The following is a 72,089-nucleotide window of genomic DNA, read 5'->3' as shown; positions in this document are numbered from 1 at the left end:
GTCGTCTCAGCATCCGTCCGTGCGGCAAGACGGCCGCACCGCTACTCCCTCGCTCTCCCCAGCTGGTTCTTCGTCCCACGCGCTCCGCGCACCCATGGAGGCTCGAGCTGCGCTCATCGCGGCAAACGAGCTCCTGCGCTACCGTCCTGTCGACAACGTCTATGAAGAATGGCTCGACCGCATCGCCGAGCTCGTCCGCGCCGCAGGGGGCTCTCCTGCGCCGTCCGTTTCGCTGCACCGCAACCCGCCCCACGCGGGCGACGAAGCTCCGGCGGCGCCCCGGCCGCCTCCTCCTCAAGAAGGCGCCATGGCTCCAAAGCGCGTGGCCGCTGGGCGGAACCCGCTCCGTCAGGTGCCAGCGCGGCAAGAGAAGAGCTGCCAAGAAGTACCTCGCCCGCAAGGAGCTGCTTGGGCGCTCCCTGCTCCAGCACGTCGCGACCACGCTCCTGCTCCCGCACGTCAAGACCCCGCGCTGCTCCCAGCTGCAGCGCGTGGGGACATGCAAGGCCAAGCTCTCCGCCACCCAAGGCCTCCTGTGGCCATAGCTGGCTGTCGTGCCTTCACCATCGAGCTACACAGCGTCGCGTGGCCCGGCAAGTTCAAGCCAGACCTGCCTCCTCGTTACGACGGCACAGCCGAACCTGCGGAGTTCCTCCAGCTCTATGAGCTGGGCATCAAAGCTGCCAACGGAGACGAGAAGGTCATGGCGAACTGGTTTCCGATGGCGCTCAAGGACAGGGCCCACACCTGGCTCCTGAACCTGGCTCCAGGCACGATCTCCTCCTGGGACGAGATGCGCACCCGCTTCATCGCCAACTTCCAAGGTACTCGCGACCGGCCACCCGCCATGAGCGACATGCGCCGCATCAAGAAACAACCCGGAGAGACCCTGCAGAAGTACATCCAGCGCTTCAAAAACGCACGCCTCAAGATTCCCAAGGTGACCGAGGAGGCCATCATCTCAGCCTTCTCCGACGGCGTGCATGATGTCAAGATGAAGGAGGAGCTGGCAATGCATGAAGACCTGTGCACCTCCTTGGAGTTGTTCAACTTGGCAACCAAGTGCGCCAGGGCTGAGAAGGGCGTCTCTCCCTCCTCGAGTTGCCTGCCGCAGACCCAGAAGAGAAGAAGCCCAAGGCCAAGGATGTGAAGCGCAAGGAGGCTGCCATGCTTGCGGCAGAACCAGACACCAAGCGGGGCAGAGATCAGCCCGAACCTTCCAAGGGCAGTCGGTACTGTGTGTACCACGACCTCCACACCCACAACACCAACGAATGTCAAGAGCTCCGAGCCGTGCGAGAAGGAAGGATCGGCCGTCACCCCGACCGCGGTGGCCGGGGCTACGGTGGAGGAGGAGAAAGGAACGTAGGACGCTGGGAAGACCGCTGCCCGCGCCAAGGGTGGCGCGATCAACCTCGCGAGGATCGCTGGCAAGACCCGCCTCGCGACGGAGACTGGAGGGATCAGCCTCGCGAGGATCGCCCACAAGGCAACGCAGGCCTCCCTCCGCTGCCGCTGCAGCCAAGGAGAAACGAGGACCGCCATCAGGACGAGGGGGCTGGGGGCTTCCAGGAGCCGCGCGCGGTCACCTGCATCCTGGGCGGGCCTCAAGCCCCAGCCTCTCAATGCATCTTCAAGCAGTTCGCCCGCGAAGTGCATGCAGTCCTCCCCAAGCTCGAAGCCATGCGCCCTCTTAGGTGGTCGGCGTGCGCCATCACGTTCAGCTCAGCAGATTAGCTCAAGTGTGCGGCCACAGCCGGAGTCCTCCCAATGCTTTGTTCCCCAATCATCAGCAACATGGTGGTCACCAGGACCCTCATCGATGGCGGGGCAGGGCTCAACGTCCTGTCCGTGGAAACATTCAACAATCTCCAAGTGCCCTACAACCAGCTTCAGCCAACCAAGCCTTTCTCCGGAGTCACCGATGGCTCCACAGTCCCGATTGGGTAGGTCCGCCTCCCTGTCACCTTCGGGGCACGTGACAACTACCGCATTGAGCTCATCGACTTCGACGTCGGCCACATTCGCCTGCCATACAACGCCATCCTTGGGTACCCAGCGCTGGCCAAGTTCATGGCCATAACTCACCACGGCTACAACGTCCTCAAGATGCCAAGAAGTGGCGGAGTCATCACGGTGCCCTGCGAAGAGAAGGACGCGGTGTGTTCCCTGGAACGAGCCTTTCAGGCCGCATCACTGGAAGACCCGGATCGCGGAAGCAGGAGGCTTCTCGAGACCGCCCCCAAGAAGAAGAAGACATCGTCCGACCCGGCCCCTCGGGAGGCAGGCCCCTCAGGGCCCGTGCCTGCCCAAGGGGAACCTCCTTCCGTCGCATAGGAAAGCGCGCCCGGCGCCCTCCTCAGGCAGGGCTCGGGGGCTCTCCCCTGGAGGGCCACCGACCTGGCTAAGGTCACGAGGGAGGCGGTTGGGCACCACATGGAGGCATGTTTCGAAGCACGTTTCCCTTAAGAAGGAGTAAGGCAAGGAGGGCCAGACCCTCAGGAGTTCGTCAGCAAGGCCATTCAGGAGCTACAGGAGTCAAGAGTCATGAAAGGCGGCGGCCGCCTACCAGCTATGGCTCCCCATCCAGGCGAGGATGGTGGGCTGCGCGTCTGCATCGACATACCAGGGCTTAATCGAGTCGCCTCTCTGGAGCGCCTCTGGCCCTCGCGAGTGGGGCGTTGGGAAGGTCCACCCCACAGCTACGTTCGCATGCCTTACGGCTTGCCGAACGCGGCTGCCACGTGCCAGCGCCTCATGAGGGGCATCATGGAGGCTCAAGAGGCCAGGCGTTCCGCAGCCCTGGCGGAGATGGAGATGGTCCGCAAGGAGCCACCAGCGCCTCCAGAGCCTCTCGAGGCCCCTGGGCCTGGGGGCTCGTGAGGATCGGCTTCCGCAGCCCACCGAGTCTACTACACCAACACTCCTTCGTCCTCAACATCATCAGGTGACATCTTTTCAAGTTTCATTTCCAGCCGGGAGCGCCCCCCGGGCTGCATTATTCCCAGGCCGCGTGGGTCCGTCCCTGCGGCATGTATCCCTTTTATTTCATGTTGTTAGCTTACTTTGTTGGGGGCGCCCCACGGGCTGCATCATCCCCAAGTCGCTCGGGCCTGACCCAGTGATGTCCGCCTCCCCAGCATCTATTTGAATGAATCCACTCCTTCGCGGCTAATGTGTTTGACCTAGTTGCCCGCTCAACTGACGCGAACTAACGGAGCTGCTCCCAAACGGCACGATGCTTGCGCATGGGTCCATCCCTGCAACGCCGACAAACCTGAATGGCTGAGCTCTGGCCGCGGCAGCCCTGCATGGCACCACCTCGTCAAGCCTTCAGTGCCTCATCGCCCCTCGGAAGCAACCAACGGCTGGCTGTCAATTGTCATGGCAACCCCTCATTCTTTCTATGATGGGTCTATAGGATCTCCTAAAGGAGCTGCATCAGGCGAGGCCCTTGCGGTGTCTCCTTCACTCTCATCCGCGCGAACCGCTTGCACGTTAAAGGGGAGTGCCTGAGCATCGCGACTCAGGGCTCCTACTGGCTCTCCAGCCCTCACCCTCTGGCCTTGTCCACGGCATCACGACCTGGCATACCAGCGACGGCTGAGACTTGCTCGAGGGCCGGGACCCGAGGACGTAGAGCAGAAAGGGGAGCAAAGGCGAGAGGGGAGGGACACGCGAGGACCTCGCCGAGCAACCTCACGCCTGCCGTTGCACGGACCCGGCGACACACCAGAGAGCGGTCCCTGATTCTTGAGATAAGTCACCACCCGGAAGCACCAGCTGCCGTGGCACCATCCCCGCACCTACTGCAATCCCGTGTTAGCGATGCCGCTCTCCTTTCTCACCGAACGACGGCTGCTTGAGCGCCAAAGGGGACCTCATGAGCATCGCGACTCAGGGGCTCTTACCGGACCCCGGGTCGCTCACCTCCTGGCCTTGACCACGGCATCGCGACCTGGCATACCAGCGACGGCTGAAGCCGCCTTGGGACTGGGACCTGTCGGCGCAGAGCACCAAGCCCTCGTGAGGTTCGAAGGGGAGAACTGAGCTAAGACGGAATGAGCAACTCGCACAGTTCTACGACAAGGGTTATATTAACAAAACAGGATCACAGGCACCTTACAAGCCCCCACGGGACACGTCTTTGATTCCTCGCAGGGAACAGATCCTAAAAGGATGCTAACTACACGCGCCCCTACAAAAGACCCCATCATCAATAGTGGGCCGTCGAGCACCGGTGCCAACCCCATCCAGATCAGAGTCGGCGATGGCCTGACGAGCCCGCCCCGCTCCAGGAGCGGCGCCGGCTCGGGGGCTCATAGCTGTCGTCGCTCGTCTCCGGAGTCGCGAAGAGCTCGCCGGAGTCGCTGGACCCTCCGACGCCTCCGCCACCTGAGGAGCCGCCAAGGGAGCGGTCGGTGGGCCCAATCCTCGCCGTAGCAGGGTCCCGACCACCTCTCCTGGGGCAGCACTCCAGCCGGCGCCCGTTCGCATCGAAGACCTTGAAGAACATCACCAAAGCACCGTCGTACTCCAAGTGGATCACGAAGGCGCCTCTTGTCCTGCAGACCCGGGCGACTTCGCTCCAGCCTCGAGTCATGAAGACCTCGCCCGGGGCAATGACCGTGACCTTTGCCTCGGTCGCGAGGGCACTGCAGCCGGCGTGCTGCAGCAAAAGCTCCAGGAGCTCTCCATGCAGGATGATGGAGGCGAAGAAGGGAGGAAGGCAAATCCAGGACTAAGGAGGCATGGCGGCATGGAGCACGAACTCTTGGGAGGAGCCCTCGGTGTGGACCCCATGGGGGACGACCCACACCTTCGTGACCCGTCGGCGCCGACAGCGGCGCCGCCCGTGGCGATCGGCATCGACTCCTTCAGAGCCCTCGATGTGGGCGTACAAGGAAAGCGGGAACCCCGGCGGTGGCCGCTCGCACCAGGGCCTCGACACCACCTGATGGGCCCCCTTGTCCCGGCCGCGGAGGGCGAGCCGTTTCTTCGGCGAGAGCGGGTCTGGTTCCTCTCGGGGAGCCTTTCCCTTCTCTGCCATCGAGAACCGGCGGATCGGAGCCATTGCAGCAAGACGGAGCAAGGACCGAGAAGAAGGAGAAGCAAGAAGGGATGGACTAGAAGGGCACGCCGTTCCGTACTTATGGCCGGCGAAGGCCAACCGCCGACCTCCACGATCATAGGTAATCATGACCCGCTTTGCATGCAGGGACTTGTCCAATCCGTGCAGTTGCCGAGGCACCGTGGGGAAGTGGAGACTCCCACGCCCAATCAACCGCCACACGGCGCCCAAGGCCGCAGGCTGTTAGGGCCCGCGGCGCTTCGCTCTTGCCCTTTCGCCTCCCTGCACGGCCAAGTCCGGGCGCGCCTTGGGCCCGGGGGCTAGTGTCGGCGTTCTGGGAACGGGGGTCCCCAGACTTGCCTGCCTGCGGCCTGCGGCGTGGCTCAAAGGGGGGCCCAGCACGGCCCGTCTTCATCAACACAGACCCAAGACCCTCGCGAGGGGCCAAGCCTCGCGGGGCGGACGACACGGAGCTTCCTCAGGCACGGCCTCATCAGGCTGGCTCACGAGGAAGCGGAGAGATCCAGGCGGGGTACCTCACGAGGTGCCCATGACGCAAGCCATGACGACCAAGGGTGCCAGGCGGGCGCCAGCCCGCGCAGTGTCCTTCGTTCCTCTTTGGTGCAAAGGGAGCAAGCGCAGGCGAGGGCATCAAGCAAAGGCACCCGTTTCGGTGCAACGAGACCAAGACCAGTCCAACGGCAGGGAAGAAGTCATTGTGGAGCCCAAGCCAGCGTCACCACCAGAGCCTTTGGCAGGCGAGGACCAACTTTAGTCAGGATAAGTGTACCAGATGTTCCCCTTCAAATTGGCCAATTGTTGGCGCCCTTCCCGCTCAATATTTGGGAAGAGGCCTAGGGCCTTTGCCTATAAATAGGACTAGCCACCCACAGAAGAGGGGGACCGAGATCGGATCACAATCGAGAAGAGAGAGAGAGAGAGAGAGAGAGAGAGAAGGGTGACTGAACTCCTCCTAGCAGTTTGTCACCCCATCCAAGAAGAGACCCTCGCGAGGCTGTGCTTCCTTGTATTGCTCATCATTATCAGCCCAAGAGGCAATACACCACACCACACACCGGAGTAGGGTATTACACCACAACGGTGGCCCAAACCAGTATAAACCCTGTGTCTCTTGTGCTGTTCTTTCCATAGCTTAGATCTTGGTGAGGCGGAGGGGTGCAGGTAGGTAGAAGGCGAAATCTCCGCACGCACCCCAGTGTTCGAACCTCCAGGGTCTGCCGGAACCCGAAATCCGACAACCTCTTTGAAACCAGCGGATGAAATAGTCAAATTCCAAGTCCATCCAACGGACCCCACAAAAACAGCATCCATCGGGGCACAGGTAAACCCCGCTGTAGACGCCACACTATGGGAGTTCCTGCGCGAGAATTGGGACATATTCGCCTGGCATCCTTCAGACATGCCAGGAATCCCACGCAGGCTGGCCGAGCATAGCCTTAACATTCTAAAGGCATTCAAGCCGGTCAAGCAGACTCTTCGGCGTTTCTCCGAACCTAAGCGACAAGCCATGGGAGAGGAGCTAGCCAAGTTACTGGAGGCCGGATTCATTAGAGAAATAAAACATCTGGACTAGCTAGCAAACTTGGTAATGGTACCAAAGAAGGACAAATCCTGGCGCCTATGCATCGACTTCAAGGACCTTAATAAGGCTTGCCCAAAGGACCCCTTCCCCCTCCCTCGCATCGATCAAATTATCGACGCCACCGCAGGACACGACTCATTGTGCTTCCTCAACGCATACTCCGGTTACCACCAAATTATGATGGCGGAGTCCGATCAAGCCACAACGGCATTTATCACTCCATACGGCCCCTTCTGTTTTAACACAATGCCCTTCGGGCTCAAAAACACCGACGCAACGTATCAACGCATGATTCAGACATGTCTGGAAAAGCAGATCGGCAAAACAGTGGAGGCATACGTAGACAATGTGGTCGTTAAAACCAGACACGTCGACTCCTTAATAGACGACTTGAGTCTCACGTTCGACAATCTCCGAACATACGACATTAAGCTCAATCCGGAAAAATGCATTTTCGGTGTACCCGCCGGAAAGATCCTGGGCTTCATCGTCTCCAGTAGAGGAAATGAAGCAAATCCGACTAAAATTCGAGCTCTGTCGCAGTTGGCTATCCCAACTGACCTCAAGCAAATCCAGAAGTTAACTGGATATGTGGCGGCCTTAAGCCGCTTTATCTCCTGATTAGGAGAAAAGGCACTCCCCCTTTATCGCCTTCTTCGGCGCACCAAACACTTCGAGTGGACGGATGCAGCCACGGCCGGATTGGAAGAAATAAAAGCCATCCTGGCCACCAACCCAATCTTGGCCGCGCCAAATGTCGGCGAACCAATGCTGTTATATATAGCGGCAACTCACCAAGTTGTAAGCGCAGTGCTCGTCGTCAAACGAGAGACGGACGGACATAAATTCCCACTTCAAAAGCCGGTACATTATGTATCCACTGTCCTCACTCCATGCAAACCACGGTACCCACATTATCAAAAGATAGCATACGCGGTATTCATTGCATCTCGGAAATTACGACACTACTTTCAAGAGTGTTCAATTACGGTGGCCTCGGAAGTACCACTCAACAACATAATAAACAACCGCGATGCCACGGGTCGGATTGCCAAATGGGCTATCGAGCTCCTCCCGTTCGACATAACATATAGACCACGACGAGCCATTAAGTCGCAAGTACTATCCGATTTCGTCGCCGAGTGGACAGAAGTCGAACTCCCTAAAGAGTACGGCGCGTACTCTAATTGGATCATGCACTTTGACGGCTCTAAAATGCTGGATGGTCTGGGGGCTGGCGTCATCCTGACGTCCCCCACCGGAGATACAGTCCAATACGTACTCCAAATACTATACACAGACTCCAACAACACAGCCGAATACGAGGCCCTATTACATGGTCTCCAGATGGCAGTTTCCATAGGCATTCAACACCTGGAGGTGCGTGGGGACTCGAACCTTGCAATATCTCAAATAAATGGAGACTTTGATGCCAAGGATCCGAAAATGGCAGCATATCGCAACGCCGTCCTCAAAATGTTAGCTTGGTTCGAGGGGCTTGAATTCCACCATGTGGCTCGGGAAAACAATCAGGCGGCGGATATCCTCGCCCGTATCGGCGCTAAGCGCGATCCTGTCCCACCTAACATCTTCTTGGAAATGTTGTTTAAGCCATCCGTGGTATGGGAAGGGGACACCGGTAACAATAGTCCGGACCCGGCCACAACACAAGATATCGAACACTCTGACACAATCGGAGGCTCTGCCATCGAAATAACACCTTCAACCCACGTGATAATGGCTGTCATCGCCCCGTGGACAGAACCATTCCTTGCCTACCTAACCAGGCAGGAACTACCCGAGGACCAAAATGAGGCACGCTGCATAGTGCGGCGATCTAAAGCCTACAAGGTCCACGAGGGAGAGCTTTATAAGAAAAGCACTACCGGAGTCCTTCAAAGGTGCATCTTTGAAGAGGAAGGGCGGAAGCTTTTGGCAGAAATCCATGCTGGACTCGGCGGCCACCATGCCGTAGCCTAGGCCCTTGTAAGCAAGGCCTTCCGTACAGGTTTCTATTGGCCGACGGCCCAAGCAGATGCACAGGATCTGGTCCAACATTGCGTCGGTTGCCAGCTTTTTGCAAACCAAAGCCATATGCCGCCTACCTCTCTCCAAACAATCCCCATTACTTGGCCCTCTGCAGTCTGGGGGCTTGATATGGTCGGACCCCTTAAAGGGGGAACCCATAAGAAAAAATACTTACTGGTCATGGTGGATAAATTCACCAAATGGATAGAAGCCAAACCCATTAAAACGGTTGAATTCGGACCGGTGATAGACTTCATATCTGGGGTTGTACACCGGTATGGCATCCCCCATAGCATCATCACTGACAACAGCATGAACTTTACAGTCGATGAGGTAAAACTTTGGTGCAACAACATGGCCATCAAGCTCGATTATGCTTCTATCTATCACCCGCAAACTAACGGTCAAGTCGAGTGAGCAAATGGTCTTATCATGAGCGGCATCAAACCCAGATTAGTGCGGTCCTTAAAGGAATCAAACACGCACTGGGTAGAGGAGCTCGACTCTATACTATGGGGGCTGCGGACCACGCCGAATCGCACTACCGGATACACACCGTTTTTTATGGTGTACGGCGCAGAGGTGGTTCTGCCTTGCGACATAATTCATGACTCACCTCGAGTGCGCATGTACGAAGAAAAGGAGGCCGAGCTTGATCGGCAGGACATTTGGACGCCCTGGAGGAGGAGCGCGATGTGGCAAAAGCCCATTCCGCATTCTATCAGCAACAGGCTCAAAAGTATCAAAGCAGAGAAGTACGGGCCAAAACCTATAACATTGGCGAACTAGTTCTATGCCTGCCAGAGAAGAAAAAGAACAAGCTCAAGCCCAAATGGGAAGGTCCCTTCATTATTGACCAGGTTCTGACCGGTGGAGCGTACCGTCTGCAGGATGCATCGGACAATCGACTTGAGCCAAACCCATGGAACGCAGCCAGACTCCAAAGATTCTACGCCTAGTGCCAAACTCTATGTTCGTCTCCTTACCCCCGTCAATTTTTTGCATATCCATTATCTGTCTTTTCTCTCTTTCTCTCTTCTTTTTTCTTCTCCTCAAGGCCTTAAAAGGCTAACTTGTGTCTTGACTACACAATCTTGACGCGCTAACCGCGCTCATTATACCTAGGGGCTTCTTATACAGAAGCTTAATATAACTATTTTTATGGGCTTTATGCCCCACACATGTGTTATTCTTCCACATGTACCCTTTTTGCCATTATATGCATCGATATGACTTAAGTTTTGGCCAAGCTGGGTTGCCTGGCTCTTGTATTTATGCCCTACATTCCCGTTAATTCGGCTAGGGCATAAGGGGAGCACCTCTGCTATTGTTACTGTCGGGTCAGCCGGATGTGTACCTCAGACTGGGTGAAGCTGAAAGCTAGCGTTCTTAAGGGAATATTCGATCGATGAACAAAAGATGACTTTTATTTATTTTGATACATGACCCTAGATGTTTATAGCCTGCGTCTCTTTTCGCAGTTCAGACATGCACATTAGGGCATGCGTACCCAGCGAAAGGAACCCTTAACAGAACTATTCTCCCTGGAAGATGTTTCTTACTATCCATGTAATATAACATAGCTAGTTGGGTACTTGTCTGTTCAAGAACTTATGACCCTGCTCCTGGTTTCCACGCATACCCCGGGTTTTACATAACCGAGCGGGTATTCGGATACACTCCGGACTATCGGGTCCAGAGGTCGAAGCGAAAAGGTCCGCCATGACAAATGATTTACAATCCGGCTAGGGACATTATATATGTCACTTAAAGTACACAGTCACTAAGACTGACTAAATTCTTCTTCTATACCATCCAACAGGCTGTCAAGCCTACAATCCTGTTGGGAATACTTTGTGGCTAATTGTACTTGGTCATACACCAAACTGACGGGGATTTCTTTCCCATCGGGCCCCATAGGTCCGACCTCGTCCATGTGGTTTGGATCAGCTTTGGTATATCGCGTCTTCACCATGGCCCAGGCTTCCCTTGCACCTTGTCGGCAGGCTAATATCTTCCATAATCGGAAGCGCCGCCGCGCTCCCTTGAGCTTCTCTATAAGCTCCCCCATTCCTCTTGGCGGGAAGGCGGATGGCTACAAGGCTTGGGCAATACCCTGCATTACCTGTCGAACTTGTTCGTGCAGTTGTGAGAGCTCTAGTAGAAGATCACCCATAGACCCGGGCATCTCCTCCGCGGGACGACCCATCAGCATACCTGCAGACATAACCCTGTTAGCCGGCTTCTTCACCGAACTCTTTCAAAAGTTTGTTCAAGCACTTACCGAAAATGTTGCGTCGAAGCCGCTTATTCTCCTTGACGGAGTCTGCAAGCTGGGCTCAGACATCTTTTAGTTCCACGCCCAGCTGGATATTGGCGTCCTGGAGATTATTTTTCTCCTGCCTGACCCGCGTAAGCATGCGCTCGCTAGCATTTAGTTGTCGATTAGCATGTTGCGCATTCTCCGGCACGGCCTCCGGATTCACTTTGGAGTTATCGGCAACATCTATTGTTAGATTTGCATGCATGTCGCATACTATCTAGTACCTGTCATTCTTTGTAATGGAAACAAGTGTTACCAGAGGGGGCCTTCTCGGACTCCTTCAACGCGGCAACCGCGGCCCGTAGCTGGGCTTTGCACTCTTCCAGCTCTTGAGACAATTGGGTATTCTTCTTTGTAAGAACCTGCACAAATAATGATCCTTAAATAAGTTGTGTCAGTTGTTTCAAGTCTCAAGGGCTACTAATATATATAACCGTCAGATTTTCATACCCATATATCCTTTACATACTGGTCCGTGGCTCTGGCAAGAACGTTTTGAGCAGCACGGATGTACGCGTCTCCTGAGTTGAAGGCATCGAACGCCTCTTGGGAGAAACAAGCGTCACGAAGTACGGCCCGGCGACGCCTGTGATCCATGGCGCTCTCCACTTCGGAATTTGTAGCGGATAGTCTATCTGCATCCTCTCTAGGAGGAGCATCCGGCATTCGCCCCGTGTTAGCTTCCGCCTCTATGTCCTACCCTGGAGCCCGACTGGTGGAGGCGTGATCGGCAACCTCTCCGGATATAGTCCGGCGAGCGTTTTTCCTACTAGGAAACATGGATGTCATTATATTTTAAGAAAGACGACAACCACGGAGCGAGGTTCTGTATCATACCTCTGCATCGGCGTCTTAGTCCTGACCGCCTTCCTTTTTATCCTACCCGGCTTCAGTGTCCCTTGTTGGCGAGTCACTGCGGGTTCTACATGGCGTCCCAAGGGCCTTCCCTGTAAAACACCATATGTGTACGGTAGGTGAAGTGCAAAAAAGGGGATCCTTCTCGGAAGTTGGGACTCTGGTTTTTCTTACATGCGATGTAGGGAGTAGCCCAGGATAGTCGGCTATGATGGCCACCATGGCATCATCGCAGCTCAATTGATGGAATCTCCTGTCAACCAGCTCCACAAATATGTCCGGATCCTCTTCGAGTCCGGGATCGAGGGCCCGGTCAGGGTCCTCCGGTTGTGGAGGTGGGTTGTTGACCTCCCTTACGGCTTTTCGCAGTTCCTGCCATGAAACGGCAAGGTGAGTATTTATGACGAAGAATGCAGGAAGTTTGGGAGTAAAAAGTGACAGCTCACCCAGCTTCGAGGGTTGTACATGGAGAATCTATCCCATGGCTTAATACGGATGAACTCCTCTTCCTCTCCCTTGAACAAATCAGACAGAATTTTTGCTAGAGCAGCAACTGAGTCCGGTCCCTTACGCCTGCAGCGGGTGGCATCATCTTCCCCGTTAAAGCGCCACATCGGGTGGCCTCGATATAGAAGTGGTTGCACCCCCCGCATTATACATATTGACATAACCTCGATTATTGTCAGTCCTAATTGAGCCAACACTTTTATCCGGCCCATCAGGTAAATGAATTCTCCATTATCTTCCTCCTGAGGGCTCCATGGGCGCCAGCTTCGGCGTTTCTTCAAAGGGGCATTGTCGAACTCGGGAAGACCCATCCAAATAGGATCTGGAAGGGGGGCTAAGGGAGTCCTGGATTAGGGGGTCTACGGACAGCCGGACTATATCCTTTGGCCCGACTGTTGGACTATGAAGATACAAGATTGAAGACTTTGTCCCATGTCCGGATGGGACTCTCCTTGGCATGGAAGGCAAGCTTGGTAATACGGATATGTAGATCTTCCTTGTAACCGACTTTGTGTAACCCTAGCCCCCTCCGGTGTCTATATAAACCGGAGAGTTTAGTCCGTAGGACGACAACAATCATACCATAGGCTAGCTTCTAGGGTTTAGCTTCTATGATCTTGTGGTAGATCAACTCTTGTAATACTCATGTCATCAAGATCAATCAAGCAGGAAGTAGGGTATTACCTCCATCGAGAGGGCCCGAACCTGGGTAAACATCATGTCCCCCGCCTCCTGTTACCATCCGCCTTAGATGCACAGTTGGGACCCCCTACCCGAGATCTGCCGGTTTTGACACCGACATTGGTGCTTTCATTGAGAGTTCCACTGTGCCATCACCGTAAGGCTTGATGTCTCCTTCGATCATCGGTAACGATGCGGTCCAGGGTGAGGTTTTCCTCCCCAGTCAGATCTTCGTATTCGGCAGCTTCGCACTGCGGGCCAACTCGCTTGGCCATGTGGAGCAGATCGAGAGCTATGCCCCTGGCCATCAGGTCAGGTTCGGAAACTCGAACTACACTGCCGACATCCGCAGAGACTTGATCTTCGATGAATTCGAGCCTATACCAGGTGCGTCACATGATCATGATGAGCATGATTTAGCTCTGCCGTCGGACAGTATTCGGGAGATCACACCTGCAACTACTCTGGCCTTCAATCCGGAGCAAATTGCGCCATCCGAGGATGGGTGGATAGACCCCGCCATGGAGGCCGCACTCTTAGTGGCAATGGAGCCGGATACTGACTTCACCCCTTACGAGAGTCGTGTTGCCGAACCACTGGATTCATCTCCGGCCACGGACTCCGAGCCGCCTGCATCCATGGCTATCGAATCCGATTGGGCGCCGATCATGGAGTTCACCTCCGCGGATATCTTTCAGCACTCACCTTTCGGCGATGTGCTAAATTCATTAAGGTCTCTCTCCTTGTCAGGAGAACCTTGGCCGAACTATGTCCCGCTAGAATGGGATGCAGACAATGAAGAAATTCGCTCCCCACCCACCACCCACTTAGTAGCCACTGTCGATGATTTAACCGACATGCTCGACTTCGACTCCGAAGACATCAACGGTATGGACGACGATGCAGGAAACGAACAGGAACCACCGCCCACAGGGCGGTGGATCGCCACCTCATCATATGATATATACATCGTGGACACCCCCAAAGAAGGCAATGGCGACGAGGCAGCGGGGGATGACCCCTCCAAGAAGCAACCCAAGCACCGACGTCAGCGGCGCTGCTCTATGTCCCGCCATAGCAAAAGTGGTGATACCGGCACAAGAGACAATAATACTCCGGATAGTGTCGAAGACAACAACAATCCCCTCTAGCACGATTTAGAGCGGGAGGGTGAACAAGCTAGCCCTCGAGAGTGGGCAGCAGATAGAGAATCAGAGGAGGACACTACATGCCTCTCTCCGAAGACGAGGTGAGCCTCGGCGGCGAAGAATTTATTGTGCCTGAGGATCCCATCGAGCAGGAGCGCTTCAAGCGCTGGCTTATAGCCACAGCAACTAGCTTGAAGAAAAAGCAACAACAGCTTCGAGTTGATCAAGATTTGCTAGTAGACAGATGGACCTAAGTCCTTGCGACCGAGGAATACGAACTCAAGCGCCCCTCCAAGAGTTACCCAAAGTGCAGGTCGCTACCCCGACTCGAGGAGGAAGCATTGGAACCTACATCACCAGTGTACGATGCGGCTAACCGGCCACCTCATGGCCGAGCCAGAGAGGCGTTTCAGCCTGAAGTTCAGCCTGCACCCCACCGCCACTCAAACAAAAAAACCAAGGCCTGGGGCAACACACGAGACCTGCAAGATGTATTGGAAAGCGGGGCAAAACTTGCAAGGTCGATATACGGGTCACGGGGGCGCGCGCAACGTGGGACGATGACCGTCACACCAGATACACTAAAAGTAAATCCGGCCGGGCCGAATACAGCAGACAAAACTCATATGAACTGCGTCGTGATATAGCCCGGCACAGAGGCGCCGCACAGCCCCTATGCTTCACTGATGAAGTTATGGATCACGAATTCCTGGAGGGTTTTAAACCCGTAAATATTGAATCGTATGATGGTACAACAGATCCCGCTGTATGGATTGAGGATTTCCTCCTCCACATCCACATGGCTCACGGTGATGATCTTCATGCCATCAAGTACCTCCCACTAAAACTCAAAGGACCAGCTCGGCATTGGCTGAATAGCTCGCTAGCAGACTCCGTCGGTAGTTGGGAGGATTTGGAAGACGCATTCCTTGACAACTTCCAGGGCACTTATGTGCGACCACCGGATGCTGATGACTTGAGCCATATAACTCAGCAGCCAGGGGAATCAGCCAGGCAATTCTGGACACGGTTCCTAACTAAGAAAAACCAAATTGTCGACTGTCCGGATGCAGAGGCCTTAGCGGCATTCAAGCATAACATCCGTGACGAGTGGCTCGCCCGGCACCTCGGCCAGGAGAAGCCGAAGTCTATGGCAGCCCTCATGACACTCATGACCCACTTTTGCGCGGGCGAGGATAGCTGGCTGGCTCGCAGCAACAACACATCAAGGAATCCGGGAACTTTGGATACCAAAGATGCCAACGGTAGACCACATCGTAACAGACACAAGTGCCGCAACAACGGCGATAACGCTGATGATACGGCAGTCAATGCCGGATTCAGAGGCTCTAGATCCGGTCAGCGGAAAAAGCCATTCACAAGAAGTACTCCAGGCCCGTCCACTTTGGATCGCATACTTGATCGCTCGTGTCAAACCCACGGCACCCCCGATAAGCCAGCCAATCACACCAACAGAGAATGCTGGGTGTTCAAGCAGGGCGACAAGTTGAATGCCGAAAACAAGGACTAGGGGCTGCATAGTGATGACGAGGAGGAGCCCCGGCCGCCGAACACGGGAGGACAGAAAAGGTTCCCCCCACAAGTGAAGACGGTGAACATGATATACACAACCCACATTCCCAAGAGGGAACGGAAGCGTGCACTAAGGGACGTCTATGCGATGGAGCCCGTCGCCCCAAAGTTCAACCCATGGTCCTCTTGTCCGATCACCTTCGATCGTAGGGACCACCCCACTAGTATCCGTCATGGCGGATCCACCGCATTTTTCATAGACCCCATCATCGACGGATTTCACCTCACTCGAGTCCTTATGGACGGCGGCAGCAGCCTGAACCTGCTCTATCAGGATATAGTGCGCAAAATGGGTATAGATCCCTTGAGGATCAAACCAAACAAAACCACATTTAAAGGCGTCATCCGAGGTGTAGATGCCCATTGCACGGGCTCCCCTCCTCACCTCGGTAAAACTCCGCGGCATCCAGTACACTGCGTGGAAGATCTGTGAATGCTCCTAAAGAGCTCCGAACTCGGGTAAGTAAAAGGAAAGTTTCCTTCACATGCTTGCTTTGCATAATGAATGCCTTACCCGCTGCTATCTTCTTCACTGCATCAATCTCCTGGAGGGCCTTGTGGGCTTCAGCCTTGGCGCTCTATGCGCTTTCGAGCACCTTCGCAAGCTCAGACTCTCGCGTCTTAGAGTCAAGCTCCAAGGACTTGTGTTTTTTGGCGAGAGCCTTGAGCTCTTGCCGCACCTCGCCTACTCGGGCTTCTTGCTTTTCCCGCTCAATGCGCTCCTTGGCCACTTTGTCTTCGGCCTCGGACAGCGCCTTCTTCAGGGTCGCCACCTCGGTTGTGCCCCCTGGCAAATTCATGATGATCCTATTCCTTTACAACCGAATTTCTTTTTAATATATAGGCTAGGTATTGCTTACCTTTGCTCTCCTTGAGCTGCCTCTTGGTAAGGCCGAGCTCTTCCTCGAACCGCTCAAGGTCCTGCTTCAGTGCAGCGACCTCCGCAGTACGTGCGGCAGCGGCCAGCAGTGAAGCCTGCAAATGCACATAGACATATTCTGATTAGACTCCCAGAGTCATTATTTGATCCTCTATTCGGCCTTTCTTCGCGAACGCCAAACAGAGCATCAGGGGCTACTGTCTATGCGGTAATATTTTCCTATATTTTGATTGCTTACCTGAAAGCCTGTTAGGAGGCTGGCACAAGCTTCGGTTAGTCCATTTTTGGCTGACTGAACTTTCTCGATCACCGCGCTCATGATAGTGCAGTGCTCTTCGTTGATGGAAGTGCCGCGAAGTGCTTCTAGCAAGTTGTCCGGTGCCTCTGGATGGACAGAGGCCACCGGCATGGGCGGCTTACCCCTCTTAACGGGGGATCGCCTGCCGGAGTCCGGAACCACCGAAGGTTCCGGCACAATGTTCGGCTGGGGGCCGAACTTGGAGCCCGTGGGAGTCTTGCTCCCATTGCGCCCAGGGTCCGGAAGGTCGGCTCGAGGTGCCCCCAGGACTACCTCCCCTAAGTTCGATGCCTTTTGAGACAACACCTCGATGTTATCCGTAGGGCAAGGGGTGGAGGCGGTCGGAAGTGAACCGCTATTCATATCCGACGAGTCTAAAGAACCGTCTGACGAAGATACGTCGAGACGGGCTCGGGATGGACCGCATAATCATATTCGGCGTAAAGAGAAGCAGTGCAATAAAACATACCATGAATTAATGTGGTATCCGGATACTTACGACTTCGCCAGGGGCTTGTCCCTGGGTAACCACTCATCGCCATTGTAGGCGGCCGTCATGGAGCAGTCCGGAAGGAGGGTCCCTCCCTTCTTGGACCCTTCGGTCTCCCCGGTTGGGGCGGCCTTCCTATTCTTGTCTCCCCCGGCTGGGGGGGGGCTTTCCTCTTCCTCCTCCTCGTTTTCGTGGGAGGAGTGCGCTTCAGAGTTATCGGACGATGAGTCCGATATAACCATGCACTAGAGACCCTTTCGGGTCCCCGTGGCCTTCTTCTTGACCTTCTTCACCGGCACCTCGTAAGGCGCCGGAACCAGCATCTCCGTTAGGAGAGCATCTGCAGCATCTTCGGGCAGGGGGCTGGGTAATCGATCTGCTCTGCTATCTCTACCCAGTCATGTTAATGGCATGGAAGCTTAGATCCCGCACATGATTAAATTGGGGCAAATAAATATCCTATGAGATATAAAAACTTACCAGATTGGCATGGCACTTTGCGCTGAGTCCGCCGTCCTCGGTAAGGGGAGGAGGTACCTCGGCGCCCTTGAACAGCACCTTCCAGACATCCTTGTGCGTCGTGTCGAAGAGCTCTCACAGCGTCTAGTTCTTGGCCGGGTCGAACTCCCACAAATTGAATACCCGTCGTTGACACGGGAGGATCCGGCGAAAGAGCATGACCTGGACCATGTTGACGAGCTTGATTTTCTTGCTCATCATGTTCTTGATGCAGGTCTGGAGTCCGGTCAGCTCTACCGGGGAACCCCAGGACAAGCCCTTCTCTTTCCAGGAAGTGAGCCGCGTGGGGATTCTGGATCGAAATTCGGGGGCCGCCACCCAGTTGGTGTCACGCGGCTCGATGATGTAGAACCACCCCGATTGCCACCCCTTTATGGTCTCCACATTGGAGCCTTCGAGCCAGGTGACATTAGGCATTTTGCCCACCATGGCGCCTCCGCAATCTGCTTGCTGGCCGACCACCACCTTTGGTTTAACATTGAAGGTCTTCAGCCACAGGCCGAAGTGGGGCCTGATGCGGAGGAAGGCCTTGCACACGACGATAAACGCCGAGATGTTGAGGATGAAATTGGGGGCCAGATCATGAAAATCCAGCCCGTAGTAGAACATGAGCCTGCGGACAAACGGATGAAGGGGAAATCCCAGTCCACGGATAAAGTGGGTAAGGAAAACTACCCTCTCATGGGGTTCGGGCGTAGGGATGATCTGCCCCGCATCTGGCAGCCGGTGCGCGATGTCCGCAGCCAGATATACGGCTTCCCGTAGCTTTGTGATGTTCTCCTACATGACGGAGGAGACCATCCACTTTGTCGGTGTTCTAGGAACGGGGGTCCCCAGACTTGCCTGCCTGCGGCCCGCGGCATGGCTGAGCCACCAGGTCGTACGGCCCATCTTCACCAACAAAGCACCCAAGACCCTCGCGAGGGGCCAAGCCTCACGAGGCGGACAAGGCAAGACCTCCTCTGGAGCGGCGTAGCTAGGCAGGCTCACGAGGAGCGCAGATATCAAGGCGAGGTGAACCTCACAAGGCTCTTGTGACGTGAGCCATGACGATCGACACCAGGCAGGCGCCAGGCGGGCGCCAGCGCGCGCAGCGTCCTTGTTTTCTCTTTGGTGCAAAGAGGGCAAGCGTGGTCGCGGAGTACCGAGGCCTCAAGCAAAGGTTGCCATTTCGGTGCAACAAGACCGAGACCATGGACTGCAATACGGAGGTCATCGTGGAGCCCAGAACAGCGTCACCACCAGAACTTTGTGCATGCGAAGACTACTTTTGTCAGGATAGCTTGTACTAGCTGTCCCCCTTCAAATTAGCCCGCCATTGTTGGCTCCCTTCCCGCTTGATATTTGGGAAGAGGACCAGGGCCTCTATAAATAGGACTAGCCACCATAGTGGATGGGAGGACATCTCAGCTAGAGAGACCAACCCCCACACACACAAGCTCACCGAGCTCAAGAACACCTCAACCTCAGGAGGTTGTTCTTCCCTTGTATTGTTCATCAGCCCAAGAGGCAATCCACCACCACCACACTAGAGTAGGGTATTACACCAGAATGGTAGCCCGAACCAGTATAAACCCCGTGTCTTTCTGTGTTGTGAGTTCATCGAGTTCGTCCGCGAGATCCTAGTGAGCTAGAGCTTAGATCGGTTGGAGGGAAAGACTTCGCGCGCACCCTAGTGTTCGAACCTTAAGGGTTTGCCGGAACCCCACATCCCGACATTTGGCGCGCCAGGTAGGGGTCCGCCGTAGCTTCCCTTCCATCAGCTCGTAGCTCCGTCGCTTCATCGTCTCCATGTCAGACGCTCGCCGCGCTCGAGCTGAGCGTCGGGCCGCCCTCGCCGCCCGCTTCGCTCAGACGGCTCCCGACGATGGGTCGCCTCGTCGTTCGCCGTCCCCTGCCGCCAACGCTGCCACCGGCCTGGTGGGAAACCAGCAGCAGGCATCCTCGCAACATCCTTTGGTGCGGCAGGACGGCCGCACCGCTACTCCATCACTCACCCCTGCTGGTTCTTCGTCTCACGCGCACTGCGCTCCCATGGAGGCACGGGCCGCGCAAATCGCGGCGAACGAGCTCCTGTGTTACCGCCCTGTCAACGACGTCTATGAGGAGTGGCTCGACCGCGTCGCCAAGCTCGTCCGTGCCGTGGAGGGCTCTCTGGCGCCGTCCCACTCTCTGCCTCCCCCTCAGCAGACCGCGGGCGACGGGGCTCATGGCGTGCCTCCACCGCCTCGACCCCAAGACGGTGCCTTGGCGCCAAGGCGCTCGCCTCCGCGGCGTGATCCACCGCGCTCGGTGCCCGCGCGTGAAGAAAGGAGCTACCAAGAAATCCCGCAGTCGCGAGAAGCTGCACCAGCGCTCCCTGCGCCACCTCGTCAAGACCGCACGCCACCTAAAGTGGCACAACGCGGACCTCGCCAAGACCAAGCTCCACCTTCGAAGCGGGCCCTGGCAACCACGGCAGGCTGCCGCGCCTTCACCCCTGAGCTACGTAGTGTTGCCTGGCCAGGCAAGTTCAAGCCAGATCTGCCTCCTCGGTATGACGACACCGCCGACCCTGCAGATTTCCTGCAGCTCTATGAGTTGAGCATCGAAGCGGCCAACGGCGATGAAAAAGTCATGGCGAACTGGTTTCCCATGGCTCTCAAGGATGGGGCCGCTCCTGGCTCCTGAACCTGCAGCACAGCTCGATCTCCTCCTGGGATGAGATGCGCGACCGCTTCGTCACCAACTTCCAGCGCACTCGTGACCGCCCACCGGTCACGGGAGACCTACGCCGCATCAAGCAACAGCCAGGAGAGACCCTCCAGAAGTACATCCAGCGCTTCAACAGCACTCGCCTAAAGATCCCCAAGGTCACGGATGAGGCCATCATCTCCGCGTTTTCCGACGGCGTCCGCGATGTCAAGATGAAGGAAGAGTTGGCTATCCATGAGGAGCTTTGCACATCTCAGGAGTTGTTCAACCTGGCGACCAAGTGCGCAAGAGCTGAGGAGGGGCGCCTCTCTCTCCTTGAGCTTCCGGCTACAGGGGTGGAGGAGAAGAAGGCCAAGGCCAAGGACGTGAAGCGCAAAGAGGCAGTAGTGCTCGCAGCGGAGCCCGACACCAAGCGAGGCAGAGATCAGCCCGAGTCATCCAAGAACGGTCGCCCATTCTGCGTCTTCCACAACCTGAACACCCATAACACCAGCGACTGTCAGGAGCTCAGAGACATTCGGGAAGGACGCTTCGGTCAACGCCCCGAGCGCAATGACCGGGGCTACGACCGCGGAGGCGGACGTTGGGACGACCGTGGCCCGCGCCAGGAGTGGCGTGATCGGCCTCGTGAGGACCGCTGGCAGGACCAACCTCGCGAGGGCGCCTGGAGGGACCCGCCTCTTGAGGATCGCCCCAGGGCAACGTTGGTCTTCCCCCGTTGCCGCCGCCAAGGAGGAACGACCACCACCACCAGGACGAGGGGGCTGGGAGCTTCCAGGAGCCGCGCGCGGTCGCTTGCATCTTGGGCAGTGCTTAGGCCCCAGCCTCTCAGCGCATCTTCAAATAGTTCGCTCGTGAGGTGAACGCGGCACTCCCCAAGCTCGAGGCCACGCGCCCGCTCTGGTGGTCCCAATGCGCATCACCTTCAGCTCGGCCGACCAGATCAAGTGTGCAGCCACCGTTGGCACACTCCCTATGTTGTGCTCCCCATTCATCAGCAATGTGCAAGTCACCAAGACTCTCATCGACGGCGGCGCAGGGCTCAACGTCCTATCCACCGACACGTTCGACAACCTCCAAGTGCCCTATGAGCAGCTCCAGCCAACCAAGCCTTTCTCAGGAGTGAGTAACGGTCCCACCACACCAATAGGGCAAGTCCGCCTGCCTGTCACCTTCGGGGAGCGCAAGAATTATCCACCGATCTCATCGACTTCTACGTCGCGCACATCCACCTGCCGTACAATTCCATCATCGGGTATCCAGCCCTGGCCAAGTTCATGGCAGTCACTCACCATGGCTACAACGTTCTCAAGATGCCAGGAAGCGGCGGGATCATCACGGTCCCATGTGAAGAAAGGGATGCGGTGTTCTCCCTTGAGCGTGCCTTCTACGCCGCGGCAATCGACAACCCAGACAGCAGAAGTGAAGGCCCTCCGGAGACCATCCCCAAGAAGAAGCTATTGCGCCGAGCAGGACCCCAAGAAGATGGCGTCGCATCAGGAGCCTCGTCCAGATCCGTGCCCGCTCCAGGGGCACCTCCCTCCACCGCATAGGAAGGCGCGCCCAGCGCCCTCCTCAGGCAAGGCTCGGCGGCTCTCTTCTAAAGGGCCTCAGACCTTGCCAATCTCACGAGGGAGGCGCTCGGGCACCACTTGGAAGCGTGCTTCACGGCACGTGTTCCTCAGGAGAGCATGGGACAAGGGATGCCCACCACCCAGGAGTTCACCACCAAGACCATCCAAGAGCTACAAGACGCAAGAGCCATGCGTGGCGACAGCCGCTCACAGAGTGTGGCTCACCACCCAGGCGAGGGTGTTGAGTTACGCGCCTGTGTCGACATCCCAGGGCTCAACAGGGCCGCATCTTAGGAACGCTTCTGGCCATCACACGCGGGCCGTTGTGAGGGTCCACCACATAGCTTCGTTCGCATGCCCTTCGGCTTGCCGAGCGTGGCGTCGGCCCATCAGCGCAATGTGCGGCAAGTCCTGGCGGCTCAGGAGGCCATGTTCCACGCCATTCGGGAGGAGATGGTGACGGTCTTCAAGAAACCTCCTGAGCTCCCAGAGCCTCCCGAGGCTCAGGGTCCCGGTGGCTCATGAGGAGTCATTCCTTCAAGCGTGGCTTCAGCTGCACCAGCTCTACTTCGTCTACAGAACCAGGTGATATCTTCTAAGTTCATTTAAGCTGGGAGCGCCCCTCGGGCTGCACTATTCCCAGGCCACGTGGGTCCGTCCATGTGGCATGTATACCTTCTGCTTATGTCTCTATCTTACCCTGTTGGGGGTGCCCCTCGGGCTGCATCATCCCCACGCAGCTCGGGCAGACCTAGTGGCATCTATCTTCCTGCATTTATCCCAGTCGATCTGCTCTTCATGCTTAACTTGCCAACTGCTATCACCTGTTTGATCACCGCCCGCCACGGGTCTGTTCGCCCCATGCAATTTGCTTGCACGTTAAAAGGGGGGCTCATGAGCATCGCGACTCAGGAGCTCTTACTGGCTCTCCAGCCCTCACCCCCTGGCCTTGACCACGGCATCGCGACCTGGCATACCAGCGGCGGCTGAGCTCGCTCGAGGGCCGGGACCTGAGGACGTAGAGTGCTAGCATCTAACCTCCTTACAGGGACATACAATCACCAAGACTCAAGACCAGGCGCAACCCGCCTTGAGGTAGGGCCTCGTGAGTCCCGCCTGGCTCACGAGTGCCCAGATATACCTCGCAGCCCTGCCGTGCAAGCCACGTGTCAGGGCGGGGCTGTACATGCCTCGGGGGCTCCTCCCGGAGGGGCCCCCCCATCCCACGCCCAAGTGGAAGCTCCATGCTCTGCGCTGGCTGTCGAAACTGCCGAGGAGCGGCTATGCCCGTGCACAAGCGGAAGCAGTATGCTCCGCGCTAGTGATAAACAACTGAGGGCGACCCCACGGTCGTACCAACCTTAGGGAGCCCAGAGCTCAGCGCCCAGCCTCACCCCGACGCCTCCTCTCGGGAGAGTCGCGCAAGGGGGCTGGGCACGGGGGCTGCGCTCGGGTCACGCCCAAGCGCACGCCACCCAACCAGGTCCCCTGGACCTGGGCGTCGCGCGCCCCTCCCGAGGCCTCAGCGAGGGAAGGTATGGAAATTGTTTGAACGTCAAGGGGGACTCCTGAGCATCGCGACTCAGGAGCCTAACTGGTCACGTAGGCCCTCACTCCTTGGTCCGTCCTGGTCTCCGGTCGGCCCAATGGCGGTCGAGGTATGCGCGGGGCCGGGCTCTGCCGACATAGAACATTAATCTATCCTCGCGAACTCTCCCTATATGTTGTTCGCACGTCAAGGGGGACTCCTGAGCATCGCAACTCAGGAGCCTAACTTGTCATGTAGCCCCTCGCTCCTTGGACCGTCCTGGTCTTCGGTCGGCCCAATGGCGGTTGAGGTATGCGCGGGGCCGGGCTCTGCCGACGTAGAACAAAGCAAATAGGAAGGAAAACGCAAAATCTCGAAGCAATATTACAAGCACATTGTTCCCACAATATCAAATGAAAAGTCTAAACGCCTCCATGAGGCCTGATGTATGTCGTAGGAATGGAACGAGAAGAATAGCCGTAGGTCACCCCTGGATGTCGCTGTCGCCTGCGGAAGGTGCTTCCCCATGGGCGACGATGTGCTCACCTTCACCACCAGCCGCAGGATCCGCGCCATCGCCGGACAGAGGATCAGAGACAAAGCCGCGGAACTTCCCCAGCAAAGCCTCCACTTGACCTTGAATAGCTGCGGCGGCGGCTTTGCAGAGGTCTTCAGCTACAGGCTCCAGTAGCTTGTCAAGGTGGGCATTGGGGCCGCGGAGGTGCAGATGGCTGAAGACGCGAGTCAGTGCAGCCGCGGACAGAGCATGAGCTTCTACCTCCGCCATGGGACCAAGGCCCTCAATGACCTCCTCAAGCGCCTTCACCACGAGGGGAAGCAGCTGGGCGGGGCCGTCCTCCTCAGTGTCCAGCGGCTTCTCCAGGCCATGCTCGTAGAGCATCCTCAGCGCCTCGCAAGATCTCTTCTCGAGATCGGCGAAGGCCACACGGTCTTCGGCCAGGACCCGTGCCTTGGTGTTGAGATCGGCCTCCTTCACCCCCATCTTCTGTTCCAGATCCTCCAACCGGTTGCGCTCAGCAACCTGCTTCTTCCCCAGCTCCGCCAGCTCAGCATCACGGTTCTTGACGGCTTCCTTCCGGGCCTTCATCTCCTTCTCCTCTGCTTGGTGGCGGCGTGCCTCTTCGGCGTGCTTGTCATGCAGGCTCTGCAGCTCACCCTCCAGCGCTTGGCAGCAGTCACGGGTGGCCTTGGCTTCCTTCAGTGCCGCCTCACGATCGGCGGCAGCACCGACGGCTCCTTGCTTCTCTCTCTCGGAAGCCGCAATAGCCTGGCCCAGCGCCGCACGTACTGCCAGGTCAGAATGAAGCTAGCTGGAGGCCAACTCCAGACGCCAGGCCACCAGGCGTGGGTCAGCGCTCAGGAGATCCGCCTGTAGTTGGGTCATCTCTGAAAGGGCACGCTCCAAGACGACAACAGGAGCGGAAGAACCAAGGAGTGGAGGCGCAGCAGTAGGAGGAAGCGACATCATCACCAGGGCTTCGGAGACCGCGGGTTCCGGAGCAGCTGGGACCTCATCAGCCGCGCCAAGTACTTGCACCTCCGGAGCCAGCGGGGCCATGGGGGCTGACTCCATGCGGCGGAGCTCCTCTTGGCCCCGCAAAGACGACCGGGCTGGGGAGGCACGGACGATGTTGCCTCCTTGCTCTGCAGAGGGAGGCACAGCTGCCCTACCCTCCTTCCTCTTCTTCGCCGAAGATGTCGGCCTGATCAACCAAAGGCGAGCGTTAGAAAAAAACAAGCACTCGCACGGACCAAGCAAAGTCCAAAACACCTACCGGTCCACCGCAAGGTATTCCACCTTTCGCTTGTGAAGCTTGAGGCCCGACAGCATCGGGACCTGAGGGGCAGGCGCTCGGGCTCCGGTGGCGCTATGCGGTGCGGAGGCAGAACCGGATCCGGACCCAGGAGGCGTTGGGGTGGAGGCGGCACCACGGTCCACCAGCGACGACCTACCCTTCGTCGGGACGAGGGATTGCTCCTTCCCTCCTTGGTGGGTGTCGGCCTCGGCATCATCAGGAAGGGCGCGGAGGATCTCGGCCTTGCTCGGAGGGGAGGTCTCCTCCACCTCTTCCGGGGTCTCCTCAGAGTCCGCCTCCTCCTCCCCCTCTCCGCGGGACTCGCCAGAAGACACCTCCACCGGCTTCTGCACCGAAGGAGCTCCCGAAAGCACCGGCGGCACCAGCCCGCGCGCATCAAAAGTCGGCCTAGAGGCGACGAATTCCTCCCGGTCCCTGCGTTGGAACAGGGGAATGAAGGCGCTAGGCGGGTACTCCTGGTTGTCTCGAACTATGAGGCGCGAGACGGTGTCCAGTTCGTCGTCGGGTAGGTCCCCCGGCCTCAGGCGGGCCTTGTTTTCCCCTCCTTCAAGCTGCCAGAAGGGGCGCGCGCGCCTGGAGTGGGGCGACCCGCAGCGTCAAGAACTCCCTCAGGAGCATCGCTCCAGTTATTTTGTCCGCCCTCGCATTGCCCGGCTTCAGGTCGGTCATCATCTGCTCCAACACCGACGATGCCCGCTCATCGACAAGCTCCACCCTGGGCCACTCTTTGCCTTGCCGGGGCGCCTCCGTTGGCAACGCCAGGCGTGGATGGGCGAGCTTGGCGTCCACCATGACCCATTTGGATCGAATGTTGTCGGCCCTCTTCCCGGTGCTAGAGATCGAGTTGGCCTTGCCGGGCGCAAAGAAGTTGGCGCATCCAGAGATGTGACCCTCGCTGACACGGAGGAAGAAGAAGTGGCGCAAGAGCGCCATGGACGGCATCACGCCCAGGTACGCCTCACAGTAGTAAGCGAAGATGGACAGGAGGAGGACAGAGTTGGGGTGGAGATGCAATGCTTGTAGCCCATAGTGGTCGAGGACTTCATAGAAGAAATCAGAGAAGGGAGGAACCAACCCGACGGCAACGCTGCTCGAAAATAAGGGGAAGAGGGTGCTCCCCTGAGGCTCCGGCTCATCGGAGGCAAGCCGGAGCTCCGTCTTCCCCCACTCGTTGCTCTCTCCCGCCGTCAGCAGGCGCATGGAGGCAAGGCTCTTCTCCGTGACGGTGGGCGCCTCAAGAGCAGGCTCGTACCAAGCCAGGGACGAGGAGGTCTTGACCTTGAGCGGCGCCATGGGCGGCAGATACGGAGCAAGGCCGGAGCAGATCTGCAGGTGCGGCGGCAAAGAGCAAGAAAGGGGATCTGGAGCGAGGCAAGGAAGAAGCAATGAAGGCAAGTTCCGCCTGCGCCAACCTTTTTGTCAGGTCAAGCATTGCCTAAACAACATGGGGAAGCAGGGACGCCCACGTACAATCAACTGCCATGCGTCAACCGAGGCTACAGGCTTTTGGGGGACCCGCGGTGCTCCAAACTTGACCCTTGGCTTCGCCGCGAAGCCAAGCCCAAGCGCACCTTGGGCCCGGGGGCTACTGTCGGCATTCTGGGAATTGGGGTCCCCAGACTTTCCTGCCTGCGGCCCGCGGCATGGCTGAGCCAGCAGGCCATACAGACCATCTTCACCAACAAAGCACCCAAGACCCTCGCGAGGTGGACGACGGAAGACCTCCTCTGGAGTGGCCTAGCTAGGCAGGCTCATGAGGTGCGGAGATATCAAGGCGAGGCAAACCTCACGAGGCTCTCGTGACGTGAGCCATGACGATCGACACCAGGCGGGCGCCAGCACGCGCAGCGTCCTTGTTTCCTCTTTGGTGCAAAGGGGGAAAGCGCAGCCACGGAGTACCGAGGCCGTAGGCAAAGGTTTACATTTCGGTGCAACAAGACCAAGACCATGGACTACAAGACGGAGGTCATTGTGGAGCCCAGAACAGCATCACCAACAGAACTTTGTGCAGGCGAAGACTACTTTTGTCAGGATAGCTTGTACTAGCTGTCCCCCTTCAAATTAGCTCGCCATTGTTGGCTCCCTTCCCACTCGATATTTTGGAAGAGGACCAGGGCCTCTATAAATAGGACTAGCCACCATAGTGGATGGGAGGACATCTCAGCTAGAGAGACCAACCCCCCCCCCCCCACACACACACACAAGCTCACCGAGCTCAAGAACACTTCAACCTCAGGAGGTTGTTCTTCCCTTGTATTGTTCATCAGCCCAAGAGGCAATCCACCACCATCACACTGGAGTAGGGTATTACACCACAACGGTGGCCCGAACTAGTATAAACCCTGTGTCTTTCTGTGTTGTGAGTTCGTCGAGTTCGTCCACGAGATCCTAGTGAGCTAGAGCGTAGATCGGTTGTAGGGAAAGACTTCGCGCGCACCCCAGTGTTCGAACCTTAAGGGTTTGCCAGAACCCCACATCCCGACACACTTGCCTCCCGCTCCAGACATGCTTGGAGTGGTTTAAGGAGAAAGACGTGAACTTGGGCGCTGGAGCTCAAGTGTGCGAGAATGGATAAGCAAGGAGGAAGAAGGCGTGGGTAAAAAGGGTGAATCTTTGTCCCTTTATAAGGGCGGAAGAGGCGATGCACCTCCCCACTTACCTGGCAAAATCGCTTATTCCCCGAACACCGTAATTGATGCCACGGTTGGGTTACCCATACCCGTATTGATGGGAATCCCGTGATAAGGGGACACGATCTCTGCTTTGACAAGACGTGTCAAGAAAACCGCCTCGCAATATGTGCAGTGTTGGTTGAGAAAAACAGTTCGAATAATGACCGGGCCATGGCATGATGTCATGTTGCTAAACGTGTCAGCAGATTAGATTTGTGGAAATATTATTCTCTCTACGGTGGTATGTGGAACTTGTTTTGCAGAGCCGGACACTATCCTTGTGTTCAAAATCTTCTATGGAGTATTCGGAGGAAGAACCCGCCTTGCAATGCCGAAGACAAATCTGGGCGCCAGACTCATCATCATTGAAGCCTGGTTCAGGGGCTACTGAGGGAGTCCTGGATTAGGGGGTCTCCGGACAGCCGGACTATATCCTTTGGCCGGACTGTTGTACTATGAAGATACAAGATTGAAGACTTCGTCCCATGTCCGGATGGGACTCTCCTTGGCGTGGAAGGAAAGCTTGGCAATAGGGATATGTAGATCTTCTTCCTTGTAACCGACTCTGTGTAACCCTAGCCCCCTCCCGTGTCTATATAAACCGGAGGGTTTAGTCCATAGGACGACAACAATCATACCATAGGCTAGCTTCTAGGGTTTAGCCTCTACGATCTCGTGGTAGATCAACTCTTGTAATACTCATATCATCAAGATCAATCAAGCATGAAGTAGGGTATTACCTCCATCGAGAGGGCCTGAACCTGGGTAAACATCGTGTCCCCCTCCTCCTGTTACCATCCGCCTTAGACGCACAGTTCGGGACCCCCTACCCGAGATCCGCCGGTTTTGACACCGACAGGACGTCCTCCATGTAAAACCACTCCGAAGGCCAGTCTTCGGACGTCTTCTTCGGGGTACCGGACAGGTATTCAGTCCCGGCGATGCGCCATATTTCGGCTCCGGCCACTTGATATATTGACCCCTTTTGTGTGCGAGGCACAAGGCAGAATAGCCTCTTCCACAGCTCGAAATGAGCTTCACAGCCCAGAAACAGCTCACAAAGGGCAACATAACCAGTGATGTGTAATATGGAAGCGGGGGTGAAATTATGCAACTTGAGGCCATAAAACTCCAGGAGCCCGCGGAGGAACGGATGGATCGGTAATCCAAGTCCCCTTAGTAAATAAGGGACAAGGCATACCCGCTCCCCCTTGGAGGGATTGGAAGCTCTCCGCTTGCTCCCCGCCATTATAGGTGGCGAGCCCGGCTCAAACGGGGACCACATACGCTAGAGGGAGAAATCCCTGGGTCTGTAACTCTACTACTTGGCTGTGCGGGACAGAACACTTCTCCCAGTCACCGGGCTTAGGGCTACGGGAGCGGGAGGAGGAGCTGCGATGGCCGGCCATGTTGGAATGGATTTTTCCGAGCACGCTCCGATGGATACTCGCCGTGGGAGGATGGTGTGGTCTGGATCTAAGAATCTCCGTCTCTTTAATAGACAGTTTACTTACATGGCTAGGGTGGCGAATGTAAAAATGCCCTGGCTCCTCGCATTCGCTCGACATTTGGAAGATAGCCATTATTGGGAGCGGAAGCCAAGAAGTGCAACATTTATGGGGAGCCGAACACTACTCAGCAGATATTCAGAATTTGGAGAAGAACCCGCCTGGCAATGCCGAAGACAAATCTGCACACCGGACTCATCGTCATTGAAGCCTAGTTTAGGGGCTACTGAGGGAGTCCTGGATTAGGGGGTCTCCGGACAGCCGGACTATATCCTTTGGCCGGACTATTGGACTATGAAATTACAAGATTGAAGACTTCATCCCGTGTCCGGATGGGACTCTCCTTGGTGTGGAAGGCAAGCTTGGCAATACGGATATGTAGATCTCCTCCCTTGTAACCGACTCTGTGTAACCCTAGCCCCCTCTGGTGTCTATATAAACTGGAGGGTTTAGTCCGTAGGACAACATACACTCATACCATAGGCTAGCTTCTATGGTTTAGCCTCTAGGATCTCGTGGTAGATCAACTCTTGTAATACTCATATCATCAAGATCAATCAAGCAGGAAGTAGGGTATTACCTCCATCGAGAGGGCCCAAACCTGGGTAAACATCGTGTCCCCTGCCTCTTGTTACCATCCGCCCTAGACGCACAATTCGGGACCCCCTACCCGAGATCCGCCGGTTTTGACACCGACAACCATACTTACTTTCATAGTTGTTTCATTATGTAGCATCACTGCACATGTGAGCCTCGTTATCATCCATTTGGTGGACACTATAAGATCTGTATGGACTCTTACATAAATTTAGAATCAACCCAATGCTTTTGAAGAGGTTTAGCTCTGCAGTCCTCTTATAAGGACTGAACATCTCCTATCACTGTACTTACACCTATTAAGGGATTGGTGCAGAAGCGTAGCCCATTGCTCTTGTCAGTACATTTTGTCCTGTAACACTTCTACTTCCAGGGATTGGTAGTTGATTATGTAGCATCAATCTGCATCTTATCTTCATTATCCTCTATCCCTTCCAGTATTATCATATCTATAATTACTCTCTACAAAATGTAGAGTACAGGCAATGCTTATGAAGAAGATTATGTGCTGAAATTCTTGAGTTATGCTTCCCTTGACATGGAGAAGAGCATTATAAAGCCAGTGTTAACTATTAATGTAAGTATGTCCTTCTAAAGCCTTTATCCTCAACTTCTGTTTAATTTGCTCATACTCCCTATTGTTTACTACTGTTTAGTTTGCTCTTTCTATCAAAATGCATGTTCGCAACAACCGTAAGTTCCAAGTTTTACTTGTAAAAACAAATTCCTTATTCATACCATGCACATTACTCAATACTCCCTATATGTATGCTTGTTTTGTGGATCTAATCCAGTGTGTGGTGAAGCAGCCCACGTTTGCACCTTGTCATCTCTTGTTTATCTTACTGATGTGGCTGATGATATGAACAACATGCCATACACATTAACCAAAATAGATACAATGATTGTCTTTACCCTTCATCTATGCTTGTTATGTTGACATGGTAATCCAGTAGTGTGGTGAACCTCCCCGCATTATGAACAATGCCAAATTATGCTATTGATATTTTGAACTTACTCTTTATTTTCTAATTTGAAATTGGATGGAATTGAGCACACAGTTATCATATTTTTTATACATGTGCAAAACTTGTCATCTCTCTGCTTGTTTCAGGGTGATATACCTGATGGCATGCTGCTACCTCTTGAGCACTTGCGTTGGTTTTCCCTTGAAGAGGAAAGGGTGATGCAACAGAGTAGCGTAAGTATTTCCCTCGGTTTTTTAGAACCAAGGTATCAATCCAGTAGGAGGCCACGCACGAGTCCCTCGTACCTACACAAACAAATAAATCCTCGCAACCAATGCGATAAGGGGTTGTCAATCCCTACACGGTCACTTACGAGAGTGAGATCTGATAGATATGATAAGATAATATTTTTGGTATTTTTATGATAAAGATGCAAAGTAAAGTAAAAGGCAATAAAAATAACTAAGTATTGGAGGATTAATATGATGGAAGATAGACCCGGAGGCCATAGGTTTCACTAGTGGCTTCTCTCGAGAGCATAAGTATTCACGGCGGGTAAACAAATTACTGTTGATCAATTGACAGAATTGAGCATAGTTATGAGAATATCTAGGTATGATCATGTATATAGGCATCACATCCGAAACAAGTAGACCGACTCATGCCTGCATCTACTACTATTACTCCACACATCGACCGCTATCCAGCGTGCATCTAGAGTATTAAGTTCAAGAGAACAGAGTAACGCTTTAAGCAAGATGACATGATGTAGAGGGATAAACTCATGCAATATGATATAAACCCCATCTTGATATCCTCGATGGCAACAATACAATACATTCCTTGCTGCCCCTACTGTCACTGGGAAAGGACACCGCAAGATTGAACCCAAAGCTAAGCACTTCTCCCATTGCAAGAAAGATCAATCTAGTAGGCCAAACCAAACTGATAATTCGAAGAGACTTGCAAAGATAACCAATCATACATAAAAGAATTTAGAGAAGATTCAAATATTGTTCATAGATAAACTTGATCATAAACCCACAATTCATCGGTCTCAACAAACACACCGCAAAAGAAGATTACATCGAATAGATCTCCACAAGAGAGGGGGAGAACTTTGTATTGAGATCCAAAAAGAGAGAAGAATCCATCTAGCTAATAACTACGGACCTGTAGGTCTGAGGTAAACTACTCACACTTCATCGGAAGGGCTATGGTGTTGATGTAGAAGCCCTCTGTGATCGATGCCCCCTCCGGCGGAGCTCTAGAACAGGCCCCAAGATGGGATCTCGTGGATACAGAAAGTTACGGCGGTGGAATTAGGGTTTTGGCTCCATATCTGGTAGTTTGGGGGTACGTAGGTATATACAGGAGGAAGGAGTATATCGGTGGAGCAACAGGGGGCCCACAAGGGTGGAGAGAGGGCGCGCCTAGGGGGATAGGCGCCCCCCTACCTCGTGGCCTCTTGGTTGATGTCTTAACGCAGGGTCCAAGTCCTCTGGATCATGTTCGTTCCAAAAATCACGTTCCCGAAGGTTTCATTCCGTTTGGACTCTGTTTAATATTCTTTTTCTGTGAAACCCTAAAATAGGCAAAAAATAGCAATTCTAGGTTGGGCCTCCGGTTAATAGGTTAGTCCCAAAAATAATATAAAAGTGTATAATAAAGCCCAATAATGTCCAAAACATAATATAATATAGCATGGAACAATAAAAAATTATAGATACGTTGGAGACGTATCACATGCACAAGTTTGCTGAAGGTTGTGAGACAAACCTAACATATATTGCAGCAAAGAGGCAAAACATCTTGAAGATAGCAAGACAACCCCAAAGTCTTGTCTTGATGAAGTGTTCAAGTTACTTAAAACTAGCACCAGACAAGCTCACAGAATTCGCTGTATGAATCAGTTCGACTTCTTTAGTCCCAAGTTCTAGCAGAAAGGCATTCTACAACTCAACTTCGACTTGAACTCCTATCTCTAAGAAAGATTGCAGAGAACACCAATGAGAACCTCATTGCTAAACAGCTACACCTGGAAGCTATGACCAACATGCTAGGCCGGTCTCACAGCCTTGCTCAGCAGCTTGCGCAGCAGTTCCTTCTTGAACTGTCTTGGAAGTGGTCTCGATTCAGTATTATTTTGTTATGCTGCAATGGTGCCCAGTTTTTGTAATCTGCTTCTTCATTGCTCTTTATGATCACTGGTGGCGAACTTTGATGCCAAGTGGATGTAATATACCATAAATCCTTTATTGTATAGTGTACGTTTATTCTAAGTTACTATGTCGTAATTTCTTTATTGTATAGAGTAGGTCTGTTCTTAATTCCTACTATTTACTGCCATCATTCACTATCAGAAAAAAATCTGATGTAGTCGACCGGGCCGAAACATTCGCCTGTAACGGGCCTGGTTTTTAGCGGGCCATAATTGGGCCGGCCTACATCTTTATTGGGCCCAAATGGCCATTGGGCCTTCACACTTTATGCCAGGCCCACAACTTACTCCGGCCTATATTCAGCCCAAATTTTAGTTGGGCCTTTTGTGGACCCAGCGCTTAGTTTGGCCCATGTAGCGTTGGGCCATTAACAAGCTGAATATTCTGCTGGCCTGTTACGGCCCAGAAGAAACCATGGGCCTTTAGCAGGCCAAAATTCATGTTGGGCCTCAATTTTCACTAGTCATCGACGGGCCTTCAGCAGGATGAAATGTAGACCGGGCCTTTTTTGGCCCAGTTATATGATGGGCCGTTACCAGGCCGAAACATATCTCAGGACTTAGTTGGCCCACTAATATCATGGGCCTTTAAGAGGCCGAAAGCTTAGTACAGGCATCAATGGGCCGAATTATACGACATGCCTTTAACAGGCCCAAAGTCACATTGGGTTGAACTGTTGCCACCTTTATCACGGGCCGTTAGTGGGCTGGATGTCGCGTCGGACCATATATGGCCCATGGGCAGCATGGGACATTCCCAGGCCAAAAGACACATCGGGCTGAAATGGGCCCATGTCTACATCAGGATTCTAACAGGCCAAAAGTCACTGGGCCGTAATTGGGCCCAAATATTTGGTGAACAATTAACGGGCCAGATCTGGCTTCGGGCCATAAATGGGCCTTTATTAAACAGGTCGTTATTGGGCTGGCCCACTAGTACTTGAGTAAGTACTATGGGCCTTTGACTGGGCCAGCCTTTTTAACCTATATGGGCCTCTATTGGGCCCTGCTGTCATTGTCAAAACCAGCGGATCTCGGGTAGGGGGTCCCGAACTGTGCGTCTAAGGTCGATGGTAACAGGAGACAGGGGACATGATGTTTACCCAGGTTCGGGCCCTCTCCATGGAGGTAATACCCTACGTCCTGCTTGATTGATATTGATGAATATGAGTATTACAAGAGTTGATCTACCTCGAGATCGTAATGGCTAAACCCTAGAGGTCTAGCTTGTATGGCTATGGTAATGAATATCTCTCCCCTTCGGACTAAGTCCTCCGGTTTATATAGACACCGGGAGGATCTAGGGTTACACAAGGTCGGTTACAAAGAAATGAATCTACATATTTGGTCGCCAAGCTTGCCTTCCACGCCAAGGAGAGTCCCATCCAGACACGGGTGCAGTCTTGGGTCTTCGTATCTTCACAGCCCATCAGTCTGGCCCATAGAAAATAAGCCGGACGCCCAAGGACCCCTTAGTCCAGGACCCCCTCAGTAGCCCCCAAACCAGTCTTCAATGGCGAGGTGTTCGGTGCATAGATTGTCTTCGGCATTGCAATGCGGGTTCCTCCACCAATGACCTTCAAGCAGTGTATTCAGCCTTCCATTCAATGGTTGTACCCTTCGGCTTCTGTGTATCAACAACTTCAGCTTCCACGTGTCGAGCGGATGTGAGAGGTCAGGACGTTTTTGCACATAACACCCCGGCCGCGTGAGGGACAACGTCTATTTAACGAGACTTGATCCTAGATCCATGAAGGAAATATGCCCTAGAGGCAATAATAAAGTTATTATTTATTTCCTTATATCATGATAAATGTTTATTATTCATGCTAGAATTGTATTAACCGGAAACATAATACATGTGTGAATACATAGACAAACAGAGTGTCACTAGTATGCCTCTACTTGACTAGCTCGTTAATCGAAGATGGTCATGTTTCCCAACCATGAACAAAAGAGTTGTTATTTGATTAACGGGATCACATCATTAAAAGAATGATGTGATTGACATGACCCATTCCATTAGCTTAGCACCCGATCGTTTAGTATGTTGCTATTGCTTTCTTCATGACTTATACATGTTCCTATGACTATGAGATTATGCAACTCCCGTTTGCCGGAGGAACACTTTGTGTGCTACCAAACGTCACAATGTAACTGGGTGATTATAAAGGTGCTCTACAGGTGTCTCCAAAGGTACGTGTTGGGTTGGCGTATTTCGAGATTAGAATTTGTTACTCCGATTGTCGGAGAGGTATCTCTGGGCCCTCTCGGTAATGCACATCACTGAAGCCTTGCAAGCATTGCAAATAATGAGTGAGTTGCGGGGTGATGTATTACGGAACGAGTAAAGAGACTTGCCGGTAACGAGATTGAACTAGGTATGGGATACCGCGATCGAATCTCGGGCAAGTAACATACCGATGACAAAGGGAACAACGTATGTTGTTATGAGGTCTGACCGATAAAGATCTTCGTAGAATATGTAGGAGCCAATATGGGCATCCAGGTCCCGGTATTGGTTATTGACCGGAGACGTGTCTCGGTCATGTCTACATTGTTCTCGAACCCGTAGGGTCCGCACGCTTAAGGTTTCGATGATAGTTATATTATGAGTTTATGAGTTTTGATGTACCGAAGGAGTTCGGAGTCCCGGATGATATCGGGGACATGACGAGGAGTCTCGAAATGGTCGAGACGTAAAAATCGATATATTGGATGACTATATTCGGACATCGGAAAGGTTCCGAGTGATTCTGATATTTTTCGGAGTACCGGGGAGTTACGGGAATACGGGGAAGAGTATTGGGCCTTAATGGGCTTTAGTGGGAAGGAACCAGGAGGTGGCGCGCGCCCCTCCCAAGCCCAGTCCGAATTGGACAAGGGGTTTGGGGCGCGGCCCCCCTCTCCCTTCCTTCTCCACTTCCCTCCTTTCCCTCCTTCTCCTAGTTGGACTAGGAAAGAAGGAGTCCTACTCCCGGTGGGAGTAGGACTCCCCTTGGCGCGCCCTCCTCCTAGGGCCGGCCTCCTCCTCCCTTGATCCTTTATATACGGGGGCAAGGGGGCACCCTAGACACAAGTTGATCCACGTGATCATATTCTTAGCCGTGTGCGGTGCCCCTTCCACCATAGTCCTCGATAATATTGTAGCGGTGCTTAGGCGAAGCCCTGCTGCAGTAGTACATCAAGATCGTCACCACGCCGTCGTGCTGACGGAACTCTTCCCCGACACTTTGCTGGATCGGAGTCCGGGGATCGTCATCGAGCTGAACGTGTGCTAGAACTCGGAGGTGCCGTAGTTTCGGTGCTTGATCGGTCGGGCCGTGAAGACGTACGACTACATCAACTAAGTTAACGCTTCCGTTGTCGATCTACAAGGGTACGTAGATCACACTCTCCCCCTCTCGTTGCTATGCATCACCATGATCTTGCGAGTGCGTAGGAATTTTTTGAAATTACTACGAAACCCAACAGTGGTATCAGAGCCTAGGTTTTATATGTTGATGTTATATGCATGAGTAGAACACAAGTGAGTTGTGGGCGATATAAGTCATACTGCTTACCAGCATGTCATACTTTGGTTCAGCGGTATTGTTGAATGAAGCGGCCCGGACCGACATTACGCGTACGCTTACGCGAGACCGGTTCTCCCGACGTGCTTTGCACATAGGTGGCTTGCGGGTGACAGTTTCTCCAACTTTAGTTGAACTGAGTGTGGCTACGCCCGGTCCTTGCGAAGGTTAAAACAGCACCAACTTGACAAACTATCGTTGTGGTTTTGATGCGTAGGTAAGATTGGTTCTTGCTTAAGCCCGTAGAAGCCACGTAAAACATGCAACAACAAAGTAGAGGACGTCTAACTTGTTTTTGCAGAGCATGTTGTGATGTGATATGGTCAAAACGTGATGAGATATAAGTTGTTGTATGAGATGATCATGTTTTGTTGAAGTTATCGGCAATTGGCAAAAGCCTTATGATTGTCTCTTTATTGCATAGGATGCAAGCGCCAAATAATTGCTTTACTTTATCGCTATGCGATAGCAATAGTTGCAAGAGCAATAGTTGGCGAGACGACCACGTGATGACACATTGATATAGATCAAGATGATGGAGATCATGGTGTCATGCCGGTGACGATAGAGATCATGACAGTACTTTGGAGATGGAAATCAAAGGCGCAAGATGATGATGGCCATATCATATCACTTATATTGATTGCACGTGATGTTTATCTTTTATGCATCTTATCTTGCTTTGATTGACGCTAGCATTATAAGATGATCTCTCACTAAATTATCAAGAAGTGTTCTCCCTGAGTATGCACCGTTGCGAAAGTTCTTCGTGCTGAGACACCACGTGATGATCGGGTGTGATAGGCTCTACGTTCAAATACAACGGGTGCAAAACAGTTGCACACGCGGAATACTCAGGTTATACTTGACGAGCCAAGCATATACAAATATGGCCTCGAAACACAGAGACCGAAAGGTCGAGCATGAATCATATAGTAGATATGATCAACATAGTGATGTTCACCAATGAAACTACTCCATCTCACGTGATGATCGGACATGGTTTAGTTGATTTGGATCACGTAATCACTTAGAGGATTAGAGGGATGTCTATCTAAGTGGGAGTTCTTAAGTAATATGATTAATTGAACTTAAATTTATCATGAACTTAGTCCTGGTAGTATTTTGCAAATTATGTTGTAGATCAATAGCTCGCGTTGTTGCTTCCCTGTGTTTATTTTGATATGTTCCTAGAGAAAATTGTGTTGAAAGATGTTAGTAGCAATGATGCGGATTGGATCCGTGATCTGAGGTTTATCCTCATTGCTGCATAGAAGAATTATGTCCTTGATGCACCGCTAGGTGACGGACCTATTGCAGGAGCAGATGCAGACGTTATGAACGTTTGGCTAGCTCAATATGATGGCTACTTGATAGTTTAGTGCACCATGCTTAATGGCTTAGAATTGGGACTTCAAAGACGGTTTTGAACGTCATGGAGCATATGAGATGTTCCAGGAGTTGAAGTTAATATTTCAAGAAAATACCCGAGTTGAGAGATATGAAGTCTCCAACAAGTTCTATAGCTAAAAGATGGAGGAGAATCGCTCAACTAGTGAGCATGTGCCCAGATTGTCTGAGTACTACAATCGCTTGAATCAAGTGGGAGTTAATCTTCCAGATAAGATAGTGATTGACAGAATTCTCTAGTCACCATCACCAAGTTAGTAGAACTTCGTGATGAACTATGATATGCAAGGGATAACGGAAACGATTCCCAAGCTCTTCGTAATGCAGAAATTGACGAAGGTAGAAATCGAGAAAAACATCAAGTGTTGATGGTAGACAAGACCACTAGTTTCAAGAAAAGGGCAGAGAGAAGAAGGGGAACTTCAAGAAGAACAGCAAGCAAGTTGCTGCTCAAGTGAAGAAGCCCAAGTCTGGTCCTAAGCCTGATACTAAGTGTTTCTACTGCAAAGGGACTGGTCACTGGAAGCGGAACTACCCCAAGTGATTGGCAGATAAGAAGGATGGCAAAGTGAACATAAGTATATTTGATATACATGTTATTGATGTGTACTTTACTAGTGTTTATAGCAACCCCTCAGTATTTGATACTAGTTCAGTTGCTAAGATTAGTAACTCGAAACGGGAGTTGCAGAATAAACAGAGACTAGTTAAGGGTGAAGTGACGATGTGTGTTGGAAGTGGTTCCAAGATTGATATGATCATCATCGCACACTCTGTATACTTTCGGGATTAGTGTTGAACCTGAATAAGTGTTATTTGGTGTTTGCGTTGAGCATGAATATGATTTGATCATGTTTATTGTAATACGGTTATTCATCTAAGTAAGAGAATAAATTGTTGTTCTGTTTACATCAATAAAACCTTATATGGTTACACACCCAATGAAAATAGTTCATTGGATCTCGATCCTAGTGATACACATAATCATACTATTGAAACCAAAAGATGCAAAGTTAATAATGATAGTGCAACTTATTTGTGGCACTGCCGTTTAGGTCATATTGGTGTAAAGCGCATGAAGAAACTCCATGCTGATGGGCTTTTGGAATCACTTGATTATGAATCAGTTGATGCTTGCGAACCATGCCTCATGGGCAACATGACTAAGACTCTGTTCTTCGGAACAATGGAGCGAGCAACAGATTTGTTGGAAATCATACATACTTATGTATGTGGTCCGATGAATATTGAGGCTCGCGACAGGTATCATTATTTTCTGATCTTCACAGATGATTTGAGCAGATATGAGTATATCTACTTGATGAAACATAAGTCTGAAACATTTGAAAAGTTCAAAGAATTTCAGAGTGAAGTGAAAAATCATCATAACAAGAAAATAAAGTTTCTACGATCTGATCGTAGAGAAGAGTATTTGAGTTACGAGTTTGGCCTTCAGTTAAAAACAATGTGAAATAGTTTCACTACTCACGCCGCCTGGAACACCACAATGTAATGGTGTGTCCGAACGTCATAACCGTACTTTGTTAGATATGGTGCGACCTATGATGTCTCTTACCGATCTACCACTATCGTTTTGGGGTTATGCATTAGAGACAGCTGCATTCACGTTAAATAGGGCACCATCTAAATCTGTTGAAACGACACCATATGAACTATGGTTTGGCAAGAAACCTAAGCTGTCATTTCTTAAAGTTTGAGGTTGCGATGCTTATGTGAAAAAGTTTCAACCTAATAAGCTCAAACCCAAATCGGAGAAGTGCGTCTTCATAGGATACCCAAAAGAAAATGTTGGGTACACCTTCTATCACAGATCTGAAGGCAAGATATTCGTTGCTTTGAATGGATCCTTTCTAGAGAAGGAATTTCTCTCGAAAGAAGTGAGTGGGAGGAAAGTAGAACTTGATGAGGTAACTGTACCTGCTCCCTTATTGGAAAGTAGTTCATCATAGAAATCTGTTCCTATGACTACTAGACCGATTAGTGAGGAAGCTAATGATGATGATCATGTAACTTCAGATCAAGTTACTACCGAACCTCGTAGGTAAAACCAGAGTGAGATCCACACCAGAGTGGTACGGTAATCCAGTTCTGGAGGTCATGTTACTTGACCATGACGAGCCTACGAACTATGAGGAAGTGATGATGAGCCCAGATTCCACGAAATGGCTTGAGGCCATGAAATCTGAGATGAGATCCATGTATGAAAACAAAGTATGGACTTTGATTGACTTGCCCAATGATCGGCGAGCCATTGAGATTAAATGGATCTTCAAGAGGAAGACGGACGCTGATAGTAGTGTTACTATCTACAAAGCTAGAATTGTCGCAAAAAAAAGTTTTTCGACAAGTTCAAGGTGTTGACTACGATGAGAGTTTCTCACTCGTATCTATGCTTAAGTCTGTCCGAATCATGTTAGCAATTGCCGCATTTTATGAAATCTGGCAAATGGATAAACAAAACTGCATTCCTTAATGGATTTATTAAAGAAGAGTTGTATATGATACAACCAGAAGGTTTTGTCAATCCTAAAGGTGCTAACAAAATGTGCAAGCTCCAGCGATCCATCTATGGACTGGTGCAAGCATCTCGGAGTTGGAATATGCGCTTTGATGAGATGATCAAAGCATATAGTTTTATACAGACTTGTGGTGAAGCCTGTATTTACAAGAAAGTGAGTGGGAGCACTACAACATTTCTGATAAGTATATGTGAATGACATATTGTTGATCGGAAATAATGTAGAATTATTCTGCAAAGCATAAAGGAGTGTTTTGAAAGAAGTTTTTCAAAGAAAGACCTCAGTGAAGCTGCTTACATATTAAGCATCAAGATCTATAGAGGTAGATCAAAACGCTTGATAAGTTTTTTTTTCAATGAGTACATACCTTGACAATATTTTGAAGTAGTTCAAAAATTGGAACAGTCAAAGAAAGAGTTCTTGGCTGTGCTACAAGGTGTGAAATTGAGTAAGACACAAAGCCCAACCATGGCAGAAGATAGAAAGAGAATGAAAGTCATTCCCGATGCCTCAGCCATTGTTTCTATAAAGTATGCCATGCTGTGTACCAGATCTAGTGTATACCCTACACTATGTTAAGCAAGGGAGTACAATAGTGATCTAAGAGTAGATCACTGGACAGCGGTCAAAATTATCCTTAGTGGAATAAGGAAATATTTCTCAATTATGGAGGTGACAAAAAGGTTCGTCGTAAAAGGTTACGTCGATGCAAGTTTTGACACAGATCTGGATGACTGTAAGTCTCGATCTAGATACATATTGAAAGTGGGAGCAATTAGCTAGAGTAGCTCCGTGCAGAGCATTGTAGACATAGAATTCGCAAAATACTTACGGATCTGTATGTGACAGACCCGTTGACTAAAATTATCTCACAAGCAAAACATGATCACACCTTAGTACTCTTGGGGTGTTAATCACATAGCGATGTGAACTAGATTATTGACTCTAGTAAACCCTTTGAGTGTTGGTCACATAATGATGTGAACTATTGGTGTTAAATCACATGGCAATGTGAACTAGATTATTGGCTCTAGTGCAAGTGGGAGACTGAAGGAAATATGCCCTAGAGGCAATAATAAAGTTATTATTTATTTCCTTATATCATGATAAATGTTTATTATTAATGCTAGAATTGTATTAACCAGAAACATAATACATGTGTGAATACATAGACAAACAAACTGTCACTAGTATGCCTCTACTTGACTAGCTCGTTAATCGAAGATGGTCATGTTTCCTAACCATGAACAAAAGAGTTGTTATTTGATTAACGGGATCACATCATTAGAAGAATGATGTGATTGACATGACCCATTCCATTAGCTTAGCACCCGATTGTTTAGTATGTTGCTATTGCTTTCTTCATGACTTATACATGTTCCTATGACTATGAGATTATGCAACTCCTGTTTGCCGGAGGAACACTTTGTGTGCTACCAAACGTCACAACGTAACTGGGTGATTATAAAGGTGCTCTACAGGTGTCTCCAAAGGTACATGTTGGGTTGGCGTATTTCGAGATTAGGATTTGTCACTCCGATTGTCGGAGAGGTATCTCTGGGCCCTCTCGGTAATGCACATCACTGAAGCCTTGCAAGCATTGCAACTAATGAGTTAGTTGCGGGATGATGTATTACGGAACGAGTAAAGAGACTTGCCGGTAACGAGATTGAACTAGGTATGGGATACCGACGATCGAATCTCGGGCAAGTAACATACCGATGACAAAGGGAACAACGTATGTTGTTATGCGGTCTGACCGATAAAGATCTTCGTAGAATATGTAGGAGCTAATATGGGCATCTAGGACCCGCTATTCGTTATTGACCGGAGACGTGTCTCGGTCATGTCTACATTGTTCTCGAACCTGTAGGGTCCTCACGCTTAAGGTTTCGATGACAGTTATATTATGAGTTTATGAGTTTTGATGTACCGAAGGAGTTCGGAGTCCCAGATGAGATTGGGGACATGACGAGGAGTCTCGAAATGGTCGAGACGTAAAAATCGATATATTGGACGACTATATTCGGACATTGGAAAGGTTCCGAGTGATTCGGGTATTTTTTGGAGTACCGGGGAGTTACGGGAATACAGGGAAGAGTATTGGGCCTTAATGGGTTTTAGTGGGAAGGAGCCAGGAGGTGGCGCGCGCCCCTCCCAAGCCCAGTCCGAATTGGACAAGGGGTTTGGGGCGCGGCCCCCCTCTCCCTTCCTTCTCCACTTCCCTCCTTTCCCCCCTTCTCCTAGTTGGACTAGGAAAGAAGGAGTCCTACTCCCGGTGGGAGTAGGACTCCCCTTGGCGCGCCCTCCTCCTAGGGCCGGCCTCCTCCTCCCTTGATCCTTTATATACGGGGGCAAGGGGGCACCCTAGACACAAGTTGATCCACGTGATCATATTCTTAGTCGTGTGCGGTGCCCCCTTCCACCATAGTCCTCGATAATATTGTAGCGGTGCTTAGGCGAAGCCCTGCTGCAGTAGTACATCAAGATCGTCACCACGCCGTCGTGCTGACGGAACTCTTCCCCGACACTTTGCTGGATCGGAGTCCGGGGATCGTCATCGAGCTGAACGTGTGCTAGAACTCGGAGGTGCCGTAGTTTCGGTGCTTGATCGGTCGGGCCGTGAAGACGTACGACTACATCAACCAAGTTAACGCTTCCGTTGTCGATCTACAAGGGTACGTAGATCACACTCTCCCCCTCTCGTTGCTATGCATCACCATGATCTTGCGTGTGCGTAGGAATTTTTTTGAAATTACTACGAAACCCAACAATCCATTCAAGCATCTCGCAGAGAAAATCCCCGAAGGTTGCCAGGAAAGAACATGTCTAGCATTCCCAGCTCCTCCTCCCATCCTTGCGGCCCAGAGAGAGGTGAGTGGGAGAGGTGCTCCGTATCCCACGATTAGCTGGTGAAGCTACAAACGCATGGGTTTCTCCCCCTGCGGATCTGGTCCCTGTTCGAGCAGGGTTAGCCTCCCTTGACGGCAAAACCCAGGCAGAGGATTTCCCCAATCCCTCCAGGGGAACGAGTGTGTTTCGTCCCCTATCTGCTAAGGGGCATAGGATTTCCAATTCATCCATTCCTCCGAGGGCTTTTGGAATATTATGGCCTCCAGCTGCATAACGTTACTCTAGCCTCCATCCTGCACATTGCGGGTTATGTCGCTTTATGCGAACTATTCCTGGGTTGTGAGGCCCATTTTGAACTGTGGAGAAAGTTATTCTGCCTTGTACCGCATAACCATGAGGGATTGATATTTGAAGTGGGCAGAGCCGAAATATAGCGCATTACCGAGACTGGATACCTATCCGGCACGCCGAAGAAGGCATATGAAGAGTGGAATTCAGAGTGGTTCTACATCGAGGACGTCATACTCCCAGACCCAGCCCGGAGGGGTCTTCCTGAGTTCACAAGTGTTCCCTTGAAGAAATGTCACAGCTGGCGCCCTCGGAGCCTCGAGGAGGAAGATAGTGCGGAGGTTTGCCAACTCTTGAGCAAGATAAGGATACTCGCCTAGTCCGGATACACGATGGTTGAAGTAATGGCGACCTTCATAGTGCGGGGGGTCCAACCACTCCAATAGATAGGACTTCCCATGTGGCACTATAATGGGGAAGATGACGCCTCCCGCTGCGGCAGGAAGGGTCCAGACACCCCTGCCGCCCTGGCCAAAATATTGGCCGAACTGTTCAAAGGGGAGGAAAAGGAATTCCTGAGCATCAAGCACACGGAAGGATATTCCATGTATAGTCCTCCTAGCTGGATAAGTTCCCAACTCCTCAGCTCTACTCATTCTACTCCCTAAGCTATGTTCAACGAACACTAACCCATCCATTTACAACAGCACTGGCAAAAGATTTCTGAGGGGCTTTACAGGCCTGCCCCGCAGCCCGAGGGTCACAATCGAGACCTCGACCCCGGATTCCAAGAGGATCCGGATATATTCATGGTGCACGTGAATGGGGTGTTTTACCAAACGAGCTATGACGGCACAGAAGTGGCCATCATCACCGATTATCCCGGTCTTCTCCCCACTTCACACGTAAGTAATCCAGAGATATTTCATCCAAAAAAGTTTTCTCATACTGCCTCACCCACCGCACTATCCTGTGCTCGAAAGGGGAGGTTCCCAGTGCGTCATGCTGCCCTAGGGGCATCTTCGAAGAGAGTGGCTCCCACGCCGGGCAAGCCTTCGAAGAGGAAGGAAAATAAAGATACGACCGAGCCTTCATCAAAGAGGTATGGATTTGCAAATATGCACCTTGGCAGTCACATCCAACTATGACCTTTATGTTTATCCCATATCAGGGAAAAGTGTGTCGGACTATATCCGGGGGTCCGGCTGGTCATACTTCCCACGGCCAGGATCCAGATCCTGCCGTAAAGACGGGGGCTGATGCGGGGGTCATGCTGGACTGTCCCCCAGCCGAGGATTCGGAGGATGTATCTATCACTAACTCGGAAGTGGAGAGCGCCATGAATCATCGGTGCCGCAGGGCCATTTTACAAGACCTCGGCTTTTCAAAAGATGCATTTAACGCCTTCAGCTCGGCTGATGCATACATTCGAGCTACTCGAGATGGGCTTAACAGAGCCACAAGGCAGCATTTAAAAGATGTGCGGGTAAGTTTGCTTTATCTGACTATGATAACCATATGCCAGTAGCCCCCGAGACTTGAAGCAGTTGGTACAGCTGATTTAAGTATCGTTGTATAACCAGGTTCTTACGGAGAAGAACGACATGCTAGCCCAAGAGCTGGAAAAGTGCCGGACACAGCTATCTGCTGCTACCGCCGAACTGGAACAGCTCAAGAAGGCGTCCTGTGGTAATATTTCCCTCCATCGAGAAACAAAAAATGATATGCCAACTGTGTTGAAACTGCTGTTTTGTCTGATAAGAGGGTCGTCAGACCAACTGGAAGAGAACTGAAGGCCGCTCAAACGAGCGAAAAAGATGCGAAGAGACAACATGCCGCGGGCAAGCGCGTTCTGACCCGGGTTAGAGAGGAGAAGAACAAACTCCAGGATTCAAACACCAAACTGGGTGAAGAATTGAAAGATGTGCGAGCCCAACTGGCCGACTCCGTGAAGGAGAACAAAAGGCTGCAAGGCGGCATGTTCAGCACGTGGTTGAATTTACCTTATAACAGTTTGGAGGTATAAGTAGCTAATATAGCTATGATTGCAGGTATGTTGATGGGCCGTCTCGAAGAGGGGGTGTCCAGATCATCAAGTGATCTTCTGCAAGGGCTGTCGCAATTGCACGAGCAAGCTCGGCGGGCAATGCAGAGTGTAGCCAAGGCCTTATGGCCATCCGCCTCCCCTCTAGGGAATATGGAGGAGCTTGTAGAGCTGTTCAAGGGAGCGCGGCAGCGTATCCGACTATGGAAGATATCGGCCTGCCGAGAGGGTGCGCGAGAGGCCTGGGCCATGGTGAAAACACGGTATACGAAGATGAGTCCAAATCACATGGCCCAGGTTGGACCGCTAGGGTCAAATGGGGAAGAAATTCCCGTTAGTTTAGTATATGACCAAGTAGAGGTGGGCGCTAGATATTCCCAGCAGGATTGTAAGTTAGATAGCCTGCTGGAGGGTATAGAGGAGGAAATTTTTTGAGTCGAAATGACTGTGTATTTTTCCGTCTAGCTGAATTGTAAAACGATTGTCATGGCGGACCTTTTCGCTTTGCCCTCTGGGACCGAAGGCGCGGAGTGTTTCCGAATACCCGTGCAGCCGAATAGACCGGGGTATGCGTGGAAACCAGGCGTACGGGTCATAGTTGCTTGAACAGACAAGTTGTATCCGGCTAGTTATGTTATATTACATTATGTAAGAAACATCTTCCAGAGAGAATAGTTCTGTTAAGGGTTCCTTTCCCTGGGTGTGCATGTGTTAGAGCGCATGTCCGAACTGTGATTGAAAAAATTGCAGTATATATATATATATATATATATATATATATATCTTCTGGGGGTTCGCAAATGGAGCGAATGCAAAAAACATCTTTAATTCACCGACCGAATATTCCCTTAAGAATGCTAGCTTTCAGCTTCACCCAGTCTGAGGTACACATCCGGATTACCCTGAAGTAACAATCGCAGAGGTGCTCCCTTTATGCCCTAGCCGAACTAACGGGAACGTAGGGCATAAGCACAAGAGCCAGGCAACCCATCTTGGCCAAAACTTAAGTCATATCGATGCATATAATGGCGAAGAAAAGGTACATATGGGGAAAACGCATATGTGACGAGCTTGATGCTTGGAAAATAATAATAGCAAGCTTCTGTCCAAGAAGCCCCCAGGTATGATAGACGTACATACTTGAAGATATATGCGTCGGGGGTATGTGGTCTAACCGCACGAAAGCTTTTAAGGCTAAAGAGAAAAAACGAAAAGAGAGAAAAATGATTGAAACAATAGGGGGGAGGAGACGAACAAAGAGTTCGGCGCTAGGCATAGAATCTTTGGAGTCTAGCCGCATTCCAGGGGTTCGGCTCTAGTCAATTGTCTGACGCATTACGCAAGCGGTACGCCCCTCCGGTTAGAACTTCGTCTATGATGAAGGGACCCTCCCACTTGGGCTTGAGTTTATCCTTTTTCTTCTCCGACAGGCGTAGAACGAGTTTGCCGACGTTATAAGTTTTGGCCCGCACTTCTCTGCTTTGATACCTGCGAGCCTACTGTTGATAAAATGCGGAACGGGCTTTTGCGAAGTTGTGCTCCTCCTCCAGGGCATCTATGTTGTCCTGTCGATCGAGCTCGGCCTCTCTCTCTTCGTACACACGCACTCGAGGTGAGTCATGAATAATGTCGCAGGGTAGCACTGCCTCTACGCCGTACACCATGAAGAAAGGTGTGTATCCGGTAGTACGATTGGGCATGGTCCGCAGCCCCCAGAGTACGGAGTCGAGCTCCTCAACCCAGTGCTTGTCTGATTCTTTCAAAGACCGCACTAGTCTAGGCTTAATGCCACTCATAATAAGACCATTGGCTCTTTTGACTTGACCGTTTGTCTGTGGATGATAGACAGAGGCGTAATCGAGCTTGATGCCCAGATTAGCGCACCAGGTTTTCACTTTGTCGGCTATGAAGTTGGAGCCGTTATCAGTGATGATGTTGTGTGGGACACCATAATGGTGTACGACGCTGGATATAAAGTCTATTATTGGCCCGGACTCGGCCGTTTTAACTGGTTTGGCCTCTATCCACTTAGTGAATTTATCCACCATGACCAATAGATATTTTTTCTTATGGCTTCCTCCTTTAAGGAATCCAACCATATCCAGTCCCGAGACCGCAAAAGGCCAAGTGATGGGGATTGTTTGTAGGGCAGTGGGGGCATATGGCTTTGGTTGGCGAAGAGTTGGCATCCAACGCAATATTGGACAAGGTCCTGTGCATCTGCTCAGGCCGTCGACCAATAGAACCCTGTACGGAAGGCCTTGCTAACAAGGGCCCGAGCTGTGGCGTGGTGCCCGCGAGACCGGATGAATCTCAGCCAGGAGCTGCCGCCCCTCCTCCTCGGAGATACATCTTTGGAGGACTCCGGTAGCACTTTTCTTATAAAGCTCTCCGTCATGAACCTTGTAGGCCTTCGAACGCCGGACAATGCAGCGGGCCTCATTCTGATCCTCAGGAAGTTCCTTCCTGTTAAGGTAGGCCAAGAAGGGTTCGGTCCATGGAGCAATGACTGCCATGATGAGATGCACCAACGGTGTTATTTCGGTGGCTAAGCCTCCGATGATATCGGTGTGTTCGGAATCTAGGGTTATGTTCGGATCCGGACTAGTGTTGCCATTTCCCCCCTGCCACACCACCGATGGCTTAAAAAGCATTTCCAGAAAGATACTGGATGGGACGGGGTCGCGTTTGGCGCTGATACGAGCAAGAACGTCCGCCGCTTGATTACTTTCTCGAGCCACGTGATGGAACTCGAGCCCCTCGAACTGAGCCGACATTTTTAGGACGGCATTATGATAAGCTTCCATCTTTGGATCTTTGGCATCAAAGTCTCTGTTTATTTGAGATATTGCAAGGTTTGAGTCCCCGCGCACTTCCAGGCACTGTATGCCCATGGAGACAGCCATCCGCAGACCATGCAATAGGGCCTTGTATTCGGCTGCGTTATTGGAGTCTGTGTATAGTATTTGTAGTATGTACTGAACGATGTCTCCAATGGGGGACGTTAAAAGACGCCCGCTCCTAGCCCTGACATCATTTTGGAGCCATCGAAATACATAACCCAATTGGAATATGTGTCGTACTCTTTAGGGAGTTCGGCTTCTGTCCATTCGGAGACGAAGTCGGCCAATACTTGGGATCTAATAGCTCGACATGGTTTGTATGTAATATCAAATGGAAGGAGCTCAATGACCCATTTGGCAATCCGGCCCGTGGCATCGCGGTTGTTTATTATGTCATTGAGTGGTACTTCGGAAGCCACCGTGATCAAACACTCCTGGAAGTAGTGTCGTAGATTTTGGGATGCCATGAAGACCACGTATGCTATCTTTTGATAATGGGGGTACCGGGATTTGCATGGTGTAAGGATAGTGGATACGTAGTATACTAGCTTTTGAAGCGGGAATTTATGTTCGTCCTGCTCTCGTTCAACGACGAGCACGGCGCTCACTACTTGATGTGTTGCCGATATGTGTAGCGGCATGGGTTCGCCGATGTTTGGCGCGACCAGGATTGGGTTGCTCACTAGGAGTGTTTTTATTTCTTCCAGTCCGGACGTTGCCGTGATCGGTTCGCCATAGAAGGCGATAGAGTGGCAATGCATTTTCTCCCAATCTGGAGATAAAGCGGCTTAGAGCTGACACGCAACCCACGAGTTTTTGGACTTGTTTAAGGTCTGTTGGCGTAGCCAACTATGACAGAGCTTGGATTTTGGCGGGATTTGCTTCAATTCCTCTATTTGAGACGATGAAGCCCAGCAGCTTTCCTGCGGGGACGCCAAAAACACATTTTCCCGGATTGAGCTTAATGTCATATGCACGGAGGTTGTCAAATGTGAAGCGTAGGTCGTCTATTAGTGTTTTGACGTGCCTTGTCTTGATTACGACATCGTCCACATAGGCTTCGACTGTCTTTCCAATTTGTTTCTCCAGGCATGTTTGGATCATGCGTTGGTAGGTGGCACCGACGTTCTTGAGCCCGACGGGCATGGTGTTGAAGCAGAATGGCCCATATGTGGTGATGAATGCTGTTGCATCTTGGTCGGACTCCTTCATTTTGATTTGATGGTATCCAGAATATGCATCGAGGAAACACAGTGAGTCGTGTCCTGCGGTAGCATCAATGATTTGATCAATGCGGGGGAGGGGGAAGGGATCCTTAGGGCAAGCCTTATTGAGGTCTTTAAAATCGACGCACAGGCGCCAGGATTTATCCTTCTTTGGTACCATCACCAGGTTTGACAGCCAGTCCGGATGTTTTATTTCTCTAATGAATCTGGCCTCGATTAGCTTGGCTAGCTCCTCTCCCATGGCTTGACGTTTGGGTTCGGAAAAGCACCGCGGTGTTTGTTTGACCGGTTTGTATCCCTTTAATATGTTGAGGTTGTGCTCGGCCAGTTTGCGCGGGATACCTGGCATGTCAGAAGGGTGCCAGGCGAATATATCCTAGTTTTCGTGAAGAAAATCCCTTAGCGTGGCGTCGACCATTGGGTCTAGTTGTGCCCCAATAGATGTTGTCTTTTGGGGGTCCGTTGGATGGACCTGGAATTTGACTATTTCTTCCGCTGGCTTGAAGGAGGTGGACTTGGGGCGTTTGTCTAAGATCACATCGTCCCTGTCCACCGTGGAGTGCAGTGCGGTCAATTCTTCGGCCGTGAGGGCTTCAGATAATGCCTCAAGGGTCAGGGATACTGTTTTATTTTCGGCGTGGAGAGCTATGTCCGGATCACTGGCGAGAGTGATTATGCCTTTGGGCCCGGGCATCTTAAGCTTCATGTACCTGTAATGAGGTACAACTTGGAAGCGTGTACTGATCTAATTATATGGTCCTTCTCCTCTCCTCAACCATGGCTCTCCTCTCCTCTCCTCCTCTCCCCTCCACCAACCAAACCCTAATCCTACCACACTACCATGGCGTGTACTGATCTAGGCTTCCATGGAAGGGCTTATACACTGGGATTTCTCCCCCGGCCTTGCGTTCACGGCTCAGGTCGTCGACGCTTTGGATCTACTGTCCACTTCTCCAACTCTGGTTTGACCAAGGAGTTTCTCTTGGTTGTAAGTTTCTCCTCTTCCTCCTTCCCTCTCAATGAAGAATCGGTGGCCATTGCACTACAATGTTGCATTGGTGGTTTGCCCTCGGGACTCAACGTTCATCATTTGGAGGGTAGAAAGTTTCGGTTTTCAGTTGCCTCTAATCGTGTTGGTCATTTCATCTATGGGCTTAAGGATAGAGTTTGGCCGGATTTCGTATGCCACTTTAGCCTCTTTCGATCTACAACTCAGCTGGCCATGGAAGACCCAAGGACCTGGCATTTGGATCAAACCAACCAGGAAGTATTGACTCGATCTCCTCTGGCAGTAAAATCGCATTACATTTCTGTTTGTACAACCAGCAATGTTGATGTTGCACCATTGGAGATTCTTTCACAAGCTGGTTTTTCGCCGGTAGATCACCGGACTTGTCTTCCTTTGCCGATGGCCAACCACCAAACGCCGACGAGCCGACAGGATCTCTCTACTTTGAGTAATTTACTGGCAAATAATGGGCATTCATTACTAGATTCTGTGGTTTTTGGAGCAATTCACATTAATGTTAATGAGAGGCTGCCTGGTGTAGACTCGGTCACTGCCCAGCGCTTTCAGGGGGCCCAATTCAAACATGACACATGGAAGCAACTTCCGCAATTTATGCTCCTTCATATTATGGATCATCACCGAATGGGTTTATCTGAGGAATACATTGCTTCTTTATGGAAAATTCCTTCTGTCCCAACCATGGATTACATATGTAATAAATTGACAATATGCCTTCATTTCCACGGTAAGGGTCATCTGGCTGATAACTGCCCTGGGCCTCTTTATCAACTTTGCACCGGACGGCCATCCATGTGCACTTCACTGGGCCAGGCCACTAACCATTTCTTAGAGCATGCAGCTTGTTCTCTTTGCAACTCTAGGGCCCATCAGTTCTTTCAATGCTCGGCAAAATTATTATGTGAGTTGTGTGGATTTCTAGGGCATCAACAATACTCATGTAATACCGGGGCAATCCGTATGAAATGGAATCAAAAAGACAATTTGCGGTTGGTTTCTGTTTCAGCCACCAATTCTAATCAAAACAATTCCAATCCGGCTCGTTCCACACATGGTAATACAATTTCGCAGGATGAGGATCCAGTCTTTTCAGGGATACTGCGACGTGAAATAATTGCACATACCTGTAATAAGGATCTAGCTGCTAGGCGACTGCCTGCCGTCTGATGAAAATCGTGCAGCTCCCAGGGACGCGAGACGGCATCCTGCACCGCGGCAGGGCACCGTTATCGAGGAGTCTGGCGACCAAAGTCTCAGCACAAGCCTGCCGATACGCATTCTTCTGCCCTCTCGTTGTCTGTGCGCGCCTCTATTGCTACTCCGCCCACCTCCGCCATTGCTCAGCCCACCGCAGCTCCTGCCCCGCCCATATCCACCGTACCAATGGCGAACTACCCTCTCAACGTCATCCCCTACCTGCCGCCGGGGATGACAATCGAGCTTGGTCCGGCCGATCGGAAGGTCCGGGAGGAGGTGGTGGTTAGTGCCATTCCTCCCCTACACCATGACTTCTTGGCTGTTGTGGAAGCTAATCGGTTCATCCCGCACCACCAGAAGGCAGAGATCCACAACATTGTTGAAGGTTTGCTGCATGAGTCTCGTTACTTTCCCATAGAAATTTCAGATCATCTGCTTGGTGTGGGCTTCTTTGGTTTTGTGAACTCTGTAGTTCGAGACACAGTAGTAGGCACCACTTTTGAGCTTGATGAGAATGAGGTAGAAGAGCACAATGTGATTTCATTTGTCCCGCATGATGCAGCTCTGAATATGCGCCTCACCACCTTTGGACCAGAAGTGTGGCTCCTCTACGTAGGGTTTCCCTATGATTATCAGACCCAACACTATATGCACAAGTCTGTTGATATGTTTGGTGCCTTGGTGGATTGGAATAACCCTAGAGGGGATCGCAGGTTCATGCTTATTAAGGCTAGAGTCATTCACATGTGTCTGGTCCCAAAGAGCTTGGTTGTTCGCCAGTTAGGAGGAGCTCGTCAGAGTTGGACAGTGGCTGTCCCTATGCTCCGTAGCAACGACTGGAACGCGCACCTGCCAGAAGTGCCACCAGCAGGAGAGGATCCTTCCCCTGAGAATGGTATCCCTCATCCTTTGCATGGTCAGGGCCTCAACGCTGAGCAGATGTATCAGCAACAACTGCACAATTTGGCTGGCACAAAATGCAGCTCCCAATGGCAATCCTAATGATGAAAATGGCAATGTTGTGGTAGACCAGGACATTGAGATCCATCCTGAGTGGGGTGTCTGGCCTCCCCCACCCCCTCAAGAGCCACCAATGCTCTATAACTATCAGGAGTGGCTTTGCGGGTGAAGGTCTGCAGGTAGATCATGGCATCATACCACCTAATAATATTCATGACAGTCCTGCAGCTGCTTGGAATGCCTCAATCTCCGGGAGTAACAGCACAGACTCTAGTGCCACAATTTCTGACTCTTATGTCTTGGTTCCTCTCAATCTCATGAACCAATATTGGCCACAAGAGGCCTCAAGCTCTGCTCCATAGGAAATTGGTCCAGTTAGTACTGCACTAACTGCTACTGGAACATCTGCTACAACCTCTGCTGCTCTGGATTTGCTCCCAGCACCTCCTGCTCTACCTACCAATAGGCTTGACATTTCACTCTCGGTTTTTGCTGCTGGATTGCAGGTTGACATGGTTTCTCATGGGGATTTCACACCAGCCATGCTTCTACATGATTGTATTCCAATGCTCCGGCTCAACACTTATCTCACTGCAGTAATCAGGCCTATCATTGCATCTTTTGGCCCCTGGAATGATCATTTTGGTTTCAGACAGGATTCTGTGACTCTTAACATTACCGTGGCTGAAAATGCAAGCTCCCTCTCTATTGTTTCTGCTTACAAGGCCACCAATCAGTTTGGGAATTCTTCTAGGCGCATTGAGGAAATTTCTGAAGCTTCTCTCTAGGAGCTTAATGCACCCCCTGTGCCTGAAACTACACTGTTGCCTGATGTTATGCCTGCTCTGTCTCTGCAGAGCACTCCTCTGGATAGTGCCATGTCTGAACCTGATACCTCCCTCATGGCTCTGACTGCACCCCCTTCTCAGAACAATCAGGAAGATGTTGTTGCAGGGATGCCAGTTCCTGCAATTGTGGATGCAAGTGGTAACTCCTCCCACAAAGGGAAATCTGTGGTGTCGGACTGCTCCGTTTCTCTGCATAGAAGCACCAGATCCAATAAGTATGATGGCTTCAAGGTGCCCCCACTGACTGACAGCAATATCAAGTCATCCAAAGTTAAGCCGCGACAGGTACCCCCTGCCCTTACCATCAGGGACACCCCTACAGAACATATTCCTCCTGCAACACCATTCCAGGTAATCCAACAGATTGGCACCAACCTACGTGGTATTCCTGCTAATGAACCCTCTAAAGAGGCCCTCATGGCGGCCCAGGAGGAGGAGCCGGCCTCTTCCACCTAATCTTACTTTGCCTTTCTTAATAATATGCCTCTTTTGGTTTCATGGAATGTCCTGTGTTGGAATGTTCGAGGTTTAAATTCAGACGACAAACAGCTAGCTCTTTCGAATGCTATTGTCTCTAGTGGATGTGTTGTTGTCTGTTTACAAGAAACAAAGAAGTCAACTTTTGAATTGTCTTTTGTTAAATCCATTTTCCCTCGTAGATTTGATCAATTTGCTTGTGTGCCTTCTCATGGAGCATCGGGTGGTATTGCCAAGATTTGGAACAGTTCCATATTCACAACAGATGTTCTGTTTACTGAAGACTTTGCTCTGGTTACTCGCTTTCGTTCCACACAATCAGCACAATGCTGGACGCTCGTTAACATCTATGGGCCTTGCCAAGGGGAATAGCGAGTTAACTTCATAAATTGGTTAGGAGCTTTGGATATTCCAGCAAATGACTATTGGCTTTTTGTGGGTGATTTCAATTTTATTCGTGCACCTGAAAACAGAAACAAACCAGGTGGTTCAATGGCTGACATGAATACATTCAATGACTTAATCAGATCACAATGCCTAATTGAACTTCCAATAGAAGGCCGCATGTTCACATGGAGCAACATGCAACAAGATCCTCTTCTTGAGCAACTCGATTGGTTCTTCACAAGCACAAACTAGACTACATCTTACCCTAAAACCATGGTAAAACCACTAGGTAAACCTGTCTCTGATCATATACCTTGTGTGGTTAATATTGAAACTGCCATCCCTAGATCCAAACTATTTCGCTTTGAAACATATTGGGTCCAACACCCTGGTTTTATGGATGTGGTTGCAAAGTCTTGGGCCAAAAATGTCACGTCCACAAATCCGGCCACAAATCTTTGCCGTAAACTTAAAACTCTACGCAGAGATTGGAGCAAAGGAATTTCCAAACTCTCTGTGGCAATTGATAATTCTAATAAAGCTCTTTGCGAGATCGATGAATTGGAAAATAAACGTTCATTAACTGTCCCAGAGAATAACTTCAGAAAAATACTCAAAAACCGTATTCTCCGGTTGCACAGATATCAGCAACTCTATTGGAAAAAACGGTGCACCATACGGTGGGTTAAATTTGGGGATGAACCATCAAAAAATTTCCAGGCAATGGCTTTGGAAAGGTACAGAAAAAACAATATTGCATCCCTAACTAATACTGATGGGATTGTTGTTAAAGATCACACAAGGAAAGAATCAATCATCTTCCAAACTTTCAAAGAAAGAATGGGTTCTTCATCTGGACATGACATGAAATTTGATCTACACAGAATCATCAAGAAGTGCCATGACTTAGATGTTCTCACTGTCCCCTTTTCACACGTCGAGATTGACAACGTAATTAGAGAGATGCCCACGGATAGAGCACCTGGCACGGATGGTTTCACGGGTGTGTTTCTCAAGAAATGTTGGCCAATAATTAAGGAGGACTTCTACAAGCTCTGCCATCAATTTCACAAGGGCAATCTTTCACTTGAGAGCATTAATGATGGGTTCATCACACTCATCCCAAAGATCAGCTCTCCCGAAACGATCAATGATTATAGACCAATCACGCTCTTGAACTGTTGTCTTAAGGTTATCACGAAGATCCTGACCAATAGATTACAAAAAGTCATACTCAAGATCGTGCACCGTAACCAGTATGGATTTCTCAAGGGGGGAACTATTCAAGATTGCCTCGCGTGGGCATACGAATACATATATCAATGTCAACAATCCAAGCAGGAAGTTATGCTCCTAAAACTAGACTTTGCAAAAGCATTTGACACGATTGAGCACGAGGCCATGATTGACATTATGAAAAGCATGGGGTTTAATGATAAATGGATAAGCTGGGTTCGATGCATATTCTCCTTAGGTAAATCATCAGTGTTACTAAATGGAACACCTGGTCGGCAATTTCTTTGTCAATGTGGAGTACGGCAGGGCAACCCCCTCTCTCCACTAATTTTTGTACTTGCGGCCGATCTTCTTCAAGCAGCCATCAATGATGCTTTCTAGTGCAATCTTATATGCCTACCATTTCATTCAACAAACCAAAAAGAGTATCCTGTGATCCAGTACGCCGATGACACTATATTGGTCATTCCAGCATGCATGCAACAAGCTCAGATTGTCAAGACCATATTAACCGACTATGCCTCCTCAGTTGGACTAAGAATAAACTTCCACAAGTCTACTCTTATCCCAATCAATTGTGGCACAAAAAAAGTGAGGAGATTTCCAACACCTTCGGATGTGTCATGGGGAAAATGTCATTCACCTACCTTGGACTGCCACTTGGCACTACCAAACCCTTTGTCCAAGAGCTTATGCCCCTTGTTTGCTCCTCGAGCAACGGTTATCTGCCACCCTCAACATGGTTTCTTATGGTGGCAAACTATCTCTTCTAAACTCGGTCATTACATCGCTCATTATCTTTGCCATCTGTACTCTAAGACTGCCGACAAAGATCATTGAATTACTAGACAAAATAAGAAGGAAATGCTTGTGGATAAAAAATGGACCATGGCGACAAAATTAACTCCCTTGCCTCCTGGGAAATGGTGTGTTGGCCCAAGACCAGTGGTGGCTTGGGCGTATTAAATCTGCGTGTTCAAGGCGATGCCTACTACTTAAATACCTTCACAAGTTCTACAATAAGTGGGACACACCGTGGGTGCAATTGATTTGGGACACTTACTACATTGACCAAATCCCACATGCATCTGACCCATGTGGATCGTTTTGGTGGAGAGATGTGATCAAGCTAATACCAACTTACCGGGGTATCTCTAAGGTGACTGTGGGGAATGGTGAAAACGTACTCTTTTGGAAATACATGTGGAGAGAGGACATACTTGCTGATGCATATCCTCGAGCACTCTCATATGCCAAAAATGAGGATATGTCTGTCCAACAATTCTTGGGCATCACCACCCTACAAGAGGCGTTTCATTTACCACTCTCACCACAAGCGTATGCAGAAATGAGACAGCTTCAGCTGGAAGTTTCGGAGGTTCAACTCTCCAATGAGATTGACAAGTGGACATACGTTTGGAACACCAATCTCTTCTCTGCAAAACAATACTATACATTCTACTTCAGAGAAATTCAAGCACATGAATCTTTTGGATGGATTTGGAAATCTAAGTCAACCATGAAAATAAAAGTCTTCGGGTGGCTGCTACTTTTTGACCGCCTCAACACCAGGAATATGCTAAAGCGAAGGCATTACAATATTGGAGATGATCATGACTGCATTCTTTGTGGTTTACCAATTGAGGAGACGTTGGAACATCTCTTCTTTGAGTGCCACTTCAGCTCTGATTGCTGGTCTCACCTTGGCCTCTCCTGGTCTCAGGGCAGCACAAGACTGGACAACATCTCCAAAGCAAAACAAGACTGGAATAGGCCACTCTTTATAGAACTATTTTTGCTGGCGGCCTGGAGTATATGGAAGGAGCGCAACAAGAAACACTTTAGAAAGATCATACCATCTAAAACCTCCTGGTTAAGTAGACTTAAGGTTGATTTCTCACTGCTCACCCGTAGGGTTAGAGAGGAGCACAAACAATACATTTCAATAATACTTGCATCCCTGTAAACTAGTACCTGCTTCCCATCCCCCAAAGGAGGATGGTTTCTACAATGTACAGTTTCACTAACCTATATTAATATATAACACAGTGGGAGGTACTCCTACTGTTTCTGGTCAAAAAAAACTTGGAAGAGTGTAAATGCCTCCCGCCCCAAAAGGGCGTGATATCCGTTGTTGAAAGGGGCCACTTGGAAGGTTATTTCTTTGGACCAATAATTCTCCGGCATGCCGAATACCACGTCGAGTGTTATTTTTCCCGCACACCACGCCTCCCGACTGGGAATAATTCCTTGGAAGGTCATGCTGCTTTGCTCAATGTGACTCCTGTCTATTTCCATTTTGTGGAGTGTGTCTTCGTAGATGAGGTTTAGTCCGCTGCCGCCGTCCATGAGGACCTTGGTGAGCCTAAAGCCGTCCATGATTGGACTGAGGACCAAGGCGGCTGGTGCTCGGATTGTCCTGTATTTTGGTTCGTCGCCGGCATTAAAAGGTATAGCCGTGTCGTTCCAAGGGTTTATTGCTGCTATTTGACAGACTTCGCCGAGTCCATGTAGTGCTCTTTTGCGCCTATTGTTTGAGGCAAATGTCTCGAAGACCGTTAGTACTTTGGGGTCGTTGTCCTCTGGGGGTGTTGTTCCGGGTTATTCTTGGTGAGGATATCCTCGCCGCTCTTGGCTACTTTCCGGAGTATCCAACATGCTCTAAGGCTATGTGTTGGTATGTTATCCGGTGTTGCATGTATTTTGCATGGCCCCTCGAGCCATCCTTCCAGAACGGTTCCACGCCCCATACTGCACTTATATTTCTTTACTATTGAACCGGGCGTGTTGCAAGGTGCACCCTTTTTGCCTGAATGAGGGGTTGAGTGGGGACCGATGATTCCCAACGGGCTCCTTGAGTTTTCCAGGCGCTTTCCATTGTGTTGTACTTCTGTATGATAGTTGCCAAGTCAGCGAAGTGTAGGATGCGACGGCGGTTGATGGCGTCGAGGATTCCTTCGTCCCAGCAATTGTTGCGGAAAACTAAGATCGCTTCCTGCGGCAAACTTTAATCTTGTTTTTTGACAAGAAGGAATCTGGCCCAGAAGTGGTGGACCGTTTCCTGAGACTGTTGTTGTATGCTCATCAGAGTGCTTGTATTCGGGTGGGTGGGTGGATTTAAATCTGAACCCTGGCCCATTTTTGGATCCGGAGTCTGAAGGTCTTCCGAACTTAACAGGTTGGGCTCCGGGATATCCATTGATTTCTTAGGCCCGTCGTCCGATTCTATGTTCGGAGGGCAGGATGCATCTCCTCACAGGTAGGTGTCCGGCTCTTCGATACCGGAGATCCGGACATAGTCCGTCCTTAGTATGGAGGAAGAGTTGTCGACTCGCTCCTCGACTACCGCTATCTGGTAGGTGATCGGTGGAGATTTGATTTCTCTTTGATCGGGTTTAATCCCAATTCGATCATAGTCTGTAGCGACCCCCAGGGCGGCGATGCAATCTAGGAGCTCGTTTAAGGACGAAACCTCCACTAGATCCATCTTCTTGGAGTGTTCGAAGTCGATACGAAGGGGGTTTTCGATGACCCGGGAGGTCATCATCGGCTTAACGACCGAACGGACGGTCATGCTAAAGCCGCCCAGCCGGAGGGTTTGGCCTGGAGCCAGCGTTCCCCCGGTGGTGATATTATCCTTGAGAACAAGGTGAGAAATCGATCCTATCGTTGACGTCACAGTGGAACTCTCAATGAAAGCACCAATGTCGGTGTCAAAATCGGCGGATCTCGGGTAGGGGATCCCGAACTGTGCGTCTAAGGTCGATGGTAACAGGAGACAGGGGACAAGATGTTTACCCAGGTTCGGGCCCTCTCCATGGAGGTAATACCCTATGTCTTGCTTGATTGATATTGATGAATATGAGTATTACAAGAGTTGATCTACCTCGAGATCATAATGGCTAAACCCTAGAGGTCTAGCTTGTATGGCTATGGTAATGAATATCTCTCCCCTCCGGACTAAGTCCTCCAGTTTATATAGACACCGGGAGGATCTAGGGTTACACAAGGTTTGTTACAAAGAAAGGAATCTACATATTTGGTCGCCAAGCTTGCCTTCCACGCCAAGGAGAGTCCCATCTGGACACGGGTGCAGTCTTCGGTCTTCGTATCTTCACAACCCATCTGTCCGGCCCATACACAATAAGCCGGACGCCCGAGGACCCCTTAGTCTAGGACCCCCTCACCTGCCACGTGTTGACGTATCATAGGCATGTCTCCTTCAATGGACAGACGACATCTGGCCCACCGAGGAGCAAACACGTGTTTCCTCCGGCCAATGAGAATTTTACACGTGGAAAATCCCCATTGGTCCGCGCTGTTAACGGCTTATCGAATCCAAAACCGGACCTGATAGCTTAATAGCGACCCGTTATGGTCGATGCCACGTGTCGGTCACCCTTGACAAAAGCACTTCTATGACGCGTGATTTATCATCATGGAAGTGGACACTTCCGTGATGATAATTTTGGTAATGTCATGGAACACTTCTGCAACAACATAGGTATGACTATCTTGATTCTGCCATAAAATCGTCATGGATGTACATGCATGATAGAAAACGTGGCCTACTGTGACAAACACGTATCATCATGGAAGTGTATTTTTTTGTAGTGTACGTTGGAGACATATCAGACTTCGAAAATAGCTTTTCTTCTAGACTCGACAACGCCAACGGTTCGATCAATAAAGAGGGCTCCTGTGGTCGGTGAGGCTCTGATACCAACTTGTCACGCACTACTACAGGATGCTGCTAACACGACACTACAATCAGAGACCCTTCGACGAAACTGTGTGCGTGTAATAATCGCAAACGATGGTGTAAAAACATGTCAAAAAGGTGCAAAACATTTGCGACGACGGATGCATCGAACATAGTTCAGATTTTAGTTGCGCGTGCGATGCAGGGTATATGGTTTAGTTCAATTAACTGTTTGTGATGAGGAGGAACAAAATAAACAGGCAGCCAGATGAAGGTGTGTGCGAAATACAGCATACGGTTCACTTGGATGAACTATTTGTGATGAGGAGGAACAACAGAAACGGGTAGCTAGATAAAGGTGTGTGCGGTTGACGGCATATGCTTCAGAAGGATTAAATGTTTGCGATTAGGCAAGAGAACAAAAACGGTCAGCCAGATCAAAGTGTCTGCGGTTGATGGCATACACTTCACACAGATGAACTGTTTGCGATTAGCCACAACAAACAGAAACAGTTAGACAGATCAACGTGTGTGTGCTAGACGGGCACACATTCTAATTAAACGAAGTGTGTGCGATGGTAATAACGAGCGCGCACGGTTGTTGGAACAAGACGTGTGCGGACATTGCCTATTGCGGTGCACCCTATGGTGCAAACGCCACGTACGCCACCGAGAAAGCGTGCCCACGTTACGCCTTCCGAGAATAGTGCCTGATACGTCTCCAACGTATCTATAATTTTTTATTGTTATATGCTGTCATATTATCAATCCTGGATGATTTATAATCATTTTATATCATTTTTTGAGGAGAATTTAACACGGATTGCAACAAGGAAATACAAACTATCAAAGAGCAATTATCATAATTAAATTCCTTGAAATCCAAAATAATGGGTTCATTGCTATGTAAAGTTTTGACCTCTCCGTACCCACTTTTATCAAAAACTTCATAACATTGAATGTTATCCAAATATGTGGGATCTAAAGTTGACACTCTTCCAAACCCACTTTCAATATTATTGCAAACATTATTATCAATCTCATATTCATCATGGGGCTTAAATAAACTTTTACGATTATAAGAAGAATCACCCCAATCATGATCATTGCAACAAGTAGTAGACATAGCAAAATTTGCATCCCCAAGCTTAGGGTTTTGCATATTATTAGCACAATTGATATTAATAGAATTTATAATAACATCATTGCAATCATGCTTTTTATTCAAAGATCTATCGTGAATCACTTCATAAAGCACTTCATCACAATTTTCAGATTCACATATTTCAAGCAAAACTTCATAAAGATAATCTAGTGCACTCAACTCACTAGAAATTGGTTCGACATAATTGGATCTCTTAAAAAGATTAGCAAGCGGATGAGGATCCATAAGTTTTGCTTCTGATTTGCAATAAACACACAATTATACCAAGCAAACAAGCAAACAATCCAAGTAAGACATAAGGGCAAACAAAAAAGATGAACGAAAGAGAGGCGAAGAAAAGGCGAAGATTTTTGAAAATCGTTTTAGAAGTGGGGGAGAGGAAAACGAGAGGCGAATGGAAAATAATGTAATGCGAGGGAGAAGATTTTATGGTGGGTACTTGGTATGTCTTGACTTGGCATAGATCTCCCCGCCAACGGCGCCAGAAATCCTTCTTGCTACCTCTTGAGCATGCGTTGGTTTTCCCCTGAAGAGGAAAGGGTGATGCAGCAAAGTAGCATAAGTATTTCCCTTAGTTTTGAGAACCAAGGTATCAATCCAGTAGGAGACAACGCACAAGTCACCTAGTACTTGCACAAACAATCAAGAACCTTGCAAGCAACGCGATAAAGGGGTTGTCAATCCCTTCACGGTCACTCGAAAAGTGAGATCTAATAAAGATAGTAAAGTAAATATTTTCGGTATTTTTGTTGTATAGATTGGAAAGTAAAGATTGCAAAATAGTAAACGAGATGTGATGTAAATCAAAGAGATGCAATATAATAAGAATGAGACCGGGGGCCATCGGTTTCACTAGTGGCTTCTCTCAAGATAGCATGTCTTACGGTGGGTGAACAAATTACTGTCAAGCAATTTATAGAAAAGTGCATAGTTATGAGAATATCTAGGCAATGATCATGAATATAGGCATCACGTCCGTGTCAAGTAGATCGAAACGATTCTGCATCTACTACTATTACTCCACACATCAACCGCTATCCAGCATGCATCTAGAGTATTAAGTTCATAAGAACAGAGTAACGCATTAAGCAAGATGACATGATGTAGAGGGATACACTCAAGAAATATGATATAAGCCCCATGTTTTTATCCTCGATGGCAACAATACAATTCGTGCCTTTCTGTCACTGGGAAAGGACATCGCAAGATTGAACCCAAAGCTAAGCACTTCTCCCATTGCAAGAAAGATCAATCTAGTAGGCCAAACTAAACCGATAATTCCAAGAGACTTGCAAAGATATAAAATCATGCATATAAGAATTCAGAGAAGAACCAAATAATATTCATCGATAATCTTGTTCATAAACCCACAATTCATCGTATCTTGGCAAACACACCGCAAAAGAGTATTACATCGAATAGATCTCCAAGAACATCGAGGAAAACTTTGTATTGAGAATCAAAGAGAGAGAGAGAGAGAGAGAGAGAGAGAGAGAGAGAGAAGAAGCCATCTAGCTAATAACTATGGACCCGAAGGTCTGTGGTACACTACTCACGCTTCATCAGAGAGGCTATGGTGTTGATGTAGAAGCCCTCCGTGATCGATTCCCCCTCCGGCAGATCGCCAGAAAAGGACCCAAGATGGGATCTCACGGGTATAGAAGGTTGTGGCGGTGGAAAAGTGGTTTCATGGCTCTCTGCAATCGATCTAGGGTATAAGAGTATATATAGGCAAAAGAAGTACGTCGGTGGAGCAACATGGGGCGCACGAGGGTGGGGGCGTGCCTACCCCCCTGGGCACGCCCTCCTGCCTCGTGGACACCTCATGGAGTTCCAGACTTCAACTCCAAGTCTTCTGGTGTGCTTTTGGTCCAAGAAAGATCATCGCGAAGGTTTCATTCTGTTTGGATTCCGTTTGGTATTCCTTTTCTGCGAAACACTAAAATAGGCAAAAAAAAAGAAACTCACACTTGGCCTCTGGTTAATAGGTTAGTCCTAAAAATAATATAATAGAGCATATTAAAGCCCATCAAACATCCAAAACAGATAATATAATAGTATGGAACAATCAAAAATTATAGATACATTGGAGACGTATCAAGGATCCCCAAGCTTAATTCCTGCTCGTCCTCAAGTAGGTAAATGATAAAAACAGAATTTTTGATGTGGAATGCTACCTAACATAATTATCAATGTAATTCTATTTATTGTGGCATGAATGTTCAGATCAAAAAGATTCAAAATAAAAGTTTAATATTGATATAAAAATAATAATACTTCAAGCATACTAGTAAAGTAATCATGTCTTCTCAAAATAACATGGCCAAAGAAAGCTATCCCTACAAAATCATATAGTCTGTCTATGCTCTATCTTCATCACACAAAATATTTAAATCATGCACAACCCTGATGACAAGCCAAGCAATTGTTTCATACTTTTTATGTTCTCAAACTTTTTCAATCTTCACGCAATACATGAGCGTGAGCCATGGACATAGCACTATAGGTGGAATAGAATGGTGGTTGTGGAGAAGACAAAAAGAAGAAGATAGTCGCACATCAACTAAGTGTATCAACAGGTTATGGAGATGCCCATCAATAGATATCAATGTGAGTGAGTAGGGATTGCCATGCAACGGATGCACTAGAGCTATAAGTGTATGAAAGCTCAAAAAGAAACTAAGTGGGTGTGCATCCAACTTGCTTGCTCATGAAGACCTAGGGCATTTTGAGGAAGCCCATCATTGGAATATACAAGCCAAGTTCTATAATGAAAAAATCCCACTAGTATATGAAAGTGACAAAATAGGAGACTCTCTATCATGAAGATCATGGTGCTACTTTGAAGCACAGTGTGGAAAAAGGATAGTAGCATTGCCCCTTCTCTCTTTTTCTCTCATTTTTTATTTGGGCCTTTTCTCTTTTTTCATGGCCTTTTTTTCTTTTTTTCGTCCGGGGTCTCATCCCGACTTGTGGGGGAATCATAGTCTCCATCTTCCTTTCCTCACATGGGACAATGCTCTAATAATGATGATCATCACACTTCTATTTACTTACAACTCAAAAGTTACAACTCGATACTTAGAACAAAATATGACTCTATGTGAATGCCTCCGGCGGTGTACCGGGATGTGAAATGAATCAAGAGTGACATGTATGAAAAATTATGAATGGTGGCTTTGCCAAAAATACGATGTCAACTACATGATCATGCAAAGCAATATGACAATGATGGAGCGTGTCATAATAAACGGAATGGTGGAAAGTTGCATGACAATATATCTCGGAATGGCTATGGAAATGCCATAATAGGTAGGTATGGTGGCTGTTTTGAGGAAGGTAAATGGTGGGTTTATGGTACCGGCGAAAGTTACCCTATACTAGAGAGGCTAGCAATGGTGGAAGGGTGAGAGTGTGTATAATCCATGGACTCAACATTAGTCATAAAGAACTCACATACTTATTGCAAAAATCTATTAGTTATCGAAACGAAGTATTATGTGCATGCTCCTAGGGGGATAGATTGGTAGGAAAAGACCATCGCTCGTCCCTGACCGCCACTCATAAGGAAGACAATCAAAAAATAAAGCATGCTCTGACTTCATCACATAACGGTTCACCATACATGCATGCTACAGGAATCACAAACTTTAACACAAGTATCTCTCAAATTCACAAGTACTCAACTAGCATGACTCTAATATCACCATCTTCATATCTCAAAACAATCATAAGGAATCAAACTTCTCATAGTATTCAATGCACTTTATATGAAAGTTTTTATTATACCCATCTTGGATGCCTATCATATTAGGACTAATTTTATAGCCAAAGCAAAATACCATGCTGTTCTAGAAGACTTTCAAAATAATATAAGTAAAGCATGAGACATTAATAATTTCTATAAAATAAAACCACCACCGTGCTCTAAAAAGATATAAGTGAAGCACTAGAGCAAAATTATCTAGCTCAAAAGATATAAGTGAAGCACATAGAGTATTCTAATAAATTCCGATTCATGCGTGTCTCTCCCAGAAGGTGTGTAGAGCAAGTATGATTGTGGTAAACTAAAAAGCAAAGACTCAAATCATACAAGACGCTCCAAGCAAAACACATATCATGTGGTGAATAAAACTATAGCCTCAAGTAAAGTTACCGATAGAAGAAGACGAAAGAGGGGATGCCTTTCGGGGCATCCCCAAGCTTACGCTTTTGGCTGTTGTCGGTGTCAAAACCGGCGGATCTCGGGTAGGGGGTCCCGAACTGTGCGTCTAAGGCAGGTGGTAACAGGAGGCAGGGGACACGATGTTTACCCAGGTTCGGGCCCTCTTGATGGACGTAATACCCTACGTCCTGCTTGATTGTTCTTGATGATATGAGTAGTACAAGTGTTGATCTACCACGAGATCAGAGAGGCTAAACCCTAGAAGCTAGCCTATGGTATGATTGTATGTTGTCCTACAGACTAAAACCCTCCAGTTTATATAGACACCGGAGGGGGCTAGGGTTACACAAGGTCGGTTTACAAAGGAGGAGATATACATATCCATATTGCCTAGATTGCCTTCCATGCCAAGTAGAGTCCCATCCGGACACGGGACGAAGTCTTCAATCTCGGATCTTCATAGTCCAACAGTCCGGCCAAAGGATATAGTCCGGCTGTCCGGAGACCCCCTAATCCAGGACTCCCTCAGTAGCCCCTGAATCAGGCTTCAATGACGACGAGTCCGGCGCAGTGTTGTCTTCGGCATTGCAAGGCGGGTTCCTCCTCCGAACACACCATTGAAGAATTTGAATACAAGGATAGTGTCCGGCCCTGCAAAACAAGTTCCACATACCACCGTAGAGAGAATAATATTTCCAAAAATCTAATCTATTGACACGTTTTGACAACATGACATCATGCCATGGCCCGGTTATTATTCGAACCACTTTTCTCAACCAGCTCCGCGCATATCGCGAGGCGGTTGTCTTGACACGTCTTGTCAAAGCAGAGATCGTGTTCCCCTTATCACGGGATTCTAATCAATACGGACGTGGGTAACCCAACCGCGCCATCAATTATGGCGCATGGGGAGTAAGCGGTTTTGCTAGGCAAGTGGGGAGGCATATCGCCTCTTCCGCCCTTATAAAGGGACAAAGATTTACTTTTTCACCCATGCCTTCTTCCTCCTCGCTTACCCATTCCCGCACACTCGAGCTCTAGCGCCCAAGCTCGCGTTCTTCTTCTCAAACCAGTCCAAGAATGTCTGGAGCAGGAGGCAAGTGGATGGTCTCCTCCGTCACGGAGGAGAACATCAAAGAGTTACGGGAAGCCGGATACTGATACGTCTCCAACGTATCTATAATTTTTGATTGCTCCATGCTATATTATCTACTGTTTTGGACTATATTGGGCTTTATTTTCCACTTTTATATTATTTTTGGGACTAACCTATTAACCGGAGGCCCAGCCCAGAATTGTTGTTTTTTGCCTATTTCAGTGTTTCGAAGAAATGGAATATCAAACGGAGTCCAAACGGAATAAACCTTTCTAGAACGTGATTTTCTTCCCGGATATGACCCAGGAGACTTGGACCCTACGCCAAGGAAGCTTCGAGGTGGGCACGAGGTAGGGGGGCACGCCCTATACCCCCAGGCGCACCCCCCACCCTCGTGGGCCCACCGAAGCTCCACCGACGTACTTCTTCCTCCTATATATACCTACGTACCCCCAAACGAACAGAGACGGAGCTAAAAACCTAATTCCACCGCAGAAACTTTCTGTATCCACGAGATCCCATCTTGGAGCCTGTTCTGGAGCTCTGCCGGAGAGGGCCATCATCACGGAGGGCTTCTACATCATCATAGCCTCTCCAATGAAGTGTGAGCAGTTTACCTCAGACCTTCGGGTCCATAGTTATTGGCTAGATGGCTTCTTCTCTCTTTTTGGATCTCAATACAAAGTTCTCCCCCTCTCTCATGGAGATCTATTCGATGTAATCTTCTTCTTTTTGCGGTGTGTTTGTTGAGACCGATGAATTGTGGGTTTATGATCAAGTCTATCTATGAATAATATTTGAATCTTCTCTGAATTCTTTTATGTATGATTGGTTATCTTTGCAAGTCTCTTTGAATTATCTGTTTGGTTTGGCCAACTATATTGGTAGTTCTTGCCATGGGAGAAGTGCTTAGCTTTGGGTTCAATCTTGTGGTGTCCTTTCCCATTGACAGAAGGGGCAGCAAGGCACGTATTGCATCGTTGCCATCGAGGATAACAAGATGGGTTTTATTTCATATTGCATGAATTCATCTCTCTACATCATGTCATCTTTCTTAAAGCGTTACTCTGTTTTAACTTAATACTCTAGATGCATGCTGGACAACGGTCGATGAGTGGAGTAATAGTAGTAGATGCAGAATCGTTTCGGTCTACTTGTCACGGACGTGATGCCTATATACATGATCATGCCTAGATATTCTCATAACTATGCTTAATTCTGTCAATTGCTCAACAGTAATTTGTTCACCCACCGTAGAATACTTATGCTCTTGAGAGAAGCCACTAGTGAAACCTATGGCCCCCAGGTCTATTCTCATCATATCAATATCCATGACTTTAATCTTGCTTTGCTTTTTACTTTGCCTTTTACTTTTCACTTTGCATCTCTATACCATAAATACCAAAAATATTATATCTATCAGATCTCACTCTCGTAAGTGACCGTGAAGGGATTGACAACCCCTAATCGCGTTGGTTGTGAGTAGCTATCGTTTTGTGCAGGTACGAGGGACTTGAGCGTGGCCTCCTACTGGATTGATACCTTGGTTCTCAAAAACTGAGGGAAATACTTACGCTACTCTGCTGCATCATCCTTTCCTCTTCGGGGAAATCCAACGCAAGCTCAAGAGGTAGCAAGAAGAATTTCTGGCGCCATTGCCGGGGAGTCTATGCAAAATGTCAACATACCAAGTACCCATCACAAGCCCTATCTTTCGCATTACATTAGTTGCCATTTGCCTCTCGTTTTCCTCTCCCCCACTTCACCCTTGCCGTTTTATTCGCCCTCTCTTTCCCAATCTCCTTCTCCTTCTCCGCCTCTCTTTCTCTGTTTGCCTTTTTCTCGCTTGCCTTGTCGTCATGGCTAATCTTATCTCTTCTCCATTATCTCCCGAGAATGAAGTCCTAAATTTTAAACAAAAGGAGGGAGAAAATCTAAAAGACGTTTGGTATAGAATTTGCAATGCTCAAAATAGATCTACCAGGAAGCAATCTACTTCAGTCCTTCTTCGCAATTTTTATGTAGGTGCTAGTCCTTGGTATAGATATATCCTTGATACCATTACCGGGGGGAATTTCTTGGGTAGCCACACTTTTGATTCTTATAATGCTATGATAGATTTATTTGGCTCACCACCTCTTTTGGTTAATGGAACTATGTTAACTTTGGAGCATGTTATGCAAAGGCTTGAAATTATTGAAAACAAAGTTGCTACCATTGAATCAATTGATAATCTAGATAAAAAGATCCATAATCAAATTACCCAATATGGATCTAAGGTAGGAATGACTTTGAAAAATATTAAGGAAAAGGAACCCATGGTTAATGAGAAAATAAATCTAGATTCCACTAGAATCGATAAACTTGAGGGTATCATTACCAACTTAGGAACCGCTTTTTCTTCCATAAAGAATACTTCTAGTCCTCCCACTAAAATTACCAAGCTTATGTATGTTCCTAAGAATAAGGGTGAATCATCTAGTAAGGAAACTGCGGATCTTAAATCTATAAGCATTCATCCCGATATTTTTGCTATCATTAAGGAACCTTATCCTATGAATGAATTTTTTGATATTGTGCCTAAAAGTTTGATAATTATTAGAAAGGAAGAAATTTCTAAGAAAGATAGATGCCTCATTGAAGAATTGCCTACCAAAGATGGCAATACCTAGATCTATCCTCGCTTTTATGCCTAGCTAGGGGCGTTAAACGATAGCGCTTGTTGGGAGGCAACCCAATTTTATTTTTATTCCTTGCTTTTTGCTCCTGTTTAGTAATAAATAATTTATTTAGCCTCTTTTTTGGTTGTGCTTTTGTGCTTAATTGGTGTTTGTGCCAATTAGAAACGTTGGGAAGACTTGGGGAAAGTCTTGTTGAACTTGCTGTAAAATACAGAAACTTTAGCGCTCACGAGAACTGCTGTCATTTTTATTTGGAGAGTGATATTTAGTTAATTCTTTTTGAAGATGATTAATACATAATTCCTCACGTCCATAAATTTATTTTAGAATTGTTCGGGTTTCAGATCTTGCGCTAGCTACAGATTACTACAGACTGTTCTGTTTTTGACAGATTCTGTTTTTTGTGTGTTGTTTGCTTATTTTGATGAATCTATGGCTAGTAAAATAGTTTATAATCCATAGAGAAGTTGGAATACAGTAGGTTTAACACCAATATAAATAAATAATGAGTTCATTACAGTACCTTGAAGTGGTCTTTTGTTTTCTTTCTCTAACGGAGCTCACGAGATTTCTATTGAGTTTTGTGTTGTGAAGTTTTCAAGTTTTGGGTGAATTCTTTTGATGGATTATGGAACAAGGAGTGGCAAGGGCCTAAGCTTGGGGATGCCCATGGCACCCCCAATATAATACAAGGACACCAAAAAGTCAAAGCTTGGGGATGCCCCGGAAGGCAATCCCTCTTTCGTCCACTTCCATCGGTAATTTACTTGGAGCTATATTTTTATTCACCAACATGATATGTGTTTTTCTTGGAGCGTCTTGTATTATTTGTGTCTTTTTGTTTTAGTATGCCACAATCATCCTTTCTGTACACACCTTTTGAGAGAGCCATACATGAATTAAAATTTGATAGAATACTCTATGTGCTTCACTTATATCTTTTGAGCTATGTAATTTTGCTCTATGTGCTTCACTTATATCTTTTGAGCTACGTAGTTTTGCTCTATGTGCTTCACTTATATATTTTGAGCATTATAATTTTGCTCTATGTGCTTCACTTATATCTTTTGAGCTATGTAGTTTTGCTCTATGTGCTTCACTTATATCTTTTGAGCGTTATAATTTTGCTCTATGTGCTTCACTTAGATCTTTTAAGAGCACGGTGGTGGATTTGTTTTAAAGAAACTATTGATCTCTCATGCTTCACTTAAATTATTTTGAGAGTCTCTTAATAGCATGGTAATTTGCTTAATAATAATATGCTTGGTATTCAAGATTTGTGAAACTTTCTTTTGAGTGCATTGAATACTAAGAAAAGATTGAAGCATGATAATTGTTTTGAGATATGGAGGTGATAATATGAGAGTCATGCTAGTTGAGTAGTTGTGAATTTAAAGAATACTTGTGTTAAAGTTTGTGATTCCCGTAGCACGCACGTATGGTGAACCGTTATGTGATGAAGTCGGAGCATGATTTATTTATTGATTGTCTTCCTTATGAGTGGCGGTCGGGGACGAGCGATGGTCCTTTCCTACCAATCTATCCCCCTAGGAGCATGCGTGTAATACTTTGCTTTGATAACTTCTAGATTTTTGCAATAAGTATATGAGTTCTTTATGACTAATGTTGAGTCCATGGATTATATGCACTTTTTCCCATCCTTCCACCATTGCTAGCCTCTCTAATACCGCGCACTTTTCGCCGGTATCATACACCTACCATATACCTTCCTCAAAACAGCCACCATACCTACCTATTATGACATTTCCATAGCCA

Source organism: Triticum aestivum, chromosome 6A, assembly GCF_018294505.1.
Source record: "Triticum aestivum cultivar Chinese Spring chromosome 6A, IWGSC CS RefSeq v2.1, whole genome shotgun sequence".
In the NCBI taxonomy this organism is placed as follows: domain Eukaryota; kingdom Viridiplantae; phylum Streptophyta; class Magnoliopsida; order Poales; family Poaceae; genus Triticum; species Triticum aestivum.
This window is presented reverse-complemented; position numbering follows the sequence as displayed.